This window comes from Medicago sativa, chromosome 3 (assembly GCF_051527215.1).
Source record: "Medicago sativa cultivar Bolivia chromosome 3, Bolivia_mono, whole genome shotgun sequence".
NCBI classification, from domain to species: domain Eukaryota; kingdom Viridiplantae; phylum Streptophyta; class Magnoliopsida; order Fabales; family Fabaceae; genus Medicago; species Medicago sativa.
In genome coordinates, this window is record NC_140751.1 from 44,739,505 (window position 1) to 44,811,593 (window position 72,089).

The 72,089-nt window shown below is 34.1% G+C and overlaps 2 long non-coding RNA genes and 1 pseudogene across 12 annotated transcripts in view; 2 read left to right on the top strand and 1 right to left on the bottom strand.

Moving 5' to 3' along the window:
* Positions 1 to 1,695: 1,695 nt before the first annotated feature.
* Positions 1,696 to 3,245, bottom strand: LOC146937652 (uncharacterized). Its single transcript, XR_015030994.1, has 3 exons — positions 3,039 to 3,245; positions 2,868 to 2,932; positions 1,696 to 1,832 (listed from the first exon to the last, which is right to left on the bottom strand). It is a non-coding gene; the product is annotated as an uncharacterized LOC146937652 (long non-coding RNA).
* A 5,544-nt stretch (positions 3,246 to 8,789) lies between these two features.
* LOC146937653 (cathecol O-methyltransferase 1-like) lies at positions 8,790 to 40,535 on the top strand (annotated as a pseudogene). The gene is made up of 4 exons (XR_015030993.1): positions 8,790 to 9,461; positions 13,623 to 13,933; positions 14,138 to 14,202; positions 40,093 to 40,535. The product of XR_015030993.1 is annotated as a cathecol O-methyltransferase 1-like (transcript).
* A 27,875-nt stretch (positions 40,536 to 68,410) lies between these two features.
* Positions 68,411 to 72,089, top strand: part of LOC146937654 (uncharacterized) — a 4,789-nt gene continuing 1,110 nt past the window's right edge. For 3 of the 10 annotated variants that reach the window (XR_015030998.1, XR_015030996.1, XR_015031004.1), the window contains exon 1: positions 71,551 to 72,089. This exon is cut by the window's right edge. This is a non-coding gene — a long non-coding RNA (uncharacterized LOC146937654). Of the gene's footprint in view, positions 68,697 to 68,922; positions 69,057 to 69,260; positions 69,322 to 70,050; positions 71,457 to 71,550 lie in introns of those variants that run through there. The other 7 variants (XR_015031002.1, XR_015031003.1, XR_015031005.1 and 4 more) reach the window with 7 other exon arrangements.

Below are 72,089 nucleotides of genomic sequence, written 5' to 3' on the forward strand. Positions count from 1 at the left end.
GTGGACCGCCTACCTATTTGTATGAATGGGTAGACGGAGTACAGGATTAGTCTGTTGCTTGCTTGGTGAGTGCTTGAGGGTAGCGGGAGCTACCTCTGTTTATCTGTTTAGAGTCTTAGTATAGGCTCTGATGTTGGTTGTCGGTTCGAGCATTTATTTTAGATTGATTATGCTGTTGAGACTTTATCCATATGTAGATATTTGGAGTTCATTTGATGTTGTATCTGATATTTATACTATGGCTACTTGGTGATGCATGCTATTTATCCGCTGCGAAGTTTTTGAGAAATTTTTAATATGCATGTTTGAGATCTTTTGGAGAACGTAATGTTTATTTCTTGAATAAATGCATTATTCACGTGTTTTATCGCTTTAATAGAAGTAGGGCGTTACAGTTAGAACCATCCAATAGAGGTGGCCTGTTCACATATCCTCCTTCCTTGTCGATTATGCCAGAAAATAACTTCTCTGGAGATCACCCTAAAAGAGGCAGGGTGCCTGCTCTGATGCCAATTGAAATTCTAGCACGCTAGCTTTCTAATGTTTTATATGATGTTTCAACACCAGACACAAAACGTATGTTGAGATTAATGTTTAAACATCGTGCTAACAATAACAAATAGATTAAGGAAAATAAAAGGCAGAAACGTAAAGAGGCACAATAGGTTTGTTAACCCAGTTCGGTGACAAACACACCTACTCTGGGGGCTACCAAGCCAGGAAGGAAATACACTAGTGTAGTCCTTGTTCTAAGTTCTCAGCAAACCCCAAGTTTACAACTTATCGCCTAGGACCTACCCGTACTGACTTCAACCTAAGAACTCCTAGATCTGAGATCGCATCTCACTTCCACTCAATGACACACCTTATGATTATATGAATACAAACAATATGATGAAGACACCTTCAAACACAAACTAACTCCATACTTCAAAGCTTAGGAGTAGTATACAAACTTACAACTCAATAAACACAGTCCTAAACTTGCATCAAGGTGATACAAGAAAGGCTCACAATGAATAAGACTAAAAACTCTGAAACTCTATTTTTCAATGACGACTTTAGTCATGAATTAGGTTTTGCGTCCTTGTATAAATACTCGGAAGCAGTACTGGCTGAATAAACTTGTTGGCCCTACACCATTTATCCTCTTCAGCAACAGTTCAAAAACGTAGGCAGAACTATGAAAATCGTAGCCTGAAAGAATAGGGGACGTTTTTCAGGCGTCTCCTGTTCGACCGTCGCCTCTTGTCTATGGGGACGTTTTTTCATGCTCTTTGGGCACAGTTTTTGAAAACGTCGCCTAAACCACAGGTATAGGGGACGCTTATTCTTCGAATTTTAGGTGACGTTTTTTAATTGTTGCCATTATAGGGTACAATTACTAAGCGTTGCCTTAGATTAAAATAGTAAGGAGAGTTAACAGTTGTAGTCAGTCATAGCTTATATGCATCAATTTAACAGTGCACTAAAAAAATATTTACCAATTCTTTTGTTAATATAATCAAATATGATTTATACAAGATCAAATTTAACTACACATCTACAAAAAAATTGCGTTACAATAAAGTTGAGTTAAAACATTACTCTTCGTACATGAGTTGAAACATTAACTTAACACGTAATAGTAAATAAAATGTCTAACATTACTTGATACCAAGTACAAGACTAAATACATAGTTTGGTCAAGTCTAAATAAAGTCATTCAACTCATTCGACTTTGTCTTAAAATTCACCATCATCTATGTTGTCATCTTGAAATTCATCATTTACGTGTTTGTCGTAAATTCATCATCTACATCATCCTTTTCATCATCTTCATCGATATCATGCTGCATAAGAAAAAAACAATACATAAACCATAGGTAGTGTCAATTCAATGGACAACTAGGGAACCATCAAAATCTATACATCACACACAAAATAACCTTCAACAATCTCTTTAACCTTATTGACACTTGAACCAAATCTCTTTAACAACAGTAACTTTCTTCAACATCAAAATCATAAAATAATCATCATAACAACACTAAAATAATTCCACAATCTCTCAAATGAATCAACCTACACTAACTAAATTCTCTAATAAGTTTGCAAATAATATACAACCTTTTAGTACTAACAATGCCAAAACAACATGCCTAATGAAAATATTTATCCCAATCCTAATTGAGCTTATTTGATGTCAAGTACAACCTCGTCATCCTCACTCCATAATAACTTACATTTTAAATCTAAAAGAATATAGCATCAACATCACTCAACAATTATTCCACCAAATACTCAAATTTATAAAAGTCTAACACCAAGTTGATACTTAAGCAAAACTCATCAACAATAGTATCTTTTACAACATCAAACTCATAGTGTAATCACCAATAATTAATACAAGAAAATTTACAAGTTGTCAAATAGCTCAATCCTCCTAAACTACAACCTCTAATAACTTTGTTAATACTCTCTAACTCTTTAATAACCACCGACAAACTCAAAGTATCAAGATTAGGAACTTAAACAAAAATTAGAAATCAATTAGTCTAAAAATAATGTCTTAGTCAAAGTATCAAAGATTAGGAACTTAAACACAAATTAGAAATCAATTAATCTAAAAATAATGTCTTAGAAAAATCAATTTCAGATTTCATAGAGAGGAGAAAAATTAGGGTTTTTTTTTGTGGTGATAAGAAAAACTAGGGATTAATAAAGTAAGAACAAGAATCAAGTCAGCATCCAGATAATCAAAATTTTACCCATACATGTGCTAAATTCGGATTTGAGGAAAAAGAAGATCAGGGCTTTAAAAAAAATTGATACTTTTTTAGTTTTCAAACCTTAAATTTAAAAAATTATGAAAGGAGAACACTCACCTTTGAACAAATGAAGTTAACGGTGGTCCAAAAACCTCAACACGGTGGCTCTTCCTAAACTACTCCTGTCATCATAAAAACGAAGAGAAAATAAGGAATTAGTTACATAAACGGATGAATCAAAAAAGAATAACAACAACAACAAGGTATTGTGGCCGGAAAAGCCATTACCCAACTGATGAAGAAAAGGGTCGGCCGGAAAAGTTGCATATTTCGCATAACTGTTTGGATTAATGAAAAGCTCTCGTCAAAAGGAAAAGGAAAATCATGTCGTTTCATCCGATCCATGAGCACAGCAACCAGATCTTGACCGGAAAGTTAGTGGATGATGGTGGTTTGTTGAAAGAAGAAGAGGAAGAAACTCGTACGTGTACCAGAGGGGAGAGAAGGGAAAAATAATGAATTTCATTCTAACTCTTATTTCTATTTTTAATAATAATAATAATAATAATAATAATTTTGTCAAAATAATAATAATAACAACAACAACAACACAATCCCTCAAAAAAGTTTTAAAAAAAGAATAATAATAATTTCTATACTATATATAAATGGAATATATGATATGATTTTGGCTTTATTTTTTCACTTTCAATTAAACAAATTTGTTTATAATTTTTTTTACATTGTTGGTGTTATTTAAAAATATAATAATTTATATAATATTTGTTATATTTTGTGTCATTGAAAACGACAAGTATAATTTGTTATAATATGAAAATAAAAACAATTAACACTTATAATGATAATTTAAATCAAAATAATTTTAATCAAAATCAAAATTTTATAAAATTACTCTTCACAATTGATATGCATTAAAAAGCGAAGACACAGACAGACGCCGAGTGCTCGTCCAAACGTTAGTAATAACAAGAACAACAATAATGATTATAATAATAATTAATAATAATAATAATAATTTTAATAATAATGATAAATATTTAGTCCATTTAGTGAACATTTAATTAATGATTGTCCTCGTGAGCTAAGCTCAGTTGGTTGGGATAATGCATAATATATGCAAGGTCCGGGGTTCAAACCCGGCCACTACAAAAAAAATGATTGACATGTGAACTAAAATCAAACAACGCATCCTAGAATAAAAAAGATTAAAAAAGGAAAATTTAAAACTAAAATGCTCAAAAAATATTTGTTGAGATAATCTCAACTAAAATTAAAGATTCGTCTTTTTTTTTGACAAAAAAATCAAATTAGATATAAACTCGACACAATAACATATTGATTTAGTTCTTTCAAAAAAAATACATATTGATTTAGTTATAATTAGATGTAACGCTTAATCACTACAAAAAAAAAAAAAAAGATGTAACGCTCAATAACAAACTTATTATCCCCTAAAAAAGGTATTAAAGTTTATATTGATATACTTGTACCTGTTTATTTTTATTTTCATTACTAGCATATTGTTATAAGACAAGTAAGAGCTTCTTATTTAACTCTTGTTTACGAAAAAATATCATTATTATGGGTAAATTTGTTTAAGGGCATAATTGGAATAAGTTAAATAATCTAACCCGTTATTTTCTTTTATATGTCCGTTCTTTTATTATGTCAACGTGTGTAAATGATAACAATTATCTACAATTTTATTTTGGTCAAGTAGCCTAGTGGGTAGAGCTCACTCATTTTAAATATGAAGAAATGAGGTGTCTGAGGTTCGAACCACAACCCCTGCATATATTATGCAATATTCCTACCAACTGAACTAAACTCACGGAAATTATTTTTATGAAATTTAGATTTTCCTAAAAATTAACTAGATTTCAATGAAAATTATATGTATCGTATAGATGTTTGTGACGTTTAAACTCTTATCCTTTTTAATTATATTAACAAATTTAACATTAATATAGTAAAATTTGTTTAAAGGTATTACTGAAATAATAAAAAATCTAGACCAAAATATCTCATTCTCATAATATATTCCAGTGTCTCAAGTCAACAACACCATCACAACCCAAATGGAAAATTATTATTATTATTATGATCATCATCAACAGAACGATAAATAAACATTATTTTAATGACAACAACAATATAATATTATTATATTCTCTAAAAAAATATAATATTATTATATGAACATTTTGTTTGATGATATAATTGAAATAATGAAAAAGACAACCAAATATTCATAATTCACGTTGAACAATTTTTTGATCAAATGACATTTTTTTTGAGCAATTGTTCAAAAGAACTCAATTTTTTAGATGAATTATATTCATCTATATAGTATAAATGAATAAACATTTATTATTAGTAAACCAAACAATCGAACTCAAGTGATTAATAAGCTATACCAATGACAAATTGTTCAAAAGAAATGAATTCGATTTTTTTATTTGAACAATTTTTTGATTAAAATAATACAAAGAATTAGATTAAAAAAAATATTGATTACTATTCAAGCAATTTTTTCTGTCAAGAAACAAAATTTTCTCTACTTATCGTAAAATATGTAATAATTGTTAAATAGTTAAAGCAACAATTGAAAAGCGTTGCCTTTTGTAGCAACATGGTGCATCACTCTAAAACTGTCCCCTAAAACATCTAAGGGGACGATTTCTGTTGTTGCCAACTAAATGTTATTGTTACGCCCTAAAACTGTTCCCTATTATATTTTAGGGGACGATTGTATGGTGTTGCAGAAACATAACAGGCTACGCTCATAAAGCGTTGCCAGAAGCTAGGTTTAGGCAACGATTTACACATGTTGCATAAAAAAGTGTTGCCAGAAGCAATAAATGGTGTAGTGTGGGTTTCAGTAACACTGCAGATCCAAGAGCTGACCCGCTTCACAAGAATCAGGAACAAACACAATCGTTTCTTGAAATGTCGGAACATCTTTAGAAACCACAAATACACATCCAAAGTTTCGTAACATATAGTCACTCCTTTAGGAAATAATCATAAAGCTGATTCTGGACTAAAAGCCGTGTCTTGGCCAACAAGTAAATATGCGTGGATTCCTTAAATAGATAAAGCCCGCGTTAATCATGGCACATAATCAGGACACACTGAACTGTACCAGCATGTTGAAACATTGTGTTCAACATCCCATACAAATATACAACATGAGGTTAGTTGTAAGAGACACATATCCTCCCATTTGTTTCAACATGTAAAACTCACAATGTAAAAGTAATTATATATATGCAGAGGTAGAAGAAGCATATGCATACTTTCCTTATGGAATGACATCACAAAATTACTTCAAATAGACCTAGGATGTCTTTAGCCTAGCCGTCATTTTGCATGGTTTCCTCCTTTGATTGCTGCAACATTGTGTTCAACATCTTGCATGTATATTTGTTTTAGCAATAATGAGACCAACATACAAATATACAACATGAGGTTAGTTGTAAGAGACACATATCCTCCCATTTGTTTCAACATGCAAAACTCACAATGTAAAAGTAATTATATAAGTATGCAGAGGCAGAAGAAGCATATGCATACTTTCCTTATGGAATGACATCACAAAATTACTTCAAATAGACCTAGGATGTCTTTAGCCTAGTCGTAATTTTGCATGGTTTCCTCCTTTGATTGTTGCAATATGATGGCTGCTGACAGCCACATGAATCAAATTTTGAAATTATATATCTAAAGAATCCATGGCCACTTTTCAACGTGCTCATATGTACATTTGAATATAGTATATTCCTTTCTTTGACTAACATTTCACACTCATAGACTAAAACAAGTATGATTGAAAAAAGAAAAGGGATATAAATATTTTTAAAAAAATTGGGATGGATGGAGGGTAGAGATATGGGAATTAGGGGTTGGGGTGAGGGGGATTGGATTGGAGAAAGAGATGGTTTTGAAAAAGTTAGTGAAAATCCAACAAGACTTTATTTTGGGGTGGTGTGTCTAGTGAATGGAAGATTCATTGAGTGAAGTGGTCATAGGTTTGCAAACCTAAAGATAAAAGGGGCTTGTGTGTTAAGGATTTAGTTCATATCAATAAAGCTCTCATGGTAAAATGGAGGTGAACGCTTTTATGGCAATGATGTAACGTAATTTTTGAATTTGGTACCTTTTTGTAAACCTTCACAGACCTCTTTTGGTGGAGGATATTTGTGGATTGGGGAGGAAGAGAGGGGAAGATAGGGATTGGTGTTTTTAGGTATTCCGAAAAAATTAGGGAATGGAGGAAAACAAGTTTTTGCCTTGATGTGTGGGCGGGAGATCTCCCTCTCTAGAAGGTGTTCCCAAGACTTATTGTGATATCAAAACAAAAGGATATGGTGGTTAAAGAGATGAGTGAGTCGGAGTTTGAAATCTCATTGCTTAACAACCTTTATAATCTTATAGACGGTTTCCCTTACCAATATTGATGATTCTTGGGTTTGTAGGTGTGGGGGGGAGATACCTTTAGTGTAAAAGCTATTTATTTCTTCCTTTCCAATCTTTTTTCATTTCCTTCTTTGGCGACGATTTTTGGTGATGTTCTTGGTAGGCTTTGGGTGATTTTCGCTCCAATTGTGGTTTTTTTCTTGGAAACTTCTTTTGTGTAGACTCCTTACTATAAGTAATCTTTCTCATAGAGGGGTTTTGGCAACCAATGCGGATTTATGTTGTGTTAGTTGTTCAAGTGTGAGAGAGAAGGAATCTCATCTTTTTGTGAAGTGTAAGTTTTCTTCTGACATTTGGTATATAATTTTTCTCCTGAAAACATTATATCTTTATTCCAATATTGTTGCAGTCTTTTCTCCAGAAAAAGGAAGGAGAGGAAAGGTTTGATGTTGGTCTGGCATGTAACTCTTTAGGCTATTTGGAATCTAGGAAATGATTGGAATTTCTTGGATAAAAAATCATTGGCGTCAGAGGTTGTGGATCATATCCAACATGTCTCTTGGTAATGATTATTGGTTAGGAAGAAGGGATTCCCTAGCTTATTCTATGAGTGGTTGGGGTATCCTAAAGAGTGCATTTTGAGAAACTAGGTTAGTTTCTTTAGATTGGTGTTTGTTCTTCCTTTTGTGTTATGTTGGAGGTGGCTTAAGTACCCATTGTACTTTGTATCCATTTTGGTGGTCTAAGTACTATTTGTACTTTGTAATTCGTCTTGTTTATCAATAATAACTTCTGCCGTTGCAAAAAAAAATCAAAATATAATGCGGTTAATTTGTAAAAAAGAAATGATAAAATATTCTTTTGGCCTTTTATTTATTATTAAAAATTTATTTTGGACTTTTATCTTTTAAAAGATTCATTTTCATCCTTTCATCCTTATTCTTTGCAATATGTTTTACAAATTTTTTTGTCCTTTTAAAAATATTTCATCAGAATATAATTTCTTGTTCCTATTTTGTCAAACCAACATCAATACTTTCAGTATCTCAATTATAAGTACACAAAAGATCTTTAATTCCCACTTTTAAAAGACAAGATATACCACCGTTAAAGTTTTAAATGATTTTCAAAGACAAATCTAAAATTGACCACATATCAAAGTACTCCACAATAAAAGTTGCCAACTTTGTAAGATGTAATCTATAAAAAATTTAGTGCATGTTTAGATTTACGGTGAATTTGACGGAATCAAATGACATCATGATTTTGTTGAAATTCTAAAGTATAGTTTTTATCAAAATCATGGTAATGTTAATGTACCATGATTAGACCACATTCATTCACTAATACAAGTACGAGAAATTATAATATGGTCACATGACCAAATAAAAAGTGTTTGGTCACACACACATAAAGAAATATTTTTTTAATAATAAAGAGGAAATTGATAAAAAAAAATAATTGATTATTTTAATGACCATCTTTTTATGTGTGTGTCCAAACACTATTGATTTGGTCTTGTGACCATGGAAGAGTACCTCTAAAAGGACTCCAGAAAACTACTTCCAAAGACAAGAATCATAGTTATCATATATAAAATATGACGGATACCACTTTACCAGGAAAGAAATACAATTATATTATGAGTGATACAATACAAATAAAAAATAGTGGGGAATTGACAACAATCCAAAACAAAAAACAACCTCAATATAGCTACAAAACAAGACAAGACAACTGGAAAAAGAATCAACTACCTAAAATCAATTATAGGTCACCCTCACCCAACTCAGTGGTAGTAAGGACGTATAGCATGGCAAACCATTCAAATGTGATAGACTTAGGTGTGAATGGAAATGGAGAGAGGAGATCAGAAGAACAAGAATTAGAAGATGAAGAAAGTTTCTCATATGCTATACAACTTGGCAGCTCTATTGTTCTTCCAATGGCACTCCATTCTGCAACTGAACTTGGTGTATTTGATGTGTTGCAAAAAGCCGGTAAAGATGCTCAACTTTCTGCTGAAGAGATTGCATCTCGTATTTCTTGCAACAATTTGGATGCTCCCAAAATGTTGGATCGCATTCTTGCTCTTCTTGCATCCCATGGTGTGTTAAAGTGTTTACTCATTCAAGATGAACAAAAGCTTGGATCCTTTCATAGACTTTATAGTATGACTCCTATTGCTAGGTTTTTTGCTCCTAATTCTGATGGTGTTTCATTAGGACCCTTGTTGGCTTTGTATCAAGATAAGGTTTTCTTGGCTAGCTGGTTAGTTCATCTCCTTCTCATTATTATAATCTATTCTCTAAGTATCTATTCTCTTCTATCTATCTATCTATCTATCTATCCTCATGAAACTTAATGACTACCAAAAATACAATCTTACCCTTTCTTCATTTTTTGACACGTCATCAAAATTATATCCTTTTATGTCTTTTGGTTCAACTATCCCCTATTTTTCTCTCCTAAAAAATAAATTAAAACAAACTCACTAAGTAAAACACACTAACTTAATCTTTTTACTTTGAAAAATAAACTTAATCTTTTTTTGAAAGAACAAACAAACTTAATCTTAACCTGATCAAAACAAATTTTCACACTAACTTAATCTTTTTTTGAAAGAGTAAACTAACTTAATCTTAATCCCAAACAAAACAAATTTCCTATAATCTCTCTAATTATGAAAATTAATGACAAACAAAAATATATTTTGTCATATCTTGATCATTTCACATCTCATCTCAGCATATTTTAACCATTTTGTATCTTTTGTAACAAAAAAAAAATCATATTTCAAGGAGACAGAAAATAACTTACAAAAGATTGAGTTGATTTTGTAACAAACAAATTCTTTTATATAGTTGTATCTAAATAAACTAAATTATTTTCTTTAAAAAAAAAAAACAAACTAAATTATTTAAAAAGATGTGATGTTATTAAAACACAAAGTAGATTCTTATTTATTTTTCCTTCAAAAATCCTTTAAATTATCCATTCTCTATGAATGTTAATGATCGATAAAAACACAATTTTTTCAACTCTAATATGAAAGTTGATGATCTCCGAAAACACAATTTTGTCCCATTATAATCATTTGACACTTAAGCATATTTTGTGTATTTTATTCGAGGAGAGGGAAAATAATTATTAAAAGATTGAGATCATTTTGTAACAAAAAACCCCTTTTTATATAGTTGTATTTAATTAAACTAAATTATTTTTAAAAAAGCATATTTTGCTCGAGGAGAGGGAAAATAATTATTAAAAGATTGAGATCATTTTGTAACAAAAAACTCCTTTTATATAGTTGTATATAATTAAACTAAATTATTTTTTAAAAAAAAGTTATTTAATTAATTTTTTAATAAAAACACAAAATAGATTCTTATTTTTTTTCCAAAAAATCTCTAACTTATCTATTCTCTAATTATGAAATTAATGATCAACAAAAGTACAATTTTTTCCTTCTCTAATATGAAATTATTGATCAACAAAAACACAATTTGGCACATCATAATCATGTGACATTTCAGCATATTTTAACCAATTTGTGTCTTTTGTAACAAATGATTATATTTCAAAGAGAGGGAAAAAAACTGTTGAAATATTGAGATGATTTTGTGAGAATATTTTTTTTTACAAAGTTGTATCTAAACAAACTAAATATATTCTCTAAATATGAAAGTTAATGTCCAAAATACTGTCAACGGCAGTTAACTACCGTTCGCTCCTAAGATGAATGATAAGGAGCGAACGAAAGTTAACTGCCGCTCTGGGTATTGAAGGTCATTTTAGGTGTGGGAGAGCAATTTTTTAATTGGGAAGCGCAATCTTCATATATCTGTTTATTATAGTTTTTATTTTAAAACCAAGATCAACAAAAAATCTAAAAACAACTTCAAATAAAAAGATATTATAGTAGCTTTTCAAAAATATATTTTTTTAGAGGGGGAGAAAATAAGAATCAAAAGATGAAGATAATTTTATAACAAAAAAATACATATTATATCGTCGTATCCAAACAAATTAAATTATTTTTTCAAAGAAGTGATTGTTATTAAGATAAACAAACACAAAACTTATTATGATATTTTATAAAATCTCTAAAAAAATATCAAAGTTATTGAAAGTCGAAATCATTTTTTCTTATAAAAATGAACGTTGTATTTAATTTACATTTACTAAAAATATTTTTTATGACGTTCATGTGTTTTTATCTTATACTGAGTCTATTTGATGAAAAGGAACTACCTTCCCATGAGTTTTTCTTTTTTAGGATGTAATAGAACTACCTTCCTGAGTTTTTCTTTTTTAAGATGCAATAGAACTACCTTCCAACGCGTTTTTCTTTTTTAAGCAATCTAATGAAAAATGACAATTGTTTAAATATTTAGTATAAAAAATATTAATAAAAAACATTAATAATACATTTCAGTTATCAACAATATAAAAAGAATATGAAAAAAACAATTGTCGTCGATACTTAACAAAACAGAGGAACAATATTTTAAGCAAGAAAATAAAAAAGAAAAAATACAGGACTATTTCTCATTGATACATATTTTTGCATCTAAATTTATTCGAGTATATCTGATTGATAATCACAAAATAGCACAATTTTAAGAATGTTACAAAATATTTCTCCTTTGTAAATTATACATGGGATAAATATTTATTACAAGGCATACAACTACTTTTCATTTGTAAAAAAAAAAAAAAACTACCTTTTAGAAAATTACACATTCTTAAGATTGTTTCTTTCGTAAAAATAATTCTTTTTTTTTTGTGTGTTTATATTAATGTCATATTATGAAATAATTTTTTACATTGTTGTAGATATTAATTATTATATCATTTAGAAGTATGACTATAAAAAACATCGGATAAATGATCAATAAGTCACTAAATAATATAGTTGTATAATACTTCATACACGGAACTCATTACGACATCTTTATCATTAACGGCATCTTTATCATAAATGAGTCTACCACTTTATAATATTTAATAACAACTATTTCAACGATTTTATCATTAGTAAATTACACCAACCTTCCTTAAGGTCTTCTTAAATAACAGCAGCACCCCTATATTTTTAACTAAACACAGATCTCCCTTATTTTGTTATAAAATTGACAAGCAACTCCCTTATAATTTAACATCGTTTACCCTATGTTAATTTCATTTTTTTAGCAATTTACTTCGTGGTACAAGTATGAACTCCCTTAATTTCATTTTGCACTTTGATGATTTTTCAAACTTAAGAGAACACTCACTGTTCCACTATCAAGGTGGTTTAATTTTGAAACTTTAACTTAATAAAATGGATATATCAAATATTATTTCCTTTTCATTAGTCAACAAGCACAATGTCCATCCACCAAAATCCTTCCCATTTCTATATTCTCTTTTACTAGCTTATGTAATTGTCTGTGTTTGATTCTATTTGGTGGTAAAAACAATAGTTTTTTTTTTTCATTGTGGGGATTAAAAACCTCATTCAACTTAATTGCAAAAAGAGAAAACAAATACAAGATATATAAAACAAAATGACTGAAATTAAATTGTGTATTTTCAATTGAAATGAATTTGGATAAAAAGAGGGGAGATTAGTGTGTTTAAAAAACTAAAGAGGGTGTTTGTGTTTTAAGAAAATCTCAATGGAGGTCAATTTGCCCTTCTATCATTAATGTTAACTTTATCATTATTATTATTTTTTCTCAATACATATAACATTACAATACGTTTTGATGCATAACCCCCGCTTCGATGGACGCCCAACCTGTGCGCAGCACGGGCCCCTTATATGCATTAACGGAATAAAAAGAACGAAAAGACAGATACGGAGTGTCCCTCTGAATGCTAATTGTTTTCTAAAGTATTTATTTTTGGTGGGGTATTTTGTTGTTAAAAGATATTACCATATCACATTAGATTTCTCTAGATTGTCGATCTTTGTTTCTTTTATGTCTTTACACCTCTACGTTTTATTCCATTCTCCCTTCTCTCTTCCCTTAAAAAAAAGTGAGGGTGTTATTATTCACTTTGCCTTTAATATTTAGCCCCATATTTTTCTTTTTGACTATCAAAAATGATATTTTTTTATTAAATTATGTTTTTAAATCCCAATAAAATTGTACCAAAGAAATAATTGAATACGAACAACCTCCCCTTAAAAAATTGAATATGAACAACCTCCCTAAAAAAAATTGAATATGAACAACCTTTCAATTGGTCTAGGAACCATAGAAAATTGCAATTGATTTTTTCAAACTTTGTTAGTTGTTTCTAAAATTGTTGCTCCAACATTGCAACATGAATTTTGTTTTGCTAGATAAGCCTTCCAATAGAGACCTTTTCAATCTCAACAGCCAGTTTCTTCATTTATTAGGATACTAATTAAATACATAATTGTTTCTTCATGCTTAGGTCCGAGCTTAAGAATACAATTCGAGAAGGGGGTGTCCCATTCAACATGGTTCATGGCACACATGCGTTTGATTATGCAAGCTTGGACTCAAGGTTCAACCAAGTTTTCAATACAGCCATGATCAATTATACCAAAATAGTTATGAAGAAGGTTCTTGAGAGCTACAATGGTTTCAAGGACATAAAAAGGCTTGTTGATGTTGGAGGTGGTCTTGGGATCAACATTAACTTGATCACTTCAAAACACCCTCATATACATGGTATCAATTTCGACTTGCCTCATGTCATTCAACATGCCCCTTCGTATCCTGGTATGATCTTTAAAATGTTATTTATCATTCTCAAAGAAATATATGTTTTATCTAAAATTTAAATTCACTCAGAATACTTACATATAAATAAGTAATGTGGTGTCAAATGATTAGATGTTGGATGCTATATCGACTGAAACTTTAGGGTATGAGAGTTCTAACAAAAAAAAAATCGCTAATTGAAAAACTATTTAATGTTGGTAGGAGTTGAACACGTTGGCGGAGATATGTTTGAAAGTGTACCTAAAGGAGATGCAATCTTTATGAAGGTGAGTGAATATGTTTTTTTTTTTTTTTTTTTTTTTTTTACATAGAATATGAATTGTTGTTTTTGCTATAATGGATAACTTGGACAATAAGCAAGCTCTTTTTCAGACAAACAAAAGATGATTTTTTATTTTTATTTTTTTGAAAGAAGGAGATGATTCATTTTAAAAGTGCTGAATGAAATACAATAGAATAAGCCAGTCATTTGTAGCAAAATAAATAAATAAGAAGAATAAGCCAATCCATTGAGAATAGCCCTCAATCCAAACAAATCATACTTATCAACAACATATATTTGGCTAAATTGTCGATAGTAGTTTTCATAATTTTGAGAGCTGTTTTTTTTCATCCGTATAGTTCTTAAGAACCAACCTCATCCTATTTTATCAAGTTGAATGGGGAAAAACACCATTTTGTTTATTTACCTATCCGAAGACGAGAAGAAGAAAAAAACTACTTTTCCTTGTTCAGATAAACAAATCCGTAGGAATGTGGAGAGAAAGTTACAATTTTTTCTGGTGTCCAATGCTAAAACAAAAAGGAAAAGGAAAAAGAGAAAGCGAGAAAACAAAGAGAGAGTTACTCTCTCAAATAAAAGATTTAAGCTGATCACTCTAAAGAAGATTTCAAAGATCTATCAGAGGAAAGTCATTACGAAGGAACTCAATATTTGATGAAGGACCAAACTTGGCCAAAAAAATTTGCACATTGTTTCCCTTCTCGAATGGTGTGATAAAGTGTAACATTTTCTTGCTCCAATAACTCTTTTATTTCTTGAATCAAAACAGCATAAACATGGAACCTCATGGTCGACCATTAATGATGTTGATACAGTGTAAAGAATCAGAGTAACAAACTAAGTCAATAATACCCATGTCTTTGGCCAACAAGAGGCCCAAGTAGATGGCGTACAGTTCTGCATATAGAATGTCAGATGAATTTTGGATGTAGTCAGAAAAGTCTGAGAGTAAAAACCCGCATCATTTCTTAAGAATCCTCCATAGCCAGCTCTTATATGAGAGCCACGACAACTTCTATCAACATTTAGGATTAAACATGAATGATTATTGTTGTTCCACTTGACAAATTTGTCTTCCTCGATAATATTAGTGTTGCAAGGATAACAAGTTGACAGATACTACCCACATCCTAAATAATCCAAGTTACACCCCAAAATTACTAATATACCCTTTAATTAAAATAAACTATTTTATGTAAACTGAGTTTACATACACTACGTAAACTGAGTTTACACAGTTTATGTAAACTAAGTTACGTAGTTTATGTAAACTGTGTTTGCATAAACTGAGTTTACATAAGTTAAGTAAACTAACGTAAACTGAGTTTACGTAGTTTATGTAAACTGAGTTTACATACACTACGAAAACTGAGTTTACACAATTTATGTAAATTAAGTTTACATAGTTTATGTAAACTGAGTTTACATATAAACTAAGTTTACAATAAGAGTTTACACAGTTTACGTAGTTTATGTAAGCTGGGTTTACATACACTATGTAAACTGAGTTTGCTTAAGTTCATGTAAACTGAGTTTACGTGTATGTTATTCCTCTTTGGAATATGTACGTAAACTAAATTCACGTGAGACCTATGTAAACTTAAATTACGTTACCCTTCTACGTAAAATTAAATCAAACAAATCGACAGACAAACGTGAAATTAACAATAACGATAAACATCCATGGTAAAATTAACAACATCAAATAAATCATAGAGCAAACAATAAATAGAAACTCGAAGAAATTTATGAAATTCACTTACTTGTATGAATCGAGTATGTATCAATGGAAGAGATGTTGATTTAATTGACGATTTTAGTAGGTATTGATTGCATATCCATGGTGGTTTGTGGGTGAAAAAGGGGTGAGGGTTTAGAATGATAATGAAAGAAGGGTTTTTAGAAATTTACATGAAGAGGACAATTTTGGTATTATTGTAAAATTTTAAATGAATTTGGGTGTAACTAGAATTATATGGGGTGAGACTAGAAAGAGTCTAACAAGTTTTGAGAGTATCAACCATACCTATAATATTGAAGGATAACTGAATGTTGGACTGGTTTTCATTGCCTAAGCACGTCATGTTTCTATTCTCAAAATCCACCAAATTGTCGCTGCAAATAAAAAGGATGCCAACAATAAGATGATATAGAACCCAAACCATGTTTTTAAACCCAAATCACATAAAAGTAAAATGTAACACCCTACTTCTATTAAGCGGTAAAACGCGCGAATATACAAATATATTCTAGAAATAGATGCTACGTCTTCCAATTAAAATATACATGCATAAAGATCATGTTACATCACATAGCAGCGGAACACATATATAATCCATAACAACCACAAATCTCAGAATAAAGATATAAAGATAACATCCTCCAATCTCAGATACAACAATATCTCAAATCTCCACATAATAATGTCTCAACACCAAACTACATAATCAAATAGAAATCCAATGTGCAAGACTATCCTAGATCAGAGCCCTAATCTAGACACTGCACATAAAAAGAGGAAATCCGCTCCTCGGCAACATCAACACAAGTCTAAGCATTCTGCACTCCATCTACTCGTCCATACGGAAAGGTAGGTGGTAAACCACTGAGGGTTAGCATTACATCATCATAATCCAGTTAAAATTGACAAGAAACTTTGAGAATGAAAGATACATTTAAGAACAATGGATAACAAACTATACACGTATTCACAAGTATTCTTAACATTCACATCATTCAATATCATCATCTCAAGTTAACACACATCACAAAATCAACCATGTCAATCAACAATTAACAAATTCAATCATCATTCACAACTCAATGCATTTCAATTCACCGACAGAGTATGCAATGACTCTAGACTCATCTAGATGCATGTGGTACCAAATCTCCTCAAGGTCGTCACCCATGATGTAACAAAAACATCATTATCAACGGCTATAGTCAACGGAAATATGGATATAACATCCGACACGACATATGATGCATGAACATATGACTCAATTCACCATGCATATGTTCACAACAATTCAACGGCTATAGTCAACGGCTATAATCATCATTCAACTATATCATATAGTTTCATATCTCCACATAATTCCTTACATTCCAAATAAAAGAACAATTACAACATATGATCACAAACATCATATTCATCACCTAACAACCATTCATATATCATCACATAATCATATCAATCTAATCATAAAGGGTTCATAAGCAATTGGTCCTCAAAATCATTTTCAATCAAGTTCGTCTCAAAAATCACAATATTGAAAATAATTGAGTCATTTAACCAAAACCAAGTAAAAGAGTTCCAATGCCTCAACTAGGCATACCACTAGGCCACATATGAATGCAGTAGAGGATGCCTTGGCGTTTCACCGGCCAAACACGACGAATTCATAAAAATCGCAAAGTTCGTCTCCCTTTATCACTTTTCACAATAATTTCCATTTTCAAATCAAAACAAGTTAGATTCACCACATCATAGTTTAAATACCATTAAACACCTTAATTGAACTCATAAAACTCAAGTTTCAAGGTTTGGAAACAATCCATAAGGTTTGGGTCGACTTAGAAATAGTTATGCGGATTTTTCGTAAAATTTTCTCTAAGACCTCCTTGGAGTATTTTCCTCATAACTCAAAAACCAATAATCATTTTCAAGTGAAATCAAAGCCATTGGAAAGCTAACAAAATTATCTACAACTTTCATGTTCACACCGAAAGCCAATTCAAAACAGAAACGAGGGAAAAAGACGCAAGAACGCGAAACAGGGGATGCTGCCACTGTGCAGCTCGCCGTGGCGAGTAAATCTACTCGTGAGGCGAGTAAGCTCACAGGGAGCACCTCCTGCTCGCCTCCAACTCGCCTCCCACTCGTTGTGGCGAGTTGGGACAGTCCTGTTACGAGAAAAACTCACTTTTTCACCCAGAAACCCCAATTTTGACTTCCCAAAGCTTAAATTTGATCCCAAAGTTTGTTTAAACATTTCTAAACATGAAAAGACACACAAATCCATATAAAATTTGTCCCAAAACATTCTCTTAACAAAAATCATCATTGACCCATTTTTCATCAAAACTTAAAAAACAACACAAAGTCATAGCAAACTCCACAATTATGATTGCCCAAGGTTTTAATCATCAACAACAACATCCCTCAATAACAACAACAATTAACCATCATGAATTCATCAATAATTCATCACAACAACACCTCATTTCATCATTTTTGGACAAAAATGCAAAGCATACACTTAACCACAATTTAAGCATGTAATTTCATCATCAACAACTCAAATAACATTCAATTTACATACCCAAACATTGCATCAAAACATGAACACGAATTTACAATCAATTAAGTTCAATTCATCAATTTCACAAAATGGGTAAAAAGAAAAAGTTAGGAATTATGGTTGAAACCTAACCCTCTTACCTCTAGCACCAAGAATCTCTAACCCAAGCTTCAATTTAGCTCCTAGATGATGAATCCCCTCTTGCCTCTAACCCTTGTTCTTGTTCTTCCCTCTAGCCTCTATCTCTTCTCTTCTCAAATGAAAAATGTTGTGAAGAAAACCCTATTTCTCTACTAACACTAGTTTATATATAGGCTCACTTAATTGGGCTTATCTCACAAACCTTAATGGGTCTAACCCATTTCTATTTCAACCTCAAAAATGTTACTACTCACTTAACGGTAAAATATAACACTAACGGTCACTTACCGGTAAATAAAATAATTACTACACCTTCTAGTAACTTGGTAAAATAATACTCTTACTAAGCACTAAAAATAACCTCCAGCAAAAATTACAAAATTACCCCTGCTCTCAAAATGACCAAAATGCCCTAAGTCCAAAATGACTAAAATACCCCTATAATACCGAATTCTACGATTCCCAACCAAAAATACACACAGAGGCAATAATCACATAAGAGCACATATAACACACATAAATAAATAAATAAAATAAATCTAGCGAAAAATCGGGTTGTTACAACTCTCCCCCACTAAAAGAATTTTCGCCCTCGAAAATTACTTGAAGGAAACAACTCTGGATACGCAACCCTCATCCTACTCTCTGATTCCCAAGTGGCACTCTCACTAGTTGGTCCAACCCAAATCACTTTAACCAAAACGATCTCCTTGCCACGCAGACGCTTCACTTCACGATCCTCAATCCTAACTGGCCAAGTCTCGACAGTCAAATTGTCCCTTACTTCCGAATCATCCACTTGGATCACATGAGACGCATCATACACATACTTCCGCAACTGAGACACATGAAACACATCATGAAGATTCGACAAAGATGGCGGTAACGCAATCCGATACGCTACAACCCCAACCTTCTCAATAATCTCAAACGGTCCAAAAAAACGAGGAGTCAACTTTCGGCACTTCAAAGCACGACCGACACCGGTTACAGGATTCACTCTCAAAAACACATGATCACCAACCTGAAACTCAATGTCCTTCCTCCTCTTATCATGATAACTCTTCTGCCTACTCTGAGACGCTCTCATCTTCTCTTGAATCATCTTAACCTTTTCCGTAGTTTCTTGCACAACATCCGGTCCTAATAAAGCACTTTCACCTGACTCATACCATCACAAAGGAGTTCTACACCTCCGACCATACAAAGCTTCAAACGGTGCCATCCCGATACTAGAATGAAAACTGTTATTGTAAGTGAACTCAATCAACGGTAAACATTCAATCTAACTGACACCTTGCTCCAACACACAAGCTCTCAACAAATCTTCCAAACTCTGAATAGTCCTCTCCGTTTGACCATCAGTCTGGGGATGATAAGCAGAACTCAACCTCAACTTAGTTCCCAAAGCAGCTTGCAAACTTTCCCAAAACTTAGAAGTAAACCTCGGATCCTGATCCGACACAATACTAGAAGGAACACCATGCAATCTAACAATCTGCTCAACGTATATCTCAGCCAACTTCGCTACAGACATACCAGTCTTGATAGGAACAAAATGTGCCGACTTCGTCAACCGATCAACAATTACCCAAATCGAATCAAAACCCTTAACAGTCTTTGGCAACGCTCCAACAAAGTCCATAGAGATACTATCCCACTTCCACTCTGGCACAAACAATGGTTGCATCAAACAAGTGTACACAAATTCCGCAATCTCTTTCTTCATTCCAGGCCACCAAAACAACCTCTTCAAATCCTGACGACTTCTGACGTTCAATCTTAGACTTCTGACAAACCAAACAAGTGTACACAAATTCCGCAATCTCTTTCTTCATTCCAGGCCACCAAAACAACCTCTTCAAATCCTGATACATCTTAGTCGCTCCTGGATGAATACTCAAACTACTTCTGTGACCTTCATCCAAAATCTGTCTCTTAAGCTCAAGAACATCTCGCACACAAACACGATCGCGAAACATCAAAACACCGTTCTATTCCAATCTGAAGTCTCCACCCTTGCCTTGGTTAACCAACACCACACGATCTACAAGTTCCAAATCTTCCTTCTGTCCATTCTTGATCTCCTCCAAAATATTACTCGTCAGCTTCAACATTCCTAACCTCACACCATCCGGCGTCAACTCACTAACCAAACTCAAGTCTCGGAACTGCTCGATCAACTCCAATTCTTTAACCATCAAAGCAGACATATGCAACGACTTCCTACTCAAAGCATCATCAACAACATTCGCCTTTCCAGGATGATAACTCAACTGGAAATCAAAATCCTTAAGATACTCCAACCATCTTCTCTGCCTAATATTCAACTCGTTCTGGTCGAACAAGTACTTCAAACTCTTATGATCACTAAACACTTCAAACTTAGAACCATACAGATAATGCCTCCAAATCTTCAACACATACACCACGGCTGCTAATTCCAAATCGTGAGTCAGATAATTCTTCTCATGCACTTTCAACTGTCTCGAAGCATAAGCCACAACCTGACGATTCTGCATAAGCACACCACCAAGACCCATCTTAGAAGCATCACAATACACAACAAACGATTCCTTCGGATTCGGCAAAATCAACACTGGAGCTGAAGTTAACCTCTCCTTCAACTCTTGGAAACTCTTCTCACACTTAGCATCCCAAACATAAGCTTGTCCTTTCCGAGTCAACTGCGTCAATGGCTGCCAACTTAGAGAATCCCTCAACGAACCTCCGATAATAACCTGCCAAACCAAGAAAGCTTCTAACCTTAAAAACAGACTTAGGTGATTCCCACTGCAACACTGCATCAACCTTAGACGGATCCACGACAATACCACCTTTAGAAATCACATGACCAAGGAAACTCACTTCCCGCAACCAAAACTCACACTTCGACAACTTAGAGAACAACTTCTTCTCTTTCAAGAGACTCCCAACACAATCCTCAAATGCTCGACATGCTCTTCTTCTGACTTAGAATACACCAAAATATCATCTATAAACACCACCACAAAACGGTCCAGAAAAGGATGAAATATTCTATTCATATACTCCATGAAGACACCTGGAGCATTAGATACTCCAAATGGCATCACAGAATACTTATAGTGTCCATACCTCGTTCTGAACGCAGTTTTGGATATATCTTCCGCCTTCACTCTAATCTGATGATATCCTGACCTCAAGTCAATCTTGCTGAACACCTCCGCATCAACCAACTGATCCATCAAATCATCAATCCCTGGAAGCGGATACCGATTCTTAATCGTCACTTTATTCAACTGCCGATAATCCACACACAACCTCATACTTCCATCTTTCTTCTTAACCAACAACACAGGAGCACCCCACGGAGAAACACTTGGCCTAATAAACTGCTTCTCAAGAAACTCTTCCAACTGACTCTTCAATTCACCCAACTCTGATGCAGACATCCGATACGGTACAATCGAAATAGGACTCGTTCCTGGTACCAAATCAATTGCAAACTCAACTTCTCTCTCCGGCGGTAATTCGGTAATGTCGTCTGGAAAAACTTCTGGAAACTCTTGCACTACCGGCAATTCACCAACTCCTTTCTCACTATTTTCCTTCAAGGAAGCAAACATCATGAACACACTAGCTTCACCATCCAAGGACTTCTTCACTTGCTCCGCGGTCAAGAACTTCCCACCTTCCTCAGCTACCGGCTTAGACACTCTTGGTCAAACAATTAATGTTAACACCAAAAGTCAACATCCAATCCATACCAAAAATCACATCCATATGCTTCAACGGAAGACACACAAGATCCAACTCAAAATCAACATTGCCAAAACTAACGGGACACTTAGCACACACTAAAGAAGTAGTCACCGAACCACTAGCTGGGGTATCGATAACCATCCCACGAGACAATGGAGTCACATCCAAACCCAAACGCTCAACACAACTAACCGCGATAAAAGAATGAGTAGCACCAGTATCAATAATTGCAATCAAAGGAGTACTATTGATAAAACACATACCTCGGATGAGATTATCCGGATGCTCCACCTCTTCCGCATTCAATGCAAACACCTTCCCTGCCGCCTTCTTCGGCTTGGTACACTTAGTACTAAGATGACCCTCTTCACCACAGTTGAAACAAGTAATATCCTTCTTGCACTCAAACGCCTTGTGACCCTTCTGTCCACACTTGTAGCAACTATCACCCTTACTGCAATCACTAGAGGAATGACCCAAGATTCCACACTTGTAGCATCTCACATCAGCAACATTCGGCTTAGAGCCTCCACCAGATTCCCTCTTCTTTCCTTTGTCCTTGTTGTACGGTTTCCCAAATCCATGACTCTTTCCTTTCTTCTCATTCATCGCCTTATAATGATTCACCTTGACCCTTCCAGCTTCATCAAACATGCGACACTTATGCACCAAAGTATCGAAGTCTCGGATCTCCTGAATACACATGTACTGATAGATATCGGGCCTCAAACCGCTTTCAAACTTAACACACTTGGAAACCATAGCATCCTCCGCATTGATGTACGGACAAAACCTTGAAAGCTCCTCAAACTTTGCTGCATACTCAGCCACCGAACGATTCTCTTGCTTCAAGTTTAAGAACTCCACTTCCTTCTTAGTCCTCAAATCCTCAAGAAAGTACTTCCTCAAAAACTCAGTCTTGAACCTAGCCCAAGTCACAGCTCCACCAGCCTCAAGCCTCCCCTTAGCATTGGTCCACCAATACTCAGCCTCCTCAGCAAGCATGTGAGTAGCCAATCTGACCTTCTGATCCTCACTAGTCACCATAGCACGAAAGATCCTCTCCATGGCTTGCACCCATGCCTGAGCTCCATCCGGATCATATCTACCCTTGAACGTCGGCGGACTGTTTCTCAAGAAACGATCAAGCCTCTGCTCTTCAGCCTCACCAGGATCACGATGACCACCCGCCGCCTGCTCGTTAGCTTGAGCCAACACCTGAGCCATCAAAGCCAAAGCATGAGCAATCGCCGCATCATCTCTACCACCAGCCATCTCAAGACTACACAAAACCAACCAACAGATAAGAACAACAGCACAACAACCAAGTATCGAAGGTAACTCATTACCATTCGCATACTAACAGGAAAAATCAACGGATACTAATCTACTAGTCCATTAGTCCGGACAAGATTGACCACGGCTCTGATACCAACTTGTAACTCCCTACTTCTATTAAGCGGTAAAACGCGCGAATATACAAATATATTCTAGAAATAGATGCTACGTCTTCCAATTAAAACATACATGCATAAAGATCATGTTACATCACATAGCAGCGGAACACATATATAATCCATAACAACCACAAATCTCAGAATAAAGATATAAAGATAACATCCTCCAATCTCAGATACAACAATATCTCAAATCTCCACATAATAATGTCTCAACACCAAACTACATGATCAAATAGAAACCCAACGTGAAAGACTATCCTAGATCAGAGCCCTAATCTAGACACTGCACATAAAAAGAGGAACTCCGCTCCTCGGCAACATCAACACAAGTCTAAGCATCCTGCACTCCATCTACCCGTCCATACGGAAAGGTAGGTGGTAAACCACTGAGGGTTAGCATTACATCATCATAATCCAGTTAAAATTGACAAGAAACTTTGAGAATGAAAGATACATTTAAGAACAATGGATAACAAACTATACACGTATTCACAAGTAATATTAACATTCACATCATTCAATATCAGCATCTCAAGTTAACACACATCACAAAATCAACCATGTCAATCAACAATTAACAAATTCAATCATCATTCACAACTCAATGCATTTCAATTCACCGACATAGTGTGCAATGGCTTTAGACTCATCTAGATGCATGTGGTACCAAATCTCCTCAAGGTCGTCACCCATGACGCAACAAAAACATCATTATCAATGGCTATAGTCAACGGCAATATGGATATAACATCCGACACGACATATGATGCATGAACATATGACTCAATTCACCATGTATATGTTCACAACAATTCAACGGCTATAATCAACGGCTATAATCAACGGCTATAATCTCATTCAACTATATCATATAGTTTCATATCTCCACATAATTCCTTACATTCCAAATAAAAGAACAATTACAACATATGATCACAAACATCATATTCGTCACCTAACAACCATTCATATATCATCTCATAATCATATCAATCTAATCATAAAGGGTTCATAAGAAATTGGTCCTCAAAATCATTTTCAATCAAGTTCGTCTCAATAATCACAATATTGAAAATAATTGAGTTATTTAACCAAAACCAAGTAAGCAAGTTCCAATGCCTCAACTAGGCATACCACTAGGCCACATATGAATGCAGTAGAGGATGCCTTGGCGTTTCACCGGCCAAACACGACGAATTCATAAAAATCGCAAAGTTCGTCTCCCTTTATCACTTTTCACAAGAATTTCCATTTTCAAATCAAAACTGTAACAGCCCAGGGCCCACCCGGTCTCACTATTACTCACAAGCTTAATCACTACCCCCCTCTCTAGTAGTGTTTTTGCCTCCCGTGGGAATCGAACCTAGTACCTGGGGATAAGTACTACTTCAATGCATTCCCACTACCAATTGAGCTACATTCCCACTACCAATTGAGCTACTAGCTCAATTGGTAGTGGGAATGCATTGAAGTAGTACTTATCCCCAGGTACTGGGTTCGATTCCCACGGGAGGCAAAAACACTACTAGAGAGGGGGTAGTGATTAAGCTTGTGAGTAATAGTGAGACCGGGTGGGCCACGGGCTGTTACAAAAAAAGGCGCCTTTTTTTTTAACAGCCCGGGGCCCACTCGGTCTCACTATTACTCACAAGCTTAATCATTACCCCCCTCTCTAGTAGTGTTTTTGCCTCCCGTGGGAATCGAACCTAGTACCTGGGGATAAGTACTACTTCAATGCATTCCCACTACCAATTGAGCTACATTCCCACTACCAATTGAGCTACTAGCTCAATTGGTAGTGGGAATGCATTGAAGTAGTACTTATCCCCAGGTACTAGGTTCGATTCCCACGGGAGGCAAAAACACTACTAGAGAGGGGGTAGTGATTAAGCTTGTGAGTAATAGTGAGACCGGGTGGGCCACGGGCTGTTACAAAAAAAGGCGCCTTTTTTTTTAACAGCCCGGGGCCCACTCGGTCTCACTATTACTCACAAGCTTAATCATTACCCCCCTCTCTAGTAGTGTTTTTGCCTCCCGTGGGAATCGAAACTAGTACCTGGGGATAAGCTTAATACGATCTCTTTTCAAAAAACAACTTATTCAAAACAACTTATTTATGCAAAACAACTTATTACGACCTCTTTTTCAAAATCAAATTATTCAAAACAACTTATTTATCTAAAACATCTTATTACGATCTCTTTTTTAAAAATAACTTATTTAAAGCAGCTTATTTATACAAATCAGCTTAATACGATCTCTTTTTCAAAAACAACTTATTCAAAACAGCTTATTTATACAAATCAGCTTAATACGATCTCTTTTTCAAAAACAAATTATTCAAAACAGCCTATTTATACAAAACTGCTTAATACGATCTCTTTTTCAAAATCAAATTATTCAAAACAACTTATTTATCCAAAACAGCTTATTACGATCTCTTTTTTAAAAACAACTTATTTAAAGCAGCTTATTTATACAAATCAACTTAATACGATCTCTTTTTCAAAAACAACTTATTCAAAACAGCTTATTTATCCAAAACAGTTAATTACAACCTCTTTTCAAAAAACAGCTTATTTATGCAAAACAGCTTATTACGATCTCTTTTCCAAAAACAATTTATTCAAAACAGCTTATTTATACAAAACAGCTTATTACAACCTCTTTTCAAAAAACAGCTTATTCAAAACAGCTTATTTATGCAAACAACTTATTACCACGTCTTTATCAAAAACAGCTTATTCAAAACAGCTTATTTATGCAAAACAACTTATTACGATCTCTTTTTCAAAAACAATTTATTCAAAACTGCTTATTTATACAAAACAGCTTATTACAACCTCTTTTCAAAAAACAGCTTATTCAAAAAAGCTTATTTATGCAAAACAGCTTATTACCACGTCTTTATCAAAAACAGCTTATTCAAAACAGCTTATTTATCCAAAACAGTTTATTACGACCTCTTTTCAAAAAATAGCTTATTCAAAACAGCTTATTTATGCAAAACAACTTATTACGATCTCTTTTTCAAAAACAATTTATTCAAAACAGCTTATTTATACAAAACAGCTTATTAGCACGTCTTTTTCAAAATCAGCTTATTCAAAACAGCTTATTACGACCACTTTTTCAAAAACAGCTTATTGAAAACAGATTATTCATCCAAAACACCTTATTACATTCTCTTTTTAAAAAAAAAAACTTATTCAAAACAACTTATTTATACAAAACAGCTTAATGCGATTACTTTTTCAGAAATAACTTATTCAAAACATCTTATTTATACAAAACAACTTAATACGACCTCTTTTTCAAAAACAACTTGTTGAAAACAGCTTATTCATCCAAAAAGAGGTCGTAATAAGCTGTTTTTGATGAATAAACTGTTTTGAATAAGCTGATTTTGAAAAAGAGGTCGTTAAAAGCTGATTTGCATAAATAAGCTATTTTGAATAAGCTGTTTTTTGAAAAGAGGTTGTGATAAGCTATTTTTGATAAATAAGTTGTTTTGAATAAGCTGTTTTTGAAAAAGACGTGGTAATAATCTGTTTTGCATAAATAAGCTGTTTTGAATAAGCTGCTTTTTGAAACGATGTCGTAATAAGCTGTTTTGGATAAATAACCTGTTTTGAATAAGTTGTTTTTGAAAAAGAGATTGTAATAAGCTGTTTTGGATGAATAAGTTGTTTTCAATAAGTTGATTTTGAAAAAGAGGTCGTGATATGCTGTTTTTGATGAATAAGCTGTTTTGAATAAGCTGATTTTGAAAAAGAGGTCGTTAAAAGCTGATTTGCATAAATAAGCTGTTTTGAATAAGCTGTTTTGTGAAAAGAGGTTGTAATAAGCTATTATGGATAAGTAAGTTGTTTTGAATAAGTTGTTTTTGAAAAAGACGTGGTAATAAGCTGTTTTGCATAAATAAGCTGATTTGAATAAGCTGTTTTTTGAAAAGAGGTCGTAATAAGCTATTTTGGATAAATAAGCTGTTTTGAATAAGTTGTTTTTGAAAAAGAGATTGTAATAAGCTGTTCTGGATGAATAAGCTGTTTTCAATAAGTTGTTTTGAAAAAGAGGTCGTAATAAGCTGTTTTTGATGAATAAGCTGTTTTGAATAAGCTGATTTTGAAAAAGAGGTCGGTAAAAGCTAATTTGCATAAATAAGCTGTTTTGAATAAGCTGTTTTTTGAAAAAAAAGGTTGTAATAAGCTGTTTTGGATAAATAAGTTGTTTTGAATAAGCTGTTTTTGAAAAAGACGTGGTAATAAGCTGTTTTCCATAAATAAGCTGTTTTGATTAAGCTGTTTTTTGAAAAGAGGTCGTAATAAGCTGTTTTGGATAAATAAGCTGTTTTGAATAAGTTGTTTTTGAAAAAGAAATGGTAATAAGCTGTTCTGGATGAATAAGCTGTTTTCAATAAGTTGTTTTGAAAAAGAGGTCGTAATAAGCTGTTTTTGATGAATATGCTGTTTTGAATAAGCTGATTTTGCAAAAGAGGTCGTTAAAAGCTAATTTGCATAAATAAGTTGTTTTTTGAAAAGATGTCGTAATAAGCTGCTTTTTGATAAATAAGCTGTTTAGAAAAAGTTGTTTTGAAAAGAGATCGTAATAATTAGGTTATATCTAAAATTGTCAATTTGAATTAATATGAGGGCAATATTGTCAATTTGTATGCTTAACCCTCCAAAACCCCCCAATTTGGGGGAACTTTAAAATTGAACAAATGAAGCCCTTCTAAACCCCTCAAAACATTTCCCTTGTTTTTTAAAACTCGCAAACAAGGGTTTACCTCTCCATAAGCCTTTCCTTCCCCTCTCTTCCCCTCCAAAACCCAACTCGCAAACAAAGCCTTACCGGTAAATAAAATAATTACTACACCTTCTAGTAACTTGGTAAAATAATACTCTTACTAAGCACTAAAAATAACCTCCAGCAAAAATTACAAAATTACCTCTGCTCTAAAAATGACCAAAATGCCCCTAAGTCCAAAATGACTAAAATACCCCTCTAATACTGAATTCTACGATTCCCAACCAAAAATACACACAGAGGCAATAATCACATAAGAGCACATATAACACACATAAATAAATAAATAAAAAAATAAATCTAGCAAAAAACCGGGCTGTTACATAAAAGACCAAAAAAAGGCACTTAAATATTTCAAGAAAAATAGCTTTTGAATTTTCAAATATTTAAAAAATCTAAAATTTTGAATTTCTAAAATATTAAAAAAAACTCAAATTATATTAAGAATTTTTCAAATATTGAAAAATATAGAACAATTGATTTTCCTTTTTTCAAAAAATTTGAAATATGTTATTATAAATGTGTATGAAAAAAGTGGAGATATATGAACTAATAATTTGAATGGTGCCAAGTAGATTCTTCAAAATGTTCCCTTTTTTTTTTTTTTGGTTTATGATAAAGCAGTCTTTGAGGTTTCTCAGTTATAGAGAGCGAGTCCTGCTAATGTTCACAAGGTCAACAATCTTCATAGGAAACGTGATTTTCAGTCTTTCAAATGTTGAAAATAATACTCATACAATTTTAAAAGGTGTGAGAGTAATTTTCAAAATATATTTGAAAAGTTGCAATGGTTAAATAGAGACCTTTTAGAGAAAATGTGTAATGCTTAACAATTGAAGCAATGTGGTTTTCTCGGTGCAAGAGTTCTTTTCGACTGGTGTTTTTCTCCCTAATCTTAATTCTAATTTACTGGTGCTGATTCCTAGAGTGTCAGGGGCGAAGACCATGGGTGATTTTAGTCCTATTGCTCTCGCTAATTTTCAGTTTAAAATTGTTACTAAAATTTTAGCGGATAGATTGGCTTTGATTACCATGCAGATTATTTTTGTTGAGCAAAGAGGATTTATCAGGGACATGCATATTTCAGACTGTGTCATTTTAGCCTTCGAAGCTATCAATGTTCTCGGTAAGAGGCAATATGGGGAAAATTTAGCTTTCAAAGTGGATATCAACAAGGCTTTCGATACTTTGGATTGGAATTTCTTAATTGCGGTTTTGAAGGCTTCGCTGCTATTTTTATTGATTAGATTTTGGCTATCTTGTATTCATCTAGACTCTCTATTTTGTCAATGTCAAGGTTGTTGGTTTCTTTAGCTGTAAGCGTGGGGTGCGTCAGGGTGACCCATTTTTGCCTTTATTATTTTGTCTAGCTGAGGAAGTTCTTGGTTGTGCAATTTCTCTTGCTTACTGTTAGCCTGTAAATTCAACAGGTTCATTTAATATGGTCAATATTTGTTTGACCTTTTACTTTGCAGGAATCGAATGCTTTCTCATTCCAAGGTTGAAGATTTCGAAAAAATAGCAAGCTAACGCGTGACTTGAAGTTCGATGGAACAAAACTTAAGAGAGATCGCGTCGAAGTCAAGCAATGAAGGCGGGAAAGCACGATTTCAAGCTCGGAAACAGTTTCCTTAGTGGAAACCATTTATTTTGCAGGAATCGAAGGCTTTCTCATTCCAAGGTTGAAGATTTCGAAAAAATAGCAAGCTAACGCGTGACTTGAAGTTCGATGGAACAAAACTAAAGAGAGATCGCGTCGAAGTCAAGCAATGAAGACGGGAAAGCACGATTTCATGCTCGAAAACGGTTTCCTTAGTGGAAACGTGGGGCAACCAGTTGTCCAAGATGGAGGAAGTGCTGATCATGGGGTTAGTGGTTTGCCAGTTAGGTTTTTAGTATAAATAAGTGTTTCCAAGCCGGAATATGGGTCGCAAATCATATACAAAATTCTACAACACTCAAACCACCCGTGTCTAGGGAAACGAGTTATACAGAATGTATGTAAACTGATTTGTAGACCACCTTTATTTTAATGCATTGCATTTACCTTTTCCTTTAAGTTTACGTGCTTAAAGCCCTTTATCTTTTCTTTTTACTTTATATTGCTTTTGTTTGCAATCTCAAACCTGTCGAGAGACAGTGCCTTTTCTTTACAAACTCGTCTTGCTCTCTAAGTAACCTGAGTGCATCTCGTGGCTCTTTTTGAAACCCTTTTTTCGATCAAAACCTTTGCACAACATGCTCCTGAGATCTCTAGTTCGGTCTCGCTTGTAATAATCAGAACTAGCCCGTAGTTTGCCGAACACACAAGCAAACAAATTGGCACGCCCAGTGGGACCCTGTTTGTGCAATTGATTTTCAAAAACTTTTTCATAAAAAACAAATTGCTTTCAAAAACTTTTTCAAAACTCATCTTCTTAGTGGATCCGTTTTTAGAATTTCGTTTCTATTTTCGGGTAACTTTATTGCTAAAAACAACAAATTGTTTGTGTATGCATTTGAGAAGTGGTAAATCTATGGCTCGTGCTAGTTCATCCTCTTCACAATCATCTTCACAAGCACAATCTTTACAAGCGACCTTTCCTATGGGAGATTTAAATGTGTCGACCCATGTGGGGGCAACTATGACTATGCCAGTTTCGACGAAAATGGGAGTAACCGCTCCCTCAAACATTTCTACGTTTGTTCCGATGACACAACCAGAAATGTGAACCGTTATACCCCCATTCACTGCTGGTGTTCCTTCGATTACCAGTACTCAAAGTTCTCCTTTAGTCAGGCCTAGGCTTGATGGTCGAAATACAAGTATGCAGTACCTTTCTAGGGAACAAGCATATGGTATGCCAACTTCGATGATGACAAATGTACATAATAGTGCGTCCGCATTTGCAGACCAAGCAAATCCGTTCATAATGCACAACGTACATAGTCCCTCAAGTTCTAGCATCTTTGGTCGGAATACTCTACCAACATTGACAACAGATTCAATGAATTTGTTAAGACAACAAATGGACGAGAGTAACCACGAAATGGTTAATTTGTTAACACAACAAATTGATACCATGTTTAATCCTTTAATAAGGGACACAAACCGGAGTTACCAAGCCTTCACCACTTAAATGGGGAGGATAGCAGATTTCTTTGCACCCCAACAACCGGTTTATCAACCGGTTACATAAATACAAAATCAAAAACCGTTACGGTTGATCGAACCAATGGTTCTGAGGCCACAACATGTGCCTCAACCCCAACCAGTCGAACCAGTAATTCAGGGTCAACCTAAAGTGATATTGGTGGATAGAAACAATAATGCCGATGAAATTGTTAGGAATGTCCAACAACAAAACATAGGAGTTCATAACAACATAGCCAATTTGGTCGAAAATATAATGGCTCAAAATGGTTTGAATATTGGCTTGCATAGGACAAACTTTGTTTCTTCTTTGTCGATATTGGTATTACAATCTGAACTTCCTAGGGATTATAAAATTCCTAAGTTCACCAAATTTGTAGGGGATACCAGTGAGTCCACTATCGAGCATATCGCAAGGTATTTGACAGAGGCAGGAGATCTAGTAAATGATGATAATTTGAGGTTGAAATATTTTCCAAATTCTCTAACAAAGAACGCCTTTACATGGTTCACTACTCTTTCACCTCATTCGATCCAAAGTTGGACTGAATTAGAAAGGTTATTCCATGAACAATTCTACATGGGCCAATCTAAGATAAGTCTAAAAGAATTGGCGAGTGCCAAGAGGAATTCCAATGAATCCATTGATGATTATCTCAATAGATTCAGATTATTAAAGGCAAGATGTTTCACTCAAGTGCCTGAACACTAGTTGGTCGAAATGGCTGCTGGTGGCCTAGATTATTCCATCAGGAAGAAACTAGACACTCAACACTTGACAGATATGGCCCAGTTGGCCAATAGAGTTCGACATGTCGAAAGACTAAGGGCTGAAAAAGCCAGAACTCAGAAACATTAAAAAGGAGAAAAGATTGCTTATATCGGATCGGACGAAGGCAATCAAGAATTCGACATAGCTTTTGGCGATGTCAAAACAAAGGAGGTTAGCATTGCTGAATTAAAACCAAGGCCCCCTTATACGTGTAAATCGTTAAGGCCCTCAGATGGGAACTATCTTGTCAAACCAAGCAATGAAAGATATGTTCCAAAAACATATACCTTCGACGTAACCAAATGCGACGAGATCTATGATCTTTTAGTTGCTGATGGTCAAATGGTAGTACCCAAGGATTTGAAAATCCCACCACTAGAACAACGTCAAAAAAGAAGTTTTTGTAAATACCATAATTTTTTCGGACATAACACCTCGCGATGTTCCCTTTTTAGGGATTTGGTTCAGAAGGGTCTCAATGAAGGCAGATTAAAGTTTGGAAACAAACCAAAGCCTTAAATGAAAGTAGAATCCGATCCTTTGAAGGATGCGAGAATGATGTACACTGACATTGCAGGTTGCAATATGGTTGAAGCAATCATTGATGTTGTCGGAGACTTATCTGTCGAAGCGAAAGTGGGAACAGAAGCTGATGTTGCAGAATGTCGAATAATGGACATTACTAAAGATGCATAACAAGTCGAAGAGATTGCTTCAGAGCCTCAATTCGATGAGAAGTTAAAGACAACTTACCCTACAGCTGAAGAAGAATTGATTTATTTACTCAATCGATGCAAGCTTTTGAGGTAATGCTCTGGCCCAGATGTAGTGTTGTGTTTGACAAAGAGGCAACTGAAGGCCTTGAAAGTTCTATCCCAAAGCCTAAGAAAAGGAGCAAATGGTCTGGTGATCATAGACCCAAGTTTTACTTTACGAAGAGTTATATCCCTTTTATCAATAACTATTCGACCACTAATTATGTCAACAAAGTTGGTCAAGGAAAAGCTTTTGTTCCTTATGCACCCAACCAGAAATGGGTTCAGTCTACCGATAAGAATGTGCAACATGGGAGGAAAAATGTGGTGAAAAGAAGCACCAATAGTGTTGATGACAACAAGAATGGTATTGCTTTTGAGTCGAAGAAGTATGCTTACAGCAACAACTACAAGGGAAAGAATCCCATGACGAGGACTCAATGGAGGAGGTACCAGAGATCTAAAAAAGGCATTGTTGCAAGCCTTGAAGACAAAACTGTTGATCTAGAGGGTCATCAAAGAATGGTCAAATCAAGAAGAAGACAAGCAAAAGAAAGGTTGTTTATTCCCCTAGTCAAAGAGGACCCTAATGAAGATGATGAATTGGGTTCATAATTTATGGATTTAGAACCAGACTTCGATGTCATATGCAACTTGGTCTCTATTTTACCCACTAAATATGATATGGTGTCTGAAGTTGATGATTCAGAGGAAGAGTTCGATCCCAAAGACATGGAGGAATACAAACCCATGTGCTATTTCGTAACAAATGATGGCTCTGAAAATAATCGAAAAGCCATATTCGATCAACCTGATGATTCGATTAAGAATCATCTTAAACCTTTATTCATCCAAGCCAAAGTGGATGAGATTGGTATCAATAAAGTGTTAGTTGATGGTGGCGCTGCTGTTAATTTGATGCCTGAATCCTTACTCAAGAGGATTAGCAAGACTGACAAAGATTTAAAGACTCATAACGTAATTCTGTCGAATTATGAAGGAAATGATGGTCATTCATTTGGCGCTCTCGAAGTGACTCTAACAATAGAAACTGTGGTTAGACCAACTTTGTTCATGGTGGTTCCATCGAAAGATAACTTCAACCTGTTGTTAGGAAGGGAGTGGATTAATGAGATAGGTGTTGTTCCCTCATCCATGCATCAACGAATCGCAATTTGGAGAGTTGATGGTACAGTCGAAAACATTGAGGCTAACCAAAACTATTTTCTTGCTGAAGTGAATCAGATTACAAGAAAAACCTTTGACAAGAATCTAGCGAACATTGCTCCATGGATTCATGTGGGAAAGGGAGACTTTCGACACTGAAGCTGACATGGAAGATCTGAATTCCCTAGCCTTAGGGAATAACGAGATTGATCATCACATCTAAGCAAGACGGTTGTAGCCGGAATGAAATCAAACAGGCCTTAGTGGCCATTGTAGCCAGAATGAAATCAAATAGGCCTTAGTGGCCAGTACTTAGTTGATTTGACCGCAAATTCGATTGTATCTATGATGGGGAATTTGTATCATTCCTACTTGAAATCAAATGGTGACATTTGGCATTTTAGTTGCCTGTGAGATTCAAAGTTTTGGGTAAGAAACCAGAAGAAGTGGTTGAAACTAAAAATAGATATAATTCTTGTTTAGAGCCCTATTGATATTTTGATCGATAGCAAAAGGTCAGAGCAAAGAATTATGTTTATTAAAGTTTCCATTACAAACTGTGGTTTATTTGCAAATGTTTATTTTGGTGGCAAATAAATATTATCTTGAATAATTGAAAATCTTTACCATTTTTCAATTTGTCAAAGGAAATTCTTTGATAATATGTCGAAATAAAGGCATGTATTGAGAATATAAAGCCTATTGTGTGAAATTAAAACTAGCACAAACATTAAATTCGACAAGAGGTAAATATTTGACTTAGATTAACTGAACAATACAAGACCAACTACTGGGTCAAAATACAATGAGTTGAAAACCAAAATTGTCAAGCTTAGTTGTGTTCGTTCGACACATAGCAAAATGGTTTCAGATCTTTACAACAAGAAGTCAAGATAAAAAAAGTGGAAATGCTCAAGGAACCAAGCGAGTTCAATGTCGAGGCGGCAAAAGAGACAAATGTTGACCATGTCATAATCGTCGTCTGCGCTTGGAGATGGCAAGTGAAGGTTGTGGATCCTGTTGCTTTGCACACAAGTCCCGCTAGCAAGACAAGTAAAGTGGTAAACCAAGCCAGGGGGCATTAGACGTAACTCGAGCGCAAGTTGACCCCAACCAAAAAGGTCGTCAGCATTGATAGCGTCCCTACAACAAGCAAGATGCTGTCGAATGAAAAGTTCCATGAAGACAGTCAAAGCACGGTTCCTGTCAAAACCCTTGTGGCCTGCACCCTCAGCATGAGCAAGAAATATACAACCTCATCTGACCTTGTAAGAAGAGCATTCCTCAGCACGAGTTAAATCATTTGCAAGTTAGGTCGGGTTTGATGAAGCAGTCGAGCAGCCCTAACGACGCAGTAACACACATGGCCCCCAAGAGTGAGTTGCTGAATGAGCCGTCTTTGCCCCGCATTGGGCGAAGGAAGAAGAAGGAGGTGTAAACAGTCATCAGAAACAGCCCTGAGTACTTCAGCGTCTTCAGATAGTCGTCGGTGGAGTTTTGTTGACGCCCTAAAAGATATCAAGTCTCTGACACTTGAGAGATTTAGAGCTCTGGGGGAAACACTTTCATGATTCAAAGTTAATGTTTTTTCCTTGTGCGAGAAGGGAAAATACAAAGGGAGAAGGTCTGTTGGAAAGCAACTTTTTATAATGACAAACGCAGTTAATGGGATTATCTCCTCATCTTCTGTTTCCTCATAGTTGCCATGTGGATAAAAGAAGGTAAAGATGCCTTGAGATCGGGGATAATTAAGTGTCTTGAGAGGCATAAAACCTTGAAAATATTATAGAGAAAGTAAGTGAATATGAAGAGTTCAATCAATGACAAACGGTGCCTTAGGGTCATAAATAATTTTCTAGGCGGTTTCCAAGTGAAAAAACGTGGCCCACTCATAGTCTAAAATGATCAAGGGGAAAGAAACTGAAAAGATCATGTTTGAAGTGGGGTGACGTCATTCTTTTCAAAATAAAATTATTCAAAAATGCCAATGTTCTCCTCTTTTGAGTAGTATCATCGAAAATGGCATTTTTGGGGGGAATTTTGTTAGCCTGTAAATTCAACAGTCTCATTTAATATGGTCAATATTTGTTTGCCTTTTACTTTGCAGGAATCGAAGGCTTTCTCATTCCAAGGTTGAAGATTTCGACAAAATAGCAACCTAACGTGTGACTTGAAGTTCGATGGAATAAAACTGAAGAAACATTGCGTCGAAGTTAAGAAATGAAGGCGGGAAAGCACGATTTCAAGCTTGGAAACGGTTTCCTTAAGGGAAACGTGGGGTAACCAGTTGTCCAAGATGGAGGAAGTGCTGATCATGAGGTTAGTGGTTCGCCAATTAGGTTTTTAGTATAAATAAGTGTTTCCAAGCCAGAAAATGGGTCGCAAATCATATACAAAATTCTACAACACTCAAACTACCGGAGTCTAGGGAAACGAGTTATACAGAATGTATGTAAACTGATTTGTAGACCACCTTTATTTCAATGCATTGCATTTACCTTTTCCTTTAAGTTTGCGTGCTTAAAGCCATTTATCTTTTCTTTTTACTTTATATTGCTTTTGTTTGCAATCTCAAACCTCGAGAGGCAGTGTCTTTTCTTTACAAACCTGTCCTGCTCTCTAAGTAACCTGAGCGCATCTCGTGTCTCTTTTTCAAACCCTTTTTTCGATCAAAACCTTTGCACAACATGCTCTTGAGATCTCTAGTTTGGTCTTGCTTGTAATAATCAGAACTAGCCCATAGTTTGCCAAAAACACAAGCAAACACTCACCAAGTTGGATCCCTTATTCCTATATCCTTTGCTTGAGGTGTTCCATTTCCTACTCATATTTTATATGCTGATGACATTATTATATTTTGCACTGGTACCAAGAAGAATATCCGTTGTTTTCTCCGCATTTTTAACTCCTATTACGAAGTTTCGGGTCAGAAGATTAATAATGCTAAAAGCAGATTTTTTACTGGTTCAATGACGGACACTAGAGTTTCAATGGTTTCTAATTGGCTTGGTTTCACTCCAGGCTCCTTTCCGTCTCAATATCTCGGCTGCCCCATTTTTGTTGGTAAGCCTAAGTGCATATTCTTTCGGCCGATCACAGACAAGATTAAGGTTAAGCTTGCGACATGAAAGGGAACTTTGCTTTCTATTATTTATGGGATGTTGGTTTACTCTTTCCATGTCTATATGTGGCAAAAAAAATTGCTTACAACGTTGGATAGGTGGATAAAGAATTTTATCTGGAGTGGTGATATTGATACTGAGAAGGTTTGCACGGTGGCTTGGAGCACTTTATGTCAACCTTGGTCGGTTGGGAGTCTTGACCTCAAGCCCACAAGGCTCATTAATGAATCCTTGATTTTATAGCTTGGTTGGAAACTTTATTCAGAGGACTCTCAGTCAAATCCTCTGTTTGGTCCGGATTAAATATCAAATGAGCATCGTCATTTCTAAATCGGTGTGGATTGTGGGTACCGATGAGAATATTCACTTTTGGACGTACAATTGGCTTGGTGAACCTCTATTGCATCTGCTTCATATTGAGATTGTTTACCATTCCCGTTTTAAGGGCTACGTCGCATCTGTTATTCATCAGGGTGGTTAGGATATTCCTCTAAAGGTGTTGGCCGCTCCGGAGGTAGCAGCGCACATTAACTCGATTATTTTTCCTATTTCGTCTCTCTTGGATAAATTAGCTTGGGCGCATTCATCTAATGGCCTCCTAACCGCAAAGCAAGCAGTTTCATTTATGCGACCTTTGGTTGCCACAGTTCGTTGGGTTGATCTCATCTAGAAGTCTTGTATTCCGCCTTCTCACTCTTGTATTGCCACAGTTTCATTTATGCGACCTTTGGTTGCCACTTTTTTTCTCACCAGAAGATGCTAACGGATGAGAATCTTCGGAGCTGCGGTTGTATTATTGTTTCTGTTTGCTACTGATTTATGGCTTTGTCTCGGTTCGAGACTACATGTTGTGGTGGAAGTTTCTTCGATTGATACCATTCTGGATTGTGTTCCTACGCAGTGCTCCTCTCAGGTCGCTTACATGTATGTGGCAACAATTGTTCATACTTTGCACTCAATTTGGATTGCGCACAATACATTATGATTGGCAATAATTCTACAGGTTGTTGTCTTTCCTCCGACTCAACTTTTCTTGATTCTTTTTCGGTGTCTCCACATCGACGTCGATTTAAAGAGGTTATCACTGTTTTTTGAAGCCGCCTGCCCCTCCTTGGCTGAAGGTAAATACATACGGCTCTGTTGTTGGTACGAATGCAGCTTGTAGGGGCATTTTCCGAGACCATTTGGGCACCTTTCTTGGGGCCTTCTCTTGTAATTTGGGTATCAACTCGGTGTTTAATTCTGAATTTCTGGGTTATATCCATGCTTGGAATATGTGGCTTTGAATGGGTGGCGTAACATCTGGTTGGAAATTGACTCAACTAGTGCCTTAATGTCATTTAAGAAAGATTCTTTGATTCCCATTTCCCTTCGGAATAGGTGGCACAATTTGCTTCGGCTTGATGTTCTTCACATTTGTATAGGAAAGGTAATTGTTGTGCTGACAATCTTGTTAATTTGGGGAATTTCATCCAGGGTGCGGTTTGGTGGGGTGAATTGCCACAGGAAGTTCGCGGGGATTTCTTTAGGGACCGCTATGACTTTCCTAATTTTAGATTCCCATAGTTGTTTTTTCATGCTTTTTCTTTTGCTTTTGCCTAGGGTTTTGGCCTAATCCCCCCTCTTGTATATATCTTCTTCTTTTTTTTATTAAAATTTTCTAAGTTTGGCGATAGAGGATAGGGGTGTCTTCGGGGTGCCAACCTAGTTGGGATGTTGTCGACTCTTCTTGATGTCTGTCCATTCTCCTGGCTTAGTAAAAAAAAATTGAAGCAATGTAACCATTCATGAACAAACTTTTCTAAAGAGATGTTTCTCTTCACCAAAGAACATAAGTTTCACTATAAATGTAGAGACTTTGAAGGCATAAAATGATTGAGAGAAAAAGAGATAGAGTATCACATTCTTGTGAGTCTAAATTCAGCTGAAAATATGAATCATTCTTTCTTTTCTCTAGTGCACGAGGAAAATTGACAGAACTTTATTCTGTAAATTATCATCGATCAATATGCTTGGTGTGAACGTACAAGCCAAGTCAACAATTCCATCGTATCCCAAATGGGTTTCGCCAATATTCCCTTTTGCATCCGGTTGGCATAACTGGTGAGGACGAATCAAACCTAAAGGTTAGTGTGTCCCACACACGCTTTGGAATTTATGCTCACTTTTCATCATGTTTATATTCATCATCTTCTTGGTCAAGCTATTGCAACAGACCCCAACACAGATTCTAACAAAAGATTGTTGGACAATTTGATAACAACCACCTTCCCACTTTCCAAGTGCTACATAAGCTGAATTTGGTCTTTATATATATGACTCGGATTTCGGATTCAAATTAACTTTTTTTTCATCTCCTATATTTAATTAAGCATTTTTTTATAAAGCATCATAGTCCAATATTAATATTAATTTTTTATGTTCAAATAACATCAATCTATGTATGTTGACTAAATTTTGTAGGGCATACTTCATGATTGGAGTGATGAGCTCTGCTTAAAGTTTTTGAAGAATTGTTATGATGCTATCCCTAATGATGGGAAAGTGATTGTTTTAGAGGCACATATTCCCACTGCGCATGAGAATGATTCTGCTTTGAAGTCTACCTCTCAATTAGATGTTCTGATGATGACGCAAACCCAGGAGGAAAAGAGAGAACTAAGCAAGAATTTCTTGATTTGGCAACTAGAGCTAGATTTAGAGGCATCAATTATGAATGTTGTGTTTGTAACAAATGGGTTATGGAGTTCTTTAAGTAAAGAGCACTTGCTAATGCTATTTTCTTTTTCTACTACTACTACTACAGTAAATTCCACGTGTGTTGCTTATGGTTGAAAAATCAAACAATATACTATATGATAATTTTTGAAAATTTTAATAAAAAAACAATAACTATTATGTATTCATTTTGTGAAGTGGATTATTAAACTATTGTTAGATAAACCCAACTGGTTGAACTAATTTTGAACTAATGAAATTAATGTTATAGATAAATACTTTTAAAATGCACATAGTTAAATGCATGATGATAACTATTATTGATCAAATTTTAGTTATCTTCTTATCACACTTTAAATTATTAGAACCCCTTTCTTGTTGGAATCAAAATGTTAGGACCAAAAAATTATTGTATGGTTAACACTTTTACACAAATTTAATTTAATATAATATATAAATAAGTGGATACCGTGATATTGGTTTAACAATGATTAAATGTTACAATTTCAAGAGCTTTTATGTGTTGTTGCACGAGTTTGTTATATATTTTGTTGTTATATTAAATGTTAGCAATACAAAATTAATAACATATTTGATTATTAAAAGAAACATAACAATTCTCGTGAATTTATCTCGTATGGATATTGTATATTATATGTATTTAATTTAATATAATATATAAATAAGTGGATACCGTGATATTGGTTTAACAATGATTAAATGTTACAATTTCAAGAGCTTTTATGTGTTTTTGCACGAGTTTGTTATATATTTTGTTTTTATATTAAATGTTAGCAATACAAAATTAATAACATATTTGATTATTAAAAGAAACATAACAAATCTCGTGAATTTATCTCAGTTAGTATGGATATTGTATATTATATGTAGGGGTCAGCGTTCGAACCCTGAACACTCCACTTCTCCATATTTAAAATGTGTGTGCTCTAACCACTAAGCTACTTGATAAAAAAAAATGTAACATAAGATCTAATTGATATAGTTGAAATTCAAAACAAAAGTATAAAGATGAGTTTTTCATTGTATAGTTGGGCAGTTTTAATATAACTGATTGAAATATTTATGCTTATTATGGTTTAATTTGGTGGTTCAAATATGTGTCGCAATACACCATGTAATATGTGGCATGAATTAAATACACAAATGTTCAATGATTGACCATCTAACGTCACCAGAAAAGTCATGCTCTTGGTTTCATCATAGAATTTTCCTTATAAAAATCATTGTCTCTGATTTTTCCCAACACCAACGTTATGTAAAAACGAGTGTTGACCTTTTTCTTTTTTAAAGAATGGTCGTTATTAGCACTTCTATAGGAATAAAAATGGTCAAAATATATATATGGATTCAACTTAAAAGAACCATAGTTTGTAAAGTTTAAAGAGCTATTTATCATTTGTATCAAAACAATCTATTTATCATCCCTTAAAAAAAAAACAATTATATTGTTAAAAAAAATCCTTTAAAAAAATGTTAAAAAAATAAATAAAAAGGAAATCTAGGCATGAAAATAGAACATATACTAGTGGCTATCCATCTAAACCTGCTCTTACTTTAACTGAGAAAACTCTAATTGACTGGGTTTGAGTTTGCTTCAATTTCAAAAGACAAAGCGGGGTCGGTAATGGGGACCTCGAACACATCCCCAAACACGCTAGTTGTATCAAAATTACATCTAAGATGACCTTTAAACAAGTTGTTTTCTCTATTTTTTATTTATTTTTGTTTAAGAGTGTTGTAAAATTGGGCATGAAATTATCTCTATAAATAATAATCGATATATAAATATAACAATCAATTAAATGTATAAGAAATAGAGATCAATAAACTTATCTGTCTTGAAATTGTTGTAGAATTGACCGCTATGCAGCATAGCTCAATCAACACCTCTAAACATCAACTCAATAAGAGAACTACAAAATGAACAAACGGTGAAAATAGTCTGAGACGTGCTGATCGCATTGTCTTTAAGGATTTTCCGCATAATTATACGCTAATCCACCAGGATTTAACAGACCATTCTTGATATAAAATCAAGGATGCAGAACTAGCAAGAATAAATATTAACAGGAAGATGAGAACCCAAAGTTGTGTATCTCTTGATAAAAATTGGTTTTTGGTTGGTTTGTATATCTCTAAAAAAAACACATTAATCTGGGGAGCCTTTTTCTCTGTGTGTGTGTGTCTATATATATATATATATAGTCGTGGAAAAAAATAAATGTGTTGTTTTTTCTCATCAAAGTGGAAAACGATTTCATGTGCATGGTAATAAATCCGTTGCAAATTAAAGTTTATCTGTTACACTTTTAAAATCATTATGCGAAAATGATAAATGCACATTATAGTGAGGCATTGGCAAAGTCAACCATAATTACCATGTGGTCATATCATTATCATTATAAAATAAAAAATGAAAATTATAACTTTTGAAATATAATAAATAGTATAAAAATACAACAATCCCTCACATATTTCAAAAGTTAAAAAATTAATTTAGAAAACAAATTTTCTGGGTCTACATCTTGGATGTGATGCATCAAACTGGTGTAGCAAGATATATAAACTAGTGCTAGAATGATAGTACTTGACACGCAGTGAAATTGATGTAGCAAGCTATATGAACCAAAATCACTTGGCGTATGTTAGCGGTATACCACTCGCATCACACCCCCACAGTTCTTGCCGTTGGCGCTGTTGGTGCGCTAATAGGCCGTGCGCGTGCTGGATTATTTCATGAGTGCTCCAAAGATTTCACCAATATCTCATACAAGCGGCCCCACTTGACACTCACATAGGTGATTTCATCAAGTGTATACTACAAATCATACACCACCCATAAGGGATATAAAAATTAATTGAAAGCTTTATAAACTTATCCTCTCAGTAATGCAGTGTGTAGCACTTCTCACACACACCATAGAAAAGGGACGAAAACAAAAATTAATTAACTAATTTTTGGTGCTAGCAGAACTAACAAGTGACCTGTTCGTACCCATATGAACCTTATTCATGGGATCTCCAATCATAAAGGTTGGCTTCCTATCACTTATTAATTTCGAGTGGCTTAAGTCCCAATCCCCTCGATGTACACAAATTTATTTCATCCCAAGGGGCTTTGTTTAGTAGCTAATTTATACACAAATGATGAAGACGAAATTTCTTTCATCATATAAGATTGACTAAGACGTCTATAAGTCAATCAACCTCATATTTATCAAAGTCTATAACAATAAACTTGATCTCTATAAGTATATTTATACAGGTCTTCTTGAATGACTTCAAGTGACGACAACCGATAAAATAATTCTACATTTTGTTTTATTCTCATTGGAATTCAATTTCAATTAACATCATTGCATTATTTTTGATATATGTCATCCGGTCTACTTAGATAAATTCTAATCGATAACCCCCACATTGGGAAAATATAACTCTATGTGTGGATTTATTATACAGGTCTACTTGAATAATTTTCAAGTGACAACAATTCCACAATGAAAAATAAATCAGATAAATATATATTTTCTCATAAACAAAATTTATTAAACATCATTGTATTATTTTAATACAATGGATAATCCATAATATGTCACCAATAATTTAAGGTGTATCTCAACATATATCTCATGAGTTTATCAAGTGCCCCAAAGGTATGCTTTTTTGGTGGCGGTCGGGGTTTGAACCCCGAACCTTGCATATTACCATGTCAGCTGAGCTAAGCTCACGAGGACCCCCAAATGTATGCTTAAATCAATTTTAAGCGGCAACATTTTTATCATATTTATTTCACTCATGCATATCATATATGTATCACTATAAGTTTCTCAAATTGTTCTATCAATAATATAATTAAATAATATTTCACAATAAAATATAAATACTCAAACCATGTATTAATATATACACACAACAAAACAGATTCTCACAACATGAATATTATATGCCCAAAGCAATTTCTTTCTCTTGATGAACCTAAGCCACGAGCTCATATCATTGTGGTCTATACACGATGTATAAAAGGTTTTTCAAAGGGATTGACAATATTCACTGATTTTATGAAAAACAATAAATTAAAGCTAAAGTTCACCAAGATATACCTAAAGGGTTGGGCTCTGCGACTGTAACACCCATACCAGACGTATCTAGAAAGTCTAGCACGTGCGTTAATATTAGTACTGGATACATTAAGATTTACAACATAAATTACATACGAATGAATATTTATACAACAAATTGCGTTCGTACATAAATATCATAAACATCTCAACCATACACATATAATTCATCCTTAAAATCCAAAGCATCCTGCAGCGACACGAACGCACACTTGCTGAAATATCCATCCGACTTCAAGCTTGCAAATCCAACCTGTTTATCTGAAACAAAAAGGATTGCGATGAGACATAATATCTCAGTGAGTTCCCCTAAATCCTAGGCTATAGGTAACCTCAGGGGAAACCTACGGTCACCACGTGTCTGCAATACAACCTGACGATTGATTATACGTGTGTGGTCATGTTTCCTAGACGGTAGTGCATGCTAGACCCATCATAGGCTTATCTCACTTGTTATAGGCTTCACTTCCTATACGTGTCATGGCGGTCGAGAGGGAACCTAGAACCGCATTGCCAAGAATACACTCTACGTATCAAGGCCTAATGGCACGATTCTAAACCGGACGATTAGGGGAAACCTAAGATCGTCATCGGTATCATGTTCATTACTTGTTCTATTCCATGCCTTGTACTTGTCTTATAGCACCTAGTGCTCTAGTTCTTAAACATAAACGTGCATGGACTCATTCTTACATGTCATAACATAATCATAATCATAAGAAACATAACTGTATTCATATCATGCATAAACGTATCTAAGTTCATTCATTAGGTTAGCGTTGAACAAACAATCATTATCTTGGTTCATTTTACGGAAAGTTCCGGGTGGAGTAACCCCGAGTACAATCCCATACATGACCGATGTACGTACATCGGACTCCCTCGATGTCGTGCGGGTCCCTTGCGGCTTGAACCGTTCCCCTTAGGTCGAGAACCTCCCATATCCCCCTGGCGTGGATAACAAGAGACACGAGCACCTACGTCTTGTTAATTTCAGTGACATGCGGGTCCCTTACGGCTTGAATCGTTCCCCTTAGATCGAGAACCTCTTGTATCCCCCTGATGTGGATAGCAAGAGACATGCCACCTACTTATTAAGTCATAGTCTTGTCGTGCGTATACTTAAACATATTCATACTTGCTTGCTTAATACCTCGGACCCTTGAGTCGATCCGATTAGCGGTAATCTTATACTTGTTCATGCTTGTAAATTCTTACCCATGGTGGAGAGATTAACCAATCAAACCACGACCTAACTTGCTTGCTATCTTATTCTTGTTCATATGCGAAGATAATAACTTCGCATCTTATCATACTAAGGATCTTGCAAACTAGCTAGTTCTCGACGACTATGTCGAGGCTCTAGTTTTCTCTTGCTTAATGAATAACTTGCTACCCCATTCATAACATGTTTCTCTCGTATGCCATGTCTTACTAACATGCTAATACTTGATTCATATCATAAGAATCATGCTTTCTTTGATCATCATTTAGGACCTTGGTTTGAGGGGTTTACTTTTATAAAAGACTGCACAAAAGATCCGGAACGAAAATCACCGAATCTGCCAGAACGAGCAAGCAGCACCAGATGGCACTACTTACTCACCTAGGCGAGTGAACTTACTGGGGAGGCGAGCAAAACCCCCTGTTTCGCCTTCTAGCTCACCTAGCGAGCTATTTACTTGCCTTGGCGAGTTAGGACAATCCAGCACCCCTAAAAATGGCATTTTTGACCCAAAAACCTCAAACCAAGTGTCTCTAAACATATTGGTACATATTTGATCATAGAATACTTGTAAAACATTCATTTGGCAAGTATTAACATGTATAGCATGCATGGCATAAAAAGGGCAATTAACCATTTACATAAAACCCTAGAATTTCATACTTTCTATACAAGACATAAACATAATCCCAAAGGGTGGGAAGTCTATCTATGGAACTCACCTAAACAAGTTCTTGAAGCATCAACAAGCTCCAAGCTCAAACATGGCAAAACCCTAGTTTGTGATCACTTGCTTCCTTTGCTCAAACCATACATTCTTGTTGTCCTTTCTTGCAATTCATAGCATCATGACCTTTGCTAGCTCATCTCTAATCCAATCCAAGGCTTCTTCCACCAAAACCCTAATTCCATGATTTTTTCCTTGTAAAGATAGAGTTGGAAAAACAAGCTCAATCAAGCTTCTACTTGTTCCTTGATCTTGAGAGTACCATAAAACCAACTCCAACTTCTTGCTCAATCCAAAACCCAAACTCCTTGGAACCTTTATTGAGATGAGAAGTAGAGAAATAAACCAAAAACACACTTCCCTTAAATAAAGAGATCAAGAGGAAACATAAACTTAAAGCTTTCCATGGAAAGAAGAAGTTTTGGAAAGAGTTGGTAGTGAGAATGAAGGAAGGAGGCGTGAAGGAGAAGAGAGAAGGAAGAGAGAAAAGATTTTGCCAACTTAGAAAGAGAAAGAGAATTGGAAATGAGATATTTTTGGGTTAAAACCAATTAAATATCCTTTCCACATGAAATTACCATTTTACCCTTGCCTTAAGCGTGTTTAATTCTTCTCTGATACTTTTCCCCGTAGAAAGATGACATGTCATAAATATTCCCATTAACTTACTTTCCATGATCTTAGTTCCTCTGGCACGATCACGGGTAATATACCGATGCTGACAGGCGGGATATTACATTCTACCCCCCTTAAAAAATTTCGTCCTCGAAATTTAGAGATCAACTACCAATCATCCTGACAAAAACTTACCATCTATGGTCTGAGCCATACTTCTTCTATTCATACATATTCAAAGGGTTTGTCATATCACGTCCTCATCTTATTTTTTTATCCCACATGTAACTGAACATAGCCTTCTTGATCTTAATGCTACTCAGAATTTAGAGTTAACTTGTCACATCATGTTTTAGAACTTACCTTGCTACATAAAAACTCATTGTTTCGGACTCGTATCTTACCCACTCAACATGAACCATTCATAAAGATATCTTATCATAACATGAACACTCAAGATTTTCCTTTTAACTGGAATCCTACGGAGATCAGGTTTGCCCTGCAGTGCTTACTTGTGACATTATAACATCTTTCATGCATACATAATCTTATCGGGTAAACATATACTTCTTACGTCATTTACTTGCTGTACTTTGAGACACATGCCTCTTACATGCATTACTCATATAAACGATTCCATGAATCTCTTATCTGAGCCTCAGGAAATCTTCTAATCTCATTGCATCTTATAGCACACAAACTAAAGGGTAACTCACACATATAACTTAACATGAAGATGTGAAATCAACAATACCGTTCATCGGACAACTGATCACCAATGTCGTGGTTCACATGCTCTTGAGACTTTCCAGTGATTCCACTTGCACATATGTTGAATGCATCTTAACACAATTCTGTGTATCCTGTATGATATTGGCTTCATAAAAACGTTGTTGTTTCCATAACGTGTGCATACTTTCAATTGCCACTACTTGTTAAATGATAACGATACGTGTCCTAGCATCTTACTTAAAGAAATTTCTTAAATATTGGTATACGGGTTCTTGGAACGAATAGATACTTGGCTAAAAAGAATTATCATTTCAAAAATTGATTGTATAATGGTGCCACAGAACCACCAGACGAGTTTCAATATTTTTGGAAAAAGATTTAACAACTCGCCCAAACCTTGTCCACAACAAGTTGATCCTGAAATTTGTACGTCTTAAGTGAGTCCACTTACGACGTATCTCATGAGTCTCAAAAATGTATAATTCCCTGAGTTTAAATAAAAACATCGTTCCCAAGTTCCATAATACCAATCTTAACTTTCAAAAGTTTTAAAATCATAACTTAACATGTCTTAACAAGTATCGTTTTCACTCAACAGGTATTGCATACAAGAGTATGATTCTTATTGCACAAAATTCGAGAGTCACATCTCCCTTCATAATAACATGCTTAACATCGAAGATGAATTCTTCCCTTGTTCAACCGATATACATACTTGCCATACCGCTTACATATCCATAAGAAATCCTTGGACCTCTTAACATAAACTTATTCCTCCTCTTCGGAACACTAAACTTAATTCTTCACATTATCTCATTCGGTCATCGCTTGAGCGTTAATACCTTTTCTGGAACCCGGTCATCATTCTTGATGCTTTGATTCTTTACTTGAGTCACGAAATGTAACCTTCTGAACCTTACATACTTCCCATTATCATCTTTCGTGCATTCTTGACCAATTCATAGATGGCAACTCTTGTCTTTCTCATCTTACCTTGGTGGAGATACATACTTAAAACTTTTACCTTAGCCAATGATGACTATATAAACATCCATACTTACTTATCACATCGAGAACTCCTCGCTTGTCTTATGATGCATCTTGCTAAACTTGAATTACCAACCGAACATTCTTCACGTAAATCCATACATACTAAAATTCCATGTTTCGTGATTAACGATTAGCTTCCATGGCGCTACTCTGATTCCCACCAGTTGGTTTAAACCATTTCTCTAATCCATTAGAGCGATTGAGACTTCACATTCCTTACACTTGTCTTTACTACTGCCTTGTAAGAACAAAACTCGTGATGACTTATCTTATGCTCATGATATTTGACTTGGGGGTAAACCTTACGTTCTTGCTGGTTACATTTACCATACATATCATAATTGAACTTGTTTCCAGGCAACTCAAATTCCTTTGACAAACTCATATAACACTTGAACATATCCTTCTTGAACATCTAATCCTTGTACCTTCGCATCCTCGCATACTATATTTTGCTTAATCATAACAATTCTTGCTCATTGATTTTTCTTTTAAAAGAAAACTTCGTAAGCTAGCGCACAGGTCATTGACGTTGATGATTTTCCTACTTTATAAATATATTGAGTTTTGGCCCTGGTCGTTGCTTTGGAAATCATAGAACAAGTTGATAACACATACGTGCCACCAAACCTAGACTCTAATAAGTCTAGCCCGCTCTACGAGTGTCGTAGCAAACCGGTTCCTAGAAAATCTCTTATGAATTTCCAAAATGTCAACTTCAATCACCCATGCGCGTAATTCTTTTCTAAAATTCTTTTAAACTTTATAACTCAACATCATATCGAGCCTTAGCAAGTCAATTAAGCAAAACGTAGGTTCGAGAGATACGTCATAATTCCACATAATCCGTGAACCTTGTGATTCCTCATAACTTTACACCGCTTTAACTTTTTACTTCATACTTCTTGCATAAACATCTGTGACTTTACTTCTAGATACCGGAACTTCTATACTCTTGATCTTGGCTCGTTCTTGATTCTTAACACATTAACTTCCAAAGCTACCTTAAACCGTATCGATTTCATTGATGGTTGCCCATGTATTTTCCTTGGAAATCTTAGGATATGATATGCATTCGTTACTTGAGGTCATAAAGGATTTTTCGTCACATAAAAGATTATGGTGGAGACATCTCCCCAATAGTCATTGCAACCCATAGGAACGAAATGGAGGATTTTATAAAAACGAAAAGTTTCGTCCCAGGCTTGCTATTGGTGAGCTTCTCCAACTCTATTTTTCAGAAAACATTTATTGCATAAAATTCTTATTCTCAAGTATACAATGCACATCATTCATTCCTATCATCGTAAAATATTCTATAACATATGCATGGAAACATCAACCTTTTTCGATACAATTCTTGGCACGTCGGAATCAATGCCTTACTCCTGATAACATAAAACTTTCTCTTGAATCCTTAACTTCATTCACATAATACAATTCCTGAGAGCCCGCTGACTCCGTCAACATATGTCGACTTCTCACTATCTTGTAGCCTTGTTCTGACATTCGAGAATATCATAAACCCGTTCCAACAACAACTCTTACCGAAACTTTCGGTCATGCTTAGATATCTTCATCCAACTTCTGCACTTACGGGTACACGAAGTATCACTAACATCTTACCCGACCTTGTCGGAATGTTCCTTCTTAACATGCCTTACATTCCCGGAGGATTCACACTTCTACTTGATTAGTTCACCGGCCACTTTTTGGCACGATCAAACTACTTCATCACATACTTCATTCCTCCTGGGTCTTATTCAGCTCTCAGGCATCTATTCTAATCGTCGAATGCTAAATTGAGTTGATCAGGCTCAACTAACAACAACAACTAGAACATTTACCTGGAACCCAATGGTCCCACTACCTTAGTTGTAATTTAATGACCCAAGGCACGGTCTGAATCGACCTGCTCTGATACCAATTGTAACACCCATACCAGACGTATTTAGAAAGTCTAGCACGTGCGTTAATATTAGTACTGGATACATTAAGATTTACAACATAAATTACATACGAATGAATATTTATACAACAAATTGCGTTCGTACATAAATATCATAAACATCTCAACCATGCACATATAATTCATCCTTAAAATCCAGAGCACCCTGCAGCGACACGAATGCACACTTGCTGAAATATCCATCTGACTTCAAGCTTGCAAATCCAACCTGTTTATCTGAAACAATAAGGATTGGGATGAGACATAATGTCTCAGTGAGTTCCACTAAATCCTAGGCTATAGGTAACCTCAGGGGAAACCTACGGTCACCACGTGTCTACAATACAACCTGACGGTTGATTATACGTGTCTGGTCATGTTTCCTAGACGGTAGTGCATGCTAGACCCGTCATAGGCTTATCTCACTTGTTATAGGCTTCACTTCCTATACATGTCATGACGGTCGAGAGGGAACCTAAAACCGCATTGCCAAGAATACGCTCTACGTATCAAGGCCTAATCATAACATAATCATGGCACGATTCTAAACCGGACGATTAGAGGAAACCTAAGATCGTCATCGGTATCATGTTCATTACTTGTTCTATTCCATGCCTTGTACTTGTCTTATAGCACCTAGTGCTCTAGTTCTTAAACATAAACGTGCATGGACTCATTCTTACATGTCATAACATAATCATAATCATAAGAAACATAACTGTATTCATATCATGCATAAACGTATCTAAGTTCATTCATTAGGTTAGCGTTGAACAAACAATCATTATCTTGGTTCATTTTACGGAAAGTCCCGGGTGGAGTAACCCCGAGTACAATCCCATACATGACCTATGTACGTACATCGGACTCCCTCGATGTCGTGCGGGTCCCTTGCGGCTTGAACCGTTCCCCTTAGGTCGAGAACCTCCCATATCCCCCTGGCGTGGATAACAAGAGACACGAGCACCTACGTCTTGTTAATTTCAGTGACATGCGGGTCCCTTACGGCTTGAATCGTTCCCCTTAGATCGAGAACCTCTTGTATCCCCCTGATGTGGATAGCAAGAGACATGCCACCTACTTATTAAGTCATAGTCTTGTCGTGCGTATACTTAAACATATTCATACTTGCTTGCTTAATACCTCAGACCCTTGAGTCGATCCGATTAGCGGTAATCTTATACTTGTTCATGCTTGTAAATTCTTACCCATGGTGGAGAGATTAACCAATCAAACCATGACCTAACTTGCTTGCTATCTTATTCTTGATAATAACTTCGCATCTTATCATACTAAGGATCTTGCTAACTAGCTAGTTCTCGACGACTACGTCGAGGCTCTAGTTTTCTCTTGCTTAATGAATAACTTGCTACCCCATTCATAACATGTTTATCTCGTATGCCATGTCTTACTAAAATGCTAATACTTGCTTCATATCATAAGAATCATGCTTTCTTTGATCATCATTTAGGACATTGGTTTGAGGGGTTTACTTTTATAAAAGACTGCACAAAAGATCCGGAACGAAAATCACCGAACCTGCCAGAACGAGCAAGCAGCACCAGATGGCACTACTTCCTCGCCTAGGCGAGTGAATTTACTGGGGAGGCGAGCTACTGCTCGCCATGGCGAGTGGGAGGCGAGCAGAACCCCCTATTCGGCCTTCTGGCTCGCCTAGCGAGCTATTTACTCGCCACGGCAAGTTAGGACAGTCCAGCACCCCTAAAAATGGCATTTTTGACCCAAAATCCTCAAACCAAGTGTCTCTAAACATATTGGTACATATTTGATCATAGAATACTTGTAAAACATTCATTTGGCAAGTATTAACATGTATAGCATGCATGGCATAAAAAGGGCAATTAACCATTTACATAAAACCCTAGAATTTCATACTTTCTATACAAGACATAAACATAATCCCAAAGGGTGGGAAGTCTATCTATGGAACTCACCTAAACAAGTTCTTGAAGCATCAACAAGCTCCAAGCTCAAACATGGCAAAACCCTAGTTTGTGATCACTTGCTTCCTTTGCTCAAACCATACATTCTTGTTGTCCTTTCTTGAAATTCATAGCATCATGACCTTTGCTAGCTCATCTCTAATCCAATCCAAGGCTTCTTCCACCAAAACCCTAATTCCATGATTTTTTCCTTGTAAAGATAGAGTTGGAAAAATAAGCTCAATCTAGCTTCTACTTGTTCCTTGATCTTGAGAGTACCATAAAACCAACTCCAACTTCTTGCTCAATCCAAAACCCTAACTCCTTGAAACCTTTATTGAGATGAGAAGTAGAGAAATAAACCAAAAACACACTTCCCTTAAATAAAGAGATCAAGAGGAAACATAAACTTAAAGCTTTCCATGGAAAGAAGAAGTTTTGGAAAGATTTGGTAGTGAGAATGAAGGAAGGAGGCGTGGAGGAGAAGAGAGAAGGAAGAGAGAAAAGATTTTGCCAACTTAGAGAGAGAAAGAGAATTGGAAATGAGATATTTTTGGGTTAAAACCAATTAAATATCCTTTCCACGTGAAATTACCATTTTACCCTTGCCTTAAGCATGTTTAATTCTTCTCTGATACTTTTCCCCGTAGAAAGCTGACATGTCATAAATATTCCCATTAACTTACTTTCCATGATCTTAGTTCCTCTGGCACGATCACGGGTAATATACCGATGCTGACAGGCGGGATATTACAGCGACTTCCACCAAAAAGTGATTGTAATTAACAAGCATGAGGGGCTAGTCAAATTGTATCAAATATCTTTGTGATAAGTAAAGTTAGTCACTGGAAGATTTCTTGTTGCCATTTTAGTTAAACAATCAAAATTGAACAAATTAAAATCATAGATGGGCAAAGTTTTTTTTTTCTTGACAAAATCATAGAGGGACAAAGTTAAAACATGAGTTTTAGTTTACCATGCTTTCCCTGAAATTCACTCCATTAATATAATTTAAATATCATATTACATAAAAAGAAAAGCATCGCATATCATGCATATCAGAGAAATAGAAACAAATCATATCCAGTAAATTTCAATCATGTGGTATAATTGACAATTCATGAATCCACTAAATTATATTAAAGAAACACTAAAGCAACATTCATAGAATCACGCCAAACAATTTCAGCATACAATTATAGTTTCTCAACACAAAAGCAGTATTTGAGCGTTGAGAGTTTTGAGCATGTAACTGACCTCTATGTCGATGACTTGAAAGGGAGAATAATTCAAAACTTACAAAGATTTCCATCGCACCATGCTTTATCAATTGAACACAGGATTTCATTTCAACAAATATCACGATCAAAATTAAATTCTCTGCAATTTCACCTGTTAACACAAACTGTGGTCTTCTCTTTGACACGCTTAGTTTCAGCCACAGATATTGCATAGCAGCTGGTGGTGCAAACCCTAACATTGGCAGTCATTAAACAATAAAGAAAATCTTTAAGATTGTTGTAAAATTAGACATAAAATTATCTCTATAAATAATAATCGATATATAAATATAACAATCAATTAAATGTATACAAAAGAGAGATCAATAAACTTATATGTCTTGAAATTGCTGTAGACTTGACCACCGGCATAGCTCAATCAACACCTCTAAACATCAATTCAATAAGAGAACTACAAAATGAACAAACGGTGAAAATAGTCCGAGACGTGCTAATTGCACTGTCCTTAAGGATTTTCCGCGTAATTATACACTAATCCCCCATGATTTAACATACCCTTCTTGATATAAAATCAAGGATGCAAAACTAGCAAGAATAAATATTAACAGGGAGATGAGAACCCAAAGTTGTGTATCTCTTGATAAAAATTGGTTTTGGTTGGTTTGTATATCTCTAAAAAAAAACATTGATCCGAGGAGTCTTTTTCTATGTATATATATAATCGTGGAAAAAATAAATGTGTTGTTTTTTCGCATCAAAGTGCAAAACTATTTCATGTGCATGGTAATAAATCCGTTGCAAATTAAAGTCCATCTATTACATTCTTAAAATCATTATGCGAAAATGATAAATGCACATTATAGTGAGGCATTGGCAAAGTCAACCATAATTACCATGCAGTCCTATCATTATCATTAGAAAATAAAAAATGTGTTATAAATATTAATGGGCTATACCACTAGGTTATTGGGCTTAGTTCACAAGCTACTCTATTTCCCTATAAATAGAGCTCATTGTAACATTCAGAAGCACATCAGGGAATAATAATACTTCTCTCTATTCTTCTCCTTGTCTCTATCAATGTCTCTATTTACTTATTTTCATAACACGTTATGAGAACGCTCTAATCAACTAAGAAGGTATATGAATCTACTTTTGTATCGATGCTTATAGGCTACTTTTACAATTCCATCAAATGGAATCAGTGCCTTATAGATACACATAATTGTTGTTATGCAACTTATATAGTGTTTATTTATTTTAATTCATCAACCATGAAGGATGGCTAAAAAATAAAGAAATTAAGAAACTCAATTTTTTAATGAATTCCTGAAGAATTCAATACTAATGCATCCCTGAATGATTGCACAAACAAAATTTTCATAATGAATTCCTGAAGAATTCAACACTAGGGCATCCATGAAGGATCGCTTAAAAATAATTTTTTTTTAATGAATTCCTGATGAATTCAACAATAATGCATCTTTGAAGGATTGCTCAAATAATTTATCAGATTTAGTATATAGTTCTTGCAGAACTCAAAAGGAATTTAATAAGTATACATCCCTGAAGGATTACAAAAGTACTATAATTTTAATTATTTTTATCATACTCTTTTCCTTGATATTTATTTGAACATTTGCGTATTTTAATTTTGTGATGAACAACATTAGAATGTGCATGAATAGTTACAGTATGCGAATTGGATGAGTAATTGAATCCTCGTATAATTATATCAGTAACAGAATCCCTATCTTCTCTAACTCCAGTTGAACTTCATATGTGGTGTTATTTTCCATTCATATTTTGACTCAAAATTTGTTTTGTCACAAGTTAATAGGGGAATTTGTTTTTATTTTGAAAATTTGTATCTGAGAAAGTATATGAACAAATTTTTGAAACAGAATCCCTATACATGTTTTTTTGTCACGAGTTGAACTTCATATGTGGTGTTATTTTCCATTCATATTTTGACTCAAAATTTGTTTTGTCACAAGTTAATAGGGGAATTTGTTTTTATTTTGAAAATTTGTATCTGAGAAAGTATATGAACAAATTTTTGAAACAGAATCCCTATACATGTTTTTTTGTCACGAGTTAATAGTTAATAGCGGTCCAAACTTTCAATGATTTCGAATTCATCTTCATGATTTTTTTAGAGGGTGTGCCTTTACTATACTTAAAGGCTTATTTAAAAAAAAAAAATATTGGAGTAATCGTGATTGTTATGTTATGTCACACGCTTGAATTTTCTCAAGATTTTTTCAGTTTGGAACAAAATGATTTCTAATATTGTTTCAATACGTCGAGAATCAAGTTTTGGCCCAAGTAGTTCATTATTATTTGGATTTTTTTCTCTATCACAGCTGGATTTGATTGAGGAAAATTAGTGATACTAGCTTCTAATTAGTGATAATTTTTTATTTTGTTTGCATTATAAAAGCAATGATGATCATGAGTGTGTGTGTGTGTATATATATATATATATATTTAGGAAATGAGTGTATATATATATATATATATATATATATATATATATATATATATATATATATATATATACATACATATATATATATAGAGGGCATATCAAATGAGAGGAGTAACTAAAATGAGAGATGAGAGGATATAATAGCAACCATTGGATCAAAATACACGGTCCAGATCAAATTCCACTAAAATAGGATCGGCACACACACGCATACGCGTGCTCTTCTCTTTCTTTTTTCTTCTGAAAGAACGTTTCCTCTATCCCTTCAATCTTCATCGACTGTTCATCTTTACCCCCTGTTTCTTCAATTCGTTATCATGAGCTGCCATGTATTTTTTCTCTTCAATTCCAGATCGGGAATCCATGATATTTTTTATCATGTTGAAACCCATTTATATATAGTTTTGGTCATCTCAATTAAACACCCTTTTTTCTTCCGCGTTGGATTTTCTACAATAATTTTTTAGCTTAATTTTATAGGTAGGTATCAAAAATTATGATTTGTAAAGCAAAGAAAAAAAAATAAAGAAAAGAGGTAAATGGGTTTGTTTTCTCGTGTGCAAATCTTCAACAAGAAAAAATGTGTTCATGAAATAAAAGAAGTATGACTATATTTTTCCTCTTCGGCAATGATTAATGAAAGCACATGTATAACAATATCTCCTGAATATGCAATTTGCTTAATTCTGGTGACCAGAATCTGACTGTGTTTGTAAAAGTCTGTGAGAGAAGAAAGAAGAAGGGTATCAGGATTGAAGGTTATGAAATTCCGCTGCATTTGTAAAAATGAGATATCATGGTAAAGATCAATCTAAGGGCTGTGATTTAACCCTCTCACCTCTCATATTAAAACTCCTCTCACTTGATACATCCCATATATATATATATATATATATATATATATATATATATATATATATATATATATATATATATATATATTCTCAAACGCAATATTTGGATTGATTTGTTTTTATGAGAAAAATATTTGGATTGTGAATTAGTTAAAGATAATAATAGTTATTATTATCATTGTTATTATATATTGTTTATTACCTTAAATTTTGGAGGTTTATTTTATTTAAATGTGACACTCATGTTTTATTTTAATTTAAATACAAGATATGTGTCGTAGCTCTTGTTGTAAATTTTAAGTATATTTCAAAAGTTTTCGAATATTATTTTGTCCCTCATTTTTTAATTGAAATAGATTTTAGTAAAAAGTATTTAATTCAATTATTTAAAATAAGAGTAACCGTGTATCATATATCATTAAAGTTTGTTTAATCTTTATTTGACCATTGGTTTTTTATTAGTCAAAGGTTATTATGGCTAATTGTTAAAGTAACGTCCTTGTTGGTTGTACAATCTTAATTTTGTGCCTTAAATGCTTAAAATTAGGAAACTTTAATGGCACCCTTTATGATTATTCTTTGTGGCTGAACCGTTACTTTGTGAAGCTTTGAGTAGCACAAATATATTTCTTTGAGGAGCACAAAATCGAACAGGAATTTTTAGAAAAGAATTCACCTCTCCACAAAAATCAATTGCATATTCCTTCAAAAATCAAGTTTAGGTTTAGGTTTCTTGGGTACATCTCCTGCTATCTTTGAGATAGATTCAAGCTGTTCTGTCACCTCTGATGTGATTCATATCAGGGAAGAACATGTTGTATCCTGGGAGGATATGCGCTTATGAGGCGGATAAATCCTTAAGGACAGTGACTTTGTCACGCCTCATGTTATATAATGGATTACTGTTTGGCAGGTTATCTCCTTCCATGGTTTTGTGTTTGTTTACTTCGATTCTGTCGACTGCAAATCACCGCAATTTCAAGAACAGATAAGTTTTCTTAAATCTCTCTTATTTATTCTCTTTGATATTTTATTGATGCTTTTATTTATATGATATTATTATTTATAGAGATAACTTATTCATAATTTTTACAACAATCTTAAGGATTTGTCATATATGATGTTTTTGTGCCCTAATTTTCAGATCAAAATATAGAATATTCAAGTTTGTGTGTTGTGCTAATTATATGAGAGTAAGCGGTGGACAAGTTACGGAACTGATTGATTTCAATATACAAGAAATGAGATGAGATATATGCCTATGGTGGAAAGCGAACTAGGAAATAAATTTGTGGTGACTTCACCGTTAAATCATTTGGAAGCCGGTGAGCATTGAGAGAGCCAAAAATTGGGTGAACTTTTGTTTAGAGGGAGATAGCAAATACATCAAAGTGGTGGAATTCATCGGTTCAGTTTACAAGAGCATGATTTGATCAACTCCATTGTAAGTTATAAACTATTCTCCTCTTGAAACCATCCACAAGAGGCAAGGTACATACTCTAATCTCTAAACCTCACAAACCTTGTTTTGTGTGTGATTGAAACTAAGAACGTGAGTTGAATTTTTATGGAAATATCTTTTGTCTAATGCCACAAAATTTGATTGTGATTTATTTTAATAATTATTGACTTATTTTAGAGTTGGAATGTTGTGAGCTTGAGTGATATTTTTTTTAAATATGCTAAACATTGCTGATTTTGATTTGGAATAAGTGAAAATGTTCCTTTTGGACAAGAACACTGTTTTTACTTTTTATCATTGTAATTATAATATTCTACTAAGGCGTGTTATTATGTTCCCATTGTTTCAAGAAATATTTGTTGTGGATGAAAAATTTGCTTTGAGGAACAATTGTTTAATTTAATTATTAATACTTTTAACTGAATTGTTTTATTGTTACTATCATGTTTAATTACTTTGACACCATGATGGTAGTTAATATGCTCTTGAATTGATAAAAAGGTGATAGGTTGTGTTGGCTTGAATCAGTAAACGAGTTTTTTTTTTTTTTAATTTAAACACACTTGCTAATGCAGAATTCCAAACTATATTTTAATGTTGATGGATGCTTATGCGAAACTGTGTATTGGTTTTCTTGTGTCATTGTGTTACATGTATATTTCAAATCCATTTCCCTAACATTGGCAATCATTAAACAATTTGATAATAGCGTACGTAATTTTAGTTCTGATTATATATATGATTGAGAACTCTATGAAAAGTATTCTGTGGATAGTTTTCTAGATTTGCTTTAGACCAAATTATATGGTCAAGTCTTTTGCTGCTAATACTCTTTTGGAATTGCATCTACTCTTGAATGAGAAATAATTGGTAGTGTGATATGTCGCGGTCATTTGGATCATTAGTTAAAACTGAAAATTTTGTGAGTGATATTAGAAGTTTGATGAACATGATTTACAGGGAAATGGCCACGGTTAGATTATTATTTGAATTTATTTTATTTAAACTTTGGCCTGAATTCGGTGGTTAACAACTTATTTGATTCATATTATGCATTGCTTTTATATATTGTTGTTATTCAAGTGATATATCATGGGTTATCCATTGTATTAAAATAGTACAATGATGTTTAATGAAATTTTTGTTACCAGAAAATATATATTTATGAGATTTATTTTTCATTGTGGAACCATTGTCACTTGAAAATCATTCAAGTAGACCTAAATAGAAATCCACTTATTTTTCTCAATGTGGGGGTGTTTGTCACTTGAAAATTGTTCAAGTAGACCTGTTTGATAAATTCACACGTGAATTTAATTTTCCCCTTGTGAAGATGTTGTCGCTTAGTATTTATCTAAGTAGACCTGATGAAATATATTTTGGAAATTAGTTTGATAATATATTAGATATTGTTTACATAATGGATAAACCTTTGTATTAAAATAATACAAAGATGTCAAATAGATATGAATCCAATGAGAATAAATCTATAAGTAGATTTATCTTATTGATGAACATGTTGTCGTTTAATAGAGAACGACTTATATTAATTTATTGTGTAATCCAAGTTTATTTTATAGACTTGATGAAATATGAGGTTAATTGACTTAGAGACGTCTTAGTCAATATTTGTGAATTAAGCGGATCCGTATATAAAACCCCTTGGGAAGAAATTTAGGGAAACGAGACTTTGCCACTCGAAAACGACAAGTAATGGGAACCCAACCTTTGTGATTGGAGATCCCATGAAGAAGGTTCAATGGGTAAAAACAAGTTACTTGTTAGTTCTGTTAGCACTAAAATAACGTTGTCTCTTTCCTATAGTGTATGATAATGGATGAGATGTGCTAAATAATATAAAATTGATGGATAAGCTTTAAAAGCTTTTAATGATTACCATAAGCCCTTATGGGTGGTGTTTGACTGTAGCATACACTAGATGGAATCACCTATATGAGTGTCAAGTGGGGCCGCTTGCATGAGACCGTGGCGGGTCTCTAGAGCACTCATGAATACCAGGCACGCGCACGGCCTATTCGCGCACAACCGCGTAACAGCAAGAATTGTGGGGGTGTAATGTGATTGTGAGACCTCTTGCATACAACAAGTGTCTTGGGTTCCATAGCTTGCTAAACCAATTCAATGTGTGTTAAGTCTCATTAGTCTAGGACGGGTTCCATAGCTTGCTACACCGTTCCGATGCATTACATCTACGATGTTTACCCAAGAAAACTCCTTTTTAACCTTTTATTTTAAACTTTTGAAATATGTGGGGGATTGTTGTAAATTTTAAGTATATTTCAAAAGTTTTCGAATATTATTTTGTCCCTCATTTTTTAATTGAAATAGATTTTAGTAAAAAGTATTTAATTCAATTATTTAAAATAAGAGTAACCGTGTATCATATATCATTAAAGTTTGTTTAATCTTTATTTGACCATTGGTTTTTTATTAGTCAAAGGTTATTATGGCTAATTGTTAATGTAACGTCCTTGTTGGTTGTACAATCTTAATTTTGTGCCTTAAATGCTTAAAATTAGGAAACTTTAATGGCACCCTTTATGATTATTCTTTGTGGCTGAACCGTTACTTTGTGAAGCTTTGAGTAGCACAAATATATTTCTTTGAGGAGCACAAAATCGAACAGGAATTTTTAGAAAAGAATTCACCTCTCCACAAAAATCAATTGCATATTCCTTCAAAAATCAAGTTTAGGTTTAGGTTTCTTGGGTACATCTCCTGCTATCTTTGAGATAGATTCAAGCTGTTCTGTCACCTCTGATGTGATTCATATCAGGGAAGAACATGTTGTATCCTGGGAGGATATGCGCTTATGAGGCGGATAAATCCTTAAGGACAGTGACTTTGTCACGCCTCATGTTATATAATGGATTACTGTTTGGCAGGTTATCTCCTTCCATGGTTTTGTGTTTGTTTACTTCGATTCTGTCGACTGCAAATCACCGCAATTTCAAGAACAGATAAGTTTTCTTAAATCTCTCTTATTTATTCTCTTTGATATTTTATTGATGCTTTTATTTATATGATATTATTATTTATAGAGATAACTTATTCATAATTTTTACAACAACTCTTAATTTTAACAAATATTTCTTGATAACTGTTTATCAATATAGTTTCTGAAGAACTCCAAATTTAATAGTAAATATTTCTTGTTCAAAGAATTAAATTTTCTTGATCATAGTTTATGAAGATTTGGTTTTCAAGTTCCTGAAGAACTACACATATACATTTATGATACTTGTTTTTGAGTTCCTGAAGAACTATACATTTGGACGATGATCACAATTTATAAGATCTATTTGTTAACCTGATGAAAAAAAAAACACATGAAAGTTAGATGTTGTGTTCCTGAAGAACTACACATTTAGATCATGATAGAAATTTATAAGATCCATTTGATCTTCGCATTGATCCGAAAAAAAGGGAGACAATATACCACTCAACTATGCTCCTGAAGTAGCAAAATTGAAAAAACATCTTCAAGAATATTTTTGAAATATTAGGTAAATTTAATAAATGAGAAAAGAATGGTTATTGATTAAAATAGTGAAAGGTCACATAATAATCGTTCCCAAAAGTGAATGATTCATTCTAGTTGTCTTATATAATCAACACCGTGGTTATAATAGTTCATTTAGTAGATATTACTATTGATATGATACATGTCAAAGTCATAAATTTCCGGTGGTATGAACTTAAATGAGTTGGAAAATTAGTATTTTATCAAAATATATTTTATTTTATTATTTGATCAAAGAATTTTTTTATGAGGTAATATTTTAAACTTCTATTATATGCTTTGTTTTTTTTTAGAATCTTGTAAGATTGCTTTCTTATTCTATGAACAAATATATTTGATTATGTGTTTCCAAAAAAAAAAAAATTTGATTATGATTTTATTTTTTCTTATTTCACAAGATTTTTATCTCGTAAATGGAATATATGCATCCTTTGTTATGAAATAAACTTATTTGATTTTGATCTTACATGTAATATAAACTTTGGAGATGTCAAACTTTGAAAAATATTTCTCATTGACAATTTGTGTAACCTAATTACTCACCTGGGAAATGTGGATGATTTATATAGTCTTATTTGTTGGAGAAATTTTTTGTTTATCTCTTTTTCTATCTATTGTAATGCAAAAGATAAATCAAGGCTTTAGAATATTTATTATATATCTTCACTTGGATATAATATTTTCTAGTTCATTGTTGTTTCAAATGGATTAGAACAAATGAATCATATGTTATTGTAAATCAGAAGTTTACAAATGTTTTAAATGCTCATTCTTGAGTTATTAAACAATCCGGGAAGGGTTGCTCAAAAAATGATTTATCTTGATCATTTATGATATAGTTCCCTAAGAACTGCATGACTAATGAAGACTCCTCAAGAGCAATTGTACTGTTACATGGAGGAGCAATATTACATATTAAGATTGCATTCTTATAAATTTTATTGAATTTTAAGATATTAATCTAAATGAATATCATATAAAAAAAATGGAGATGTTAAATATCTTTATATTACGAAATACACGATGAAGAAAATTAGTGTAGTGGAAAAGTTACTCGTTTCTTTGGTTTTTACTGCACTTATATTAGTACAATTGAAACGCGCATATTCGTTGGCAAAACCGGTTGGTTATCTCGGATCTATTATGATGCGAAAATAGTTAATAATTTCTATGTACATTTATTGAAGAACCAAAAGATTCTTTAAACCAATAATATTTATGTACTATTGGTTCTCAAAGAAAGTTGAAAAAATTGATAGATCTTATATAAGGTGATATTTGTAAATTAACACATCTATCATATGGATCACTTAGATATTTTATGATTTTATTGATGCATCAACTACATGATCACATGTATGTTTGTTGTCAACTCACAACCATAAGTGTACTTGTCAAAAAGTACAATAAGAATTAGGGTTTGTATTGTATTGGTCATGCCTTGAGAAGGCTCTCAAGGGTTGTATTTATAGCCTTCTATGGGCCGGATTTGTGGTTACTTAGGCAGCAAGTAACAAGGGTATTTTGGTATTTTAGGCGTGCTCTAGAGGTTTCTAGATGCATCATGAGGCGGCCCCCTAGGGAGGACGCGCCTTGGGCTTTAGGGCCCTTCTGGAGGGCATTAAGGCCTCTAAGAGGTCTAAAAGCCCTTCTAGATGTCTTTTAGGTCCTTAGGAATATATTGACGGTCCACAGCCCCCCAAGCACGAGTCTTGGGACAAGGCGAAGTGATTAATTTGTTTAAAAAACTTGGCTATGCTTTGCTTATATTTCGTGCGCGTGTTTGGATGTCTATTGTCTGATTTCGGAGAGCCCCCTAGGGTGATTCCATTTACTTTCGAAGCCCCCCAGGGAGTATGTATTCGATTTGTTTTATAGGTTGACCATTCACAGCTCCCCAAGCACGAGTCTTGGGACAAGGCGAATTGATTAATTATGACGTTTCTCTTTTGATAATGGCAGATGGGCTATATCTGCATTTGCATGTTCTTCAGCGAGTTCATGGTATATGGTATGGGTGAGCCTCTTTTTTGGCGTTGTAGTACGAAATGACGACATTATGAGCCCCATCTAGGGTTGACGGAATGGCGTTCAGAGCTTTGTACAAGGTCGACGTTTTTAGGCTCCCTTTGAATGTAGAATTCCTTTGTAGAATTCGTAGTAGTTATATCCGAATAAAGTAGAATAGTAGAAGAGTGAGAGTTCTGAGTAGGATGTGGCGAGTTGTACATGGCTTCCTAAGTACTTTATGATTTTTATTTTGGATTTGTACTTAAAGCGAGCGAGTCCTTCTTGGTACTTTGTATTTTAGTATTTCTTCGTCTTTTATTCGTGCTGCAATTTTTATTTTTGTTCCTTGTAGTGTTGCGCTCTATTTTGCTTCGTTTTGTCGATTGTTTGTCAGTGGTATCTGTGATTCTGTTTCCTTTGGGTGATCATACTGTTGTTTCTGGTTATTTATTGTCTCCATCAAAGTCTGTCCTTTATTTAGCTTCGTGGTGCGTTTATTTCAGTCGTTTTCTGGCGATTGCTGGCGATAATATTTTGATAACTCTTGACTTTTTATGGTGTTGTGGAGAATATTTTTGACGAGATGAACTTTTTCTATTGCGTCAAATTTCATAGCATAGGTTGTATATTTGTAGATGAACATAGTGTGCAGAATTTATGTAAGCTGCTTCTTTTGTTCAGAGCCCATTTAAGGTTGCCATAGATAACTGTTCAGAGCCACGAGGGGTAGAAAGGGCGTTCAGTGCCACGGGGGGATAAACTGGCGTTCATTGTATATACTTTTTTAAGCCAAATGGATGTAAAAGATCTAACAAAAATGATTATCTTTGATGGACTTGGTTCAAAAAGCAAGACTTTCACGCATTATAATTACTCTTGTGGATTAGCCGCTAACAACTTGCACATATCTACAATGCCAAGCACATAGCACTATATAGTATAACTATAAAATAATTCTTCATGTGGTTTAATCAAGTTGTATATTTAATTGTAACCAGCTAATTGCCTCGAAACAAAACATTCGCATTATGTTAACATAGAGAGAAGCCAATCAAGATCCAAGTATATGGGGGAAATTAAAAAAATGAAAGAGAATTAAAGGAAAGAAATTAGTAATCATAGTCTTAGTTAGATTTCAACTCCAACAATATCCCTTTACATCTTGTTTCGATATCCTTGCTGACTAATAAGGTAAATCTATACCACCTATTGACAAAAACTTTGAACAGGAAGCTTAATTATAAAAGTCATTATCAACTAAACATAAACAGTTCATTGTTTTTGTTAGAGATTTGGTATGAGGTCTAATACACTGAAACCTTTATGTTAGCTCAAATAAAAGTCAACGACATACACACAAGCAATATATAATTATCACGCAAATAAATATAACAACACCGCTTCTTATTTGAAAGATGAATTAAATGAATTTATGAAAACGCCATAAACAGCTTTAGATTGATGTTCCCTTTGCTGTAGTTTTCTTAATATACATATAAAAGATTCAATAAAAGAGGCAATAAGATGGATACGTGAGTAATTGAAAGGTAGAACCTGGTTATCAATGGTCCTGTTAAGAGACTTTTTAACCTGGGAAAGCTTCGATCAAGACTCTCGTTTTTCTGTAGTTTCCTTAGAACAAACAACGATACAAACCGGACCAAATAATTGTGCAAAAACGGTCTCACGGTGGTAAACTTGAAAGGAGGCGTGGTGAAACCTATGGCGGCCAAGGAACAATAACTCATCGGAGAGACATCGAGGTTGGATTCTTAAATCACGATGGGAGATGCGATTTAGGAGTTTTATGTAGTTGGTTAGGGATTCCGAATCGCAGATTAGAGGCTACGATTCAGAATTAGGGTTTAGGATTTCCAAATGTTTACAATTCAGAAACGTGGTCAAGGTTAGTTTTACCTCTTCCCACAGACAGCGCCAACTGTACTTGCCAAAACGTACAATAAGAATTAGGGTTTGTATTGTATTGGTCATGCCTTGAGAAGACTCTCAAGGGTTGTATTTATAACCCTCTATGGGCCGGATTTGTGGTTACTTAGGCAGCAAGTAACAAGGGTATTTTGGTATTTTAGGCGTGCTCTAGAGGTTTCTAGAAGCATCTTGAGGCGGCGCCCTAGGGAGGACGCGCCTTGGGCTTTAGGGCCCTTTTGGAGGGCGCTAAGGCCTCTAAGAGGGTCTAAAAGCCCTTCTGGAGGTCTTTTAGGTCCTTAGGAATATATTGACGGTCCAAGAAGTTTGTGAAATAATTTTTTTCTCAACTAAGTTGACTAAGAGTTTATTTTCTGAACTTTTCAAAAAACATTTGATAAGTATCAATTATCAGTTGAAATTTATATTGCACAACTTGTAGCATATCCTCGTAAAATGGACTTGAAGATCCATTCTTTAGACGTCTAAAGTTAATTGTATGATTGATGCTTATGAGACCATATCTTCTAAACTCTACTCTGGGAATCAACATTCATGTATGTTGATATATTGATTCGCATCAAGCCAACAAGTTACCAGATGTAAGTCCTCCCCTTATTTTATAATTTATTTTAGGTTAATATTTCTTATCTAAGTAAACTTTTGGATGTGTTGTGTCTATTATAATTGCTCCAATATAATGCATTTAGATAGATCTGGAAAGAATATTGGGAAAATCTATTTGATATAAATCTTCATCTATTATAAATTGTATTGAGCCAACTTGTTTACAGCCCAATAGACTGATTATCAATTGATGAATTAGTTTTTTCCAATATTAGGGGGAGATAATAAGCAGCTGAAAATGTGAACCTGAAGTTCAAATGAATTATTTGAAAGGAAATATTATTGTTTCATCTTGATCCTCGAGATATAACTCATTTGCAAATTGAAATAGATGTCCAATTGGAGCTGCTAATGCTCCAATTGAAATAGATGTCCCTATCGGATTATTGCAAATGAGTCCCAACCGCGCATCTAGCGTGGTAGACCAATCGGTTCCACATATAAAAAAATCCTCAAACAAGAAAGGAGCTAGAAGGAAAAATAACCCAAATGAGGATGTCTAAACTCTAAAAGAGTCGTCTGACATAATTGATTTTTAATTTCCAGAAGAATTGATCAGGTGCCTGAAATTTATGAAAAAGAAAGAGATCTCGATAAATTATGTCATGAATGGAATGAGGTGGAACCAAAATGAAAGTCAACATTGACAATGCTTTTGCTTATAACATAGCGCTATATGTCATGAGTGATAATGAGGATAAAAAATTAAAGTCTATAAAATATTATAGAAAAAGAAAATATTTGCAGATGGAAAGAGATAATTATAGTGAAATCAACTCGCTTGGTAAATCTGAACTTTTTGGTCTTGTAGTCCGCACACTTGTAGATGTGAAGTTACTTGGATATGTATGATTTTTCGCGCGAAAGAGAATTATCTATTCTATATATAAAAGTTGTCCCAAGCCAATTTTGAAGCCCTAATTTTTCCTAAACCCTAATGACTAAAATTCCTGTTTTAACCCTTTACGAAACAGCTAGAGGAGAAAAAAAAGCCGCAAGAAACATAAGAACAAAAAAATCAAGGAAAACAACTAAACGGATAAACATAAGCCGCAAACAACAGAATACCACAAGAAACATAAGAACAAAAAAATCACGGAAAACAAATAAACGCTTCCTCTCCCTCTGTACCTACTCTGGATGTCAAATCCGCGATTTCGACGGTGAATACGGTTGCGATTTGGTGGCGAGTGTGGCGTGAATACGTTTGTGGTGCTTATGAAAGAAGGTGTGTTCGTTCTCTTGAAATTGATTTTCTTGAAATTATAAAGGGGGCATCCCCCTTTATAATTTTTATGATATGTTTTGTGTTCATTCTCTTGAAATTGATTCTCAGATGTGTTCATGTCAATCACTCTTTGATTCTTCAATTTTTCAAATTTTTATAGCTTTAGTGAACAATAATTATTCTATTTTAAAACATTATTTCAAATTCTCATAATATTCATTTGTTATTTCTGTTTATATATATCTTCTTTCCCTAATTTTTCTAATCACATCTTCCTTCTCTGCTTATTTCAATTTATTCTGATTTTTTCAAATTTATCATTAAAATGATTGGAATCTCTGATTTTTATCATTAGTTAGTCCTAAGATATTTTTTAGAGCTATTGGTTTATGGTTTGATCCTAATTTGAATCCAAACGCAAAAAATTTCTTCTTTGGAGATGATTGATTTTTTCTATTTGTTGTTTGTTACAGGGGCTAGCAATGATTATAGGTCCTGTGAAGGAAATTTTTTTAGTTGGACTTAGAGATATCTCGCAAAATATTAAACAATCAACAGTGTTTGGGCTACTTTAATGCATGAACATGGTAATGAGGGATTACTTTTTACAAACAGAAAGGATGATAGAAATGTTAAATCTTGATAAATTTTGAATTGTTCTCCGAAAACTTTCTCAACAGATCAAGTTGTGAAGCATCACTTTTAGTCACTAATGATTAGGACTATCTTATTTTGGCCAACAAATTACCTTCTTCCCAGTTGATTCATTTCTTCTTCTTATTCTTCACACTTTCCTTTTTTTGATGTTTGCAGCAACTTTCTACCCAAATTCTGAAGTTTGTCTTGATTACTTGATTCATGTTCGCATATGTCGTCATCTCTGTTGTGTAATTGAAAGTGATGCCTGTTGCATAATTTGCTTCCCTCTGTTGGGGGAAGAACAAAAGGTGAGCTATATTTTCAATTGCATTCCAACTGTTGGATTCTATCCTCATTTGATTAAATGCATTATAATCTGTATGATATATTTTAACGAGGTAATAACCTTAATTTTATATGGACCTAAAATTGAATGTGGTTTGTATGGATTAATTACTGATATAAGCAACTCACTGTTACCTTACTAATGAGAATGACATTGTTGTTGATAGGTGTGTGTGAATAAAAGGGCTATCCCTTAGAGAGATATTTGTGCAACTCAGTGTCTTTGAGGTACCTTACCTAGCAATATTATTCATTTTAATCTAAAGAAACCTTGGTTTGACATGGTTTTATTTTTATGGAATCCATGTTGATAATGTGTTTCTTTTTAAGTTTTTAACAATGTTACTTATTTTGCATTTAATATTCCTTTTTTCTGATTTTTTTAATGCTAAATTTATAAACCATGTTTTAGTATTTGATAATCTCATTTCAATTTATGCTCTAAATTTTTGCTAGACCTTGATTTCAGGATTAATTGGATAGTCACATACAAGAGAACATTGTTACACTCATTATTTGCTAACTGTCTTGCAATTTTTATTCTTATTGGTTAATTTATTGCAATTTGCATTTCATGTTTTGTTTTTGCTGTTGCTTTCAAATATTAATGATTTTATCAAGGTTTGAAGTTCCATGTAGCCAAGTGATATTCTTGCAAGGACTAAGATCATCAAGTGTCATGTTAATGCCTTTGTTTTGTTGTCAGTCTATCTTTTGAAACATCTTTAAAATTCTGTGTTGTTTTGTTACATGAATCTGCCTTTTTGGCATGTCGTTTTGGTTGTTTGGATTCGTGTCTGTTTTGGATGGTTTTTGTGCGAACTTGAATTGTTGAATCGAATGAAATGTGAACCTGTTTGAGACATTTTGTGCATCATCTGTTGAAATCGATTGAAAGTGGTAGTTTTATCTGATAATAATGTCTTCCAGCCAAAACTTACGTGAGATATCTTTCAGGTATAAACTTATCTGACAGTATCTTCCAGCTTTAAAGTTTTGTCGTTTTCATATAAGAAAGCTTCCACATATATCATGCCATATATAAGCTGCCATAGAACTGTTGTTTTCATATAAGAAAGTTGACAAAGAGATGAATTGAGTGAGGGCAACTTATAAATGTGAACAGCAAAACATGGTACGTAAGGTATTGATCTCGCAATTATTGAGTACATACATGAAATCGTAGTTCGAAATTTCTGTGTCGTTTTCTTATATGAAATCTGCCGTATATATCATGTCATTTAAATTATTTGGATTGGTGTCTATTTTCCTATTAGAATACATACATGACAGCCACGACAATTTCACGCCGTTGACGTAAACTTGAATTGAGTGAGGAAAACTTATAAATGTAAACAGAAAAACATGTTGCTTAAGGCATGCTATCGAAAAACGTAAAAAAAAAAAAAAAAAAAGACCTCCATGATGCTTTACAACTTATGTATTTCTACTTAAAGCGTCGACTAAAAAGAGTAATAGGTATATAAAGCCACATAATGTCTTGAAGTATTTTCCTATATAGAATGTTGATTATAGCTATATCTGTTAAAACCCACTACCTTAATGGATGCTAAAACCTTAAGCCATGGATCCACGAGCATAACTTACACCATGATACAATCCATACGTAAAATAGCAGTTTTTCTATAATATGTGTTAGTTTGTAGCAATTACGTCCACTAATTGCATACTAATATGTCTACTTGCACTCTTTATTGAATATGCATATTTTAATGATTGACTTTGATTGTGTAAGCAATTCTACTTTAATAAATTATTAAAAAATCTGATGTATATCATTGATTTCCAGCAAATTGTATGAAGTATACCTCTTGGTTATTTATAAATTTCAGATGTTGATGGTTGGATGGTTTTTGATAGAAAAAAAACGACACCGAATTCACATGTATTATTAATGGTGAAGACTCTGATATACCCTCTAATTCAGGTACGCTAATGAAGAAAGATGGTTTGTGACATATGTTCATTGACGGAACCTCAGATCTGATTAAAACCTCTGATCTGATTCTACTAAAGAATGTTTTGGATACTTTCTAAAAGTTGAATTTCATATTCTTCTTCCTTCCATCATCGAACCTTCTTGGCGCTGTTTGGATTTATGTTTGGGTAGTATATCCAATTTCAAAGGTATGTACTTTTGTTTCTATAGAAATAATATTAGTATTTGTTAAATATGTATAAGATAGCACTCAAGATGATTCCTGTCATGTATGTGATCCCATATGTGACTCTTTTTTCAATTTTGAATGTTCTTTAATCTCTTTCCTTGCTTTGAGTTCCAGTTCTTTTATTTCATTCTTTCCTTTTTCGCTATACTTTTGAATATTCAAAACTTAAAGTTTTGTTTCATTCTTAAGTAGATTACCTTGCAATAATGAGATAAATGTGGAGGTTTGAAAGGTTACTCATCAAATGAACACATGCACATAATAAGGTAAGTCTAATTGAATATCAGTTTGATTGTCGCAACATACTATGTTTGGTCTAATTGCACTTTTAAGTCTGATTTATAAAGAAATTATAGTGGCGCACCCTTAGAGTGTGATTGGAGATTTTCATGGTTTTTCATATTGTCATAGCATACTGCACATTTTTGTTGATTATAGAACTTTGGTTGCAGATAAACTATACACTGGACCAAAGGAATGCCACTGTAAATTGCAGATTTGTTTCTTCTACATAATGCAAAATTTTTGGAGCACATTGGTTTGGCGTAGGTAGTGCATAGCTGCTGGTGCACGGGGAGGCGGATGTTTATGCTGACATTAATTTCTAACTCACAAAGGCCACAAAACCCCTGAGGCATTTAGTGATTTTTTAGTGTAAAATTTTCTCTTCCTAATCTGTCCATTTAGTGAGTGTATATCAGCTGCCCCAGGGAGTGTTTGGTGTTACATTTTTCTTCTAAATGTCTTCATGATTGATGACTTTATGAAAATATTTGTATAGATTGCTACCTTCATGGAATTGACTTC